The following is a 72,089-nucleotide window of genomic DNA, read 5'->3' as shown; positions in this document are numbered from 1 at the left end:
TACTTATATTGGAGAAAAAAGTGTATGTAAATAGTTGGAGATAGGATTTGATTAGAGCGCACAATTGCGTTGTAGTAACCACCCTTCCTAGCTCAGCGTAACTGTTATACCGCAACGAGAAATAGTGGAATAAAAATATTTGTAAAACAACTCAATCCAATAATTTGAGAATTCATCACGTGAATTTTATTCGTAGAGTAAAATGAAAAAGAGTGGAAGTCAATGTGAAAACTACTTGCGTGCCTGGCTGGCTAGCCCACCGGAACGTTTATTGCGAAAACACTGCTATGAAACCTAACCTTAATTTTGCTTGAAACATATTTTCTACGTAGACATGACTGAAGTTTTTGATGGTGCATGGCCAACAGTGGAATTTTCTTGAGCGTCATTGAAGTATATCACTTAGTAGAATAGCAAATTTTGTATGTCCCTGCCGAGGACGTCAACATTGTTTCTGCGCGAGGGTCTGTCCGTTCACCTGCTCGTAGAGCATTTCGAGAATGAACGATTTGAAATTTTGTACACAACCTCATCGCAGCCTGTTATGTGACAAGTGAGAGGCGTACTCCTGCCTTGTTTATACATAAACATAAATAAATAAAAATGTATTTATCGGTCGAGCGTTCATCAAAGTACAAACTCTGCTTTTCATGAGAACTCCTGTCAAAGTGTACAAAATGCATTATACATAGATCACACAATAATAAAATACGGGTAACATTTATCAATTAAATATGCCTGTAACACTTTTCAAGAGTCCGAGATAGAGCCGGGGTCGGTTACACATGGTTTATTAAAACAATTCTTGCGTTATCTTGTAAACTACAACACCTGTCTTGTTGGTATTTGTTCGTAAAAAATTAATACAATCGTTTTTAACGATACATTCTTATCCAGACTAGTCCGAAGCAAAAATAATTCTATAACTATTATTTTGAACTGTAGCATGAATTTAGTAAAGATATTTGATACTTCGCTTAAACCGGAAGTATATTACAAGAGCATGAGTTAGATGCTTTTTAACGTCAGTATTGTCTTAAGGTATATAAATATTTTCTAAATTAGAGCAACGAAGCAAAATTAATTATAGCATCAGGAATACTTTAGATCTGAATTAAATTTTAATTGTCTTAAAAATACAATTTTTGATCGTCGTAAGCTTCTCCGACTTGATGTACACGTTTTTCTTGAACTGGGCAACAGGGAAAACTAAACTTTGTTTCACTCTCCGATTTCATGGACGTAAAACACCTTTATTGGCAGGAATGTGGTATGAACGTGGCAGAATTAACTTACGCTCATACCACATTCCTGCAAACTTTTCCACTTCCAGTGCCGGTTATCAGAATACTAATTGTTCAGTCGCCTTTTCGAATCCATTAACTCGTCAGCACTATAAAATACTAAAAAACGTTTCAAACTAGCTTTTAACGTCTTTGGCTGCCTGTGACTGTAGGTTTTTGTAAATCCCACCATCCTGCGTCCGTCAGTTCAGTAAATATCTCTGCATATTGTTTCATTGTCTCATATTGTCTCGACCAGGTGTCATGGTACATTTTATACATGCAAAATAAATTTTGCTCTAAAATTTTGTGGCTCGGAAGAGTAAAAAAGTTACATTTTTAAAGTTTCCTTGCAAGATTCTCTGAACTTCAAAGATTGCTAGGTTTTTGTATTTTGAACGCTCTGTGGAACTGGATATACACTAACCATAGGTGAGTTGGGTGTAGATCAAGACATAATAAGCTGTCATTAGAACCTGAGTTGGGCAGTATTTGGCTAAGGACTTCGAAACATAAATGTCTGAGGACAGTTTACAGCAAACATGATCTATTCCAAGTAATTCCCTTATATCCACAAATATTTCAAGGAACTTTAAACAGTCGACTTCATCCAGCAGAGAACCATTCAACAAGATGGCTGGTCCTTAGTTTGGATCTCCCGACCGCAATGCGGAAGTCAGGACATATTTATTCCTCAACAAGTTTTTTATGTAAGTTACTTAATAAATCAGTTGATAGTTCGTAATTGTTAAGTCACATAGGTTTGCATGTACCACATCATATATTTAGAGAATTTAATTTATTTGCTTTACCTAGATGTAGAACAGTTTCTCATTATAACTTTCCTTTGTACAAGACTCTACGGTTTCTTAATTTAAACCAATCAAACATAGATATTTTTAATGATAATTTGAAATATATTTTAAAGATATGCAACACCTTTTATTTTGATTTAATTTATTGTTCATTGCAGGTACAATGAAGCAAGTTGTTATTTTTTTAAAATTGTATAGAGTTCATTTATTTATGTTGTGTAAAGAAATTTAAATATTAATTTGTGTAACTGCCACCAGTTTAGTTTGCTATGTAAAGTTCATATTAAGAGTACGTTAATTTTAGTTAGGATGGCTGTTTTGGGAATAATTGAAGGTTTTGTACTTTGTTTGTGCTATATCATGTCCTGTAGCTGTCATTTAAAATTGAAAAATAAATACATTTCTCAAGGGACAAACAGGAGTCTGTGGTTAGTTTGATTAATGTAAAATTATATTTATACTCAGTTCACGACTCATGGTGCCTATAAGAATGAATTTTGTTTAAAGAACTGGAAATCATAAAAACCTCGCTAATTTTTCATCTAATCGACTGCACAATGGAAAGATCGAAATAAAATAGCAATTTTTCGTTCGTTTTAAAATTGTGCAGTGCGTCATTCGGCTAATAATCTTCGAAGTTTGAATCAAGCTGCTTTCAGTTACGATGTTTCAAAGGCAAAAGTAAAAGAATCAGTTTGTTCACATTGTAAGACATTGAATTACGACAATAAAACCGCTGGAGTTTGTTGGCCAGTATGGGTTGCTATTATAAATAAATGCTATTGTTTTCACCACTAGATCCATTGCACCTATTGGTTTCATGAATAGGGACGGATTCCATATATATCCCTAAAATATTAAAAATTAAGCTTCCAAATAACAATTTTGGGCCTCGCAAAGTACACGTAATTTTTGACAATTTGCAAATGTAGTTTTAATATAAAAATTCATTTAATGGGAAATTCAACACAAGATCTGCGTTGTAATGATTTTTATTTGATTGGAAAAGTCCATTATAGAACAATTACAGACTTGAGTCAACAGAATCCGTTGATTACATTGTCCATAACTGAACGGAATCTCATAGCACCTGATAACAACGCAAATCACTCAAATGCAAAACTCTTCTGGACAAAAATTTAAGACGTTTGGAACCACCAACAATAATTGAAGAAGTTGCCATTATTATAGTCCATAATGTTGTTTTAAATAGCCGGAATGAAAAAACTACAATATCCCATCATATTTTGGTAAAGAAAAGATGATAAATCCATTTACAGATAATTGGAAATTTAGTTTAGCACAACAATAATCTATTTACAGTCCAATAGCTTTTGGCAGAACGGCATATGTCAGGTCAGCTAGTTTTTTAATCTAAATTATTTAAAATGTTTCTTTTTAAGGGATCAAACGATTGGTTGTATTTCGTCTTTTATTTGTGTAAACATCGGAAACAAAACCCGTTGCAATTCTGTTATTTCACAGGTATGCACCAATAAACACTTCACCAATATTCAATGTTATTTAAGTTTTTTTTTCACTCGTTCTTATAGCGCTTGTGATGTTTAAATTTAACTACTTTTGTGTAGGTAAAAATGTTTTAAAGGACGAACTGCACAATAGCTAATGTTACAACTCATTTTGTAACAGTTTATTATTTGTCATTCGTGGATCAACGTCTGTTCACAATTCAAAGCAAGGTGGTCAATAAATAGACAGGATTGTAACTACATAATTTAATTAACTTTTTCCCAATCGCATAGTCAATGAATCCTTTATTGTGTCCTTACGTAAAATTTTATAAATTTAAAAACATAAAAAGGTCATCGAGTCTGCACGTCACGCAGCGCTGTTTGCTGTTCAACCCTCAAACATTAAAAAATCCTATGTAAAGGTAAGAATGTCAAGGTAAAGGATGTCTTATTTTACGTGGCAAAGTTAGGGTTAAGATACCCTCTCTTGCAGTTAACCTGGGGATCACCGGCTTAAAGGTGACTTCCGAACCACCACCAATGGCAGACTGCTTGCAAGATCACTCAGCAGTCATCCATCCTAGCAGCAGCCTCACTCGACGTTGCATGACAACGTTGGTTGTTTTAGCTGTACCCAATACACTGTGAAGAAGGTAAAATTGTGAATGGTAAATTTTTCGTTAACCCCGTGAATCAATAAGAAAGTTTAATATCTTATATGTAAAATGTCTAATAAATAATTTCTTATACTGTACGAACACGAGTATTTGTAAAATTTGTCGGTGCATTTAAACAGAATTTTGATTAATAACAACTATTACCTAGATGTGAAATGGTCATTTCAGTTCTTTTTCAAAGATTTATAGGAGAAAGAAATCACAAGAACGCAAGGTTGTATGTGTAAGAAGAAATTATTTGGGAGTTTAGAAATGTCATTCGAGGAATGTCTTGCTCATCCAATTCGTTGTATTTGGAGTTTCATTCCATATTTCGTAAAAAAAATTTGAGATGTTTTACGAGTTTATTTTTTTAATTTAAGGCGTTGAAAGATTATAACCCTATTTCCAGTGAATACTTAGAAAAAAATCTTCAATATTAATTTGGAAAGTGACATGATTCTGAAATTTGATTAATGTAACAACTTATATTATTTATTAGAATAGTTTCGGTCTCTTAGTGGGAATTTTCGGTAACGAACTTAGAATTAGGTTAGAGCTAATAAAACTATCTCCAATATTTGTACGTATATCAATAGACTTGGACTGGACATATGCATGAATTATTTGAAGTGATTTACAAAATAATTTTTGTTTAATTTGTAACAATTATATTTTTTTGAAATGAAATAAAATATAAACCATTAGTTGTACATAATTTTTACTTCATTTCACCCGCGGAATAATATCCTAAAGTTTGTGTAGAGAATTTTGTCAAAGTCTTTATTCCTATTTTACCAGGATATTCATGTTTTTATTAGTTACCAATTTGTATATTCATAAATAAGTTCAATGAACCCAACCTACAGATGGTTTAAGGCTGTCTCAGTCTTACGGCCCCGATTCCGATGTTTTTGCCCAGAACTTTAGCAACAATAGTTATACCTGAAATTCTTTCTCATTGGCCATTTAAACCTTATTATTTTACACATACCACCCATAAAAGAGAACTTGAGAGACAGAATAAGTAAGACAAAAAGATTCAAATTTAATTAACAGATCATTGATTGTTTTTACACTAAAAATTTGGAATCTTATCCAACTGAGCAAATGGTAGTATTCTCATGCAGGCTGGTGTGTGTGTGTGTTGTTCTCACACAATTTGATAGCAACTGATGTCTGCTGGTAAAGTCAGGTTGGTTGACTAATATCATCGCCTAATTGCGCACGAGAATTTGATTGAGATCCGATCATCAATTAGCAAACAGAATAAGATCTATACAATCTAAACAATAATTTAGTTGTTATTGTAAGACAAGTTTTATAACTCACATTTAATTTGTTCGTAATTGTATAAAGAGCGTCTCGCTTAGCTTAAGATACTATTCCTATCTTGTTTAATTTACCATGTTTATAGGACATGGTCGTAGTCAATAATACAGTTATGACTTTACAATATTGTAGGTCTAAATGGATACATAAACAGTTACCTGCAAATGTGTCAATTATAATACAATACAAAAAACACGGTTTATAAGTCCAAACAAGCTGCTAATCAGCATTCAGGTGAGAACGACTAATTACAGCTTCCAAATAATATCTCGAATATATAACAAAAGAATGAAGAATTAAGTTGTAAGAGAATGTAAACATTTACGTCTAAATCCCTACAATTAATTCTGCAAACGAGAGGTAATAAAAATGTGTTCCATTTTACTTCTTTGTTTGTATTTATATAATAGTTTCTACAATATATATTAAAAGTAATATATTATATTTTTATACAATCATGTTTTAACTAATACTAGATTGTTTTACAATTCATATTTAAGTATCAATAATTATTCAGTTTAAAAGAAACGTACAACAACAAGCGCGCATCCTACTGGATTCAGTGGGAACTAACTTAACCTTGAATCTGGTAAAAGAGTTGAACTAGCATTAGAGTCCATATCCGATATGATAAATAGAACAGAATTTTAAAAATGAAAATAATGTATGAAACAATATTTTCTATTATTTAGATAAATAAACGGGATAATTATTATGATAAACGAAACAAGGGTCAATAATTTATTATATTAGTAATCTAGCATGTATGTTTTATTCATTTGTACTGCTGTATATAAGCTACTAATTAAATATATTATTATATTCTACAAGCATAGTCCAAATATGTTATATTACTTACAATAGTAAAATTAACAATTCTCATTATTTTACTTATTTCTCAACACGAATATCTAATTTATACTGAAGTACTTAAAAACAGCTTAATCAACCAACAATTCGTTAATAGAGCATGTCTACGAATATAATTTAATTTTATTCTAACTTAAGACATCATATTGCCTAAACGATCAAGTTTGTAAGAATAATTCACTATATTTTAAATTACCACATTGAAATAATGGAACAAAATTAGTTGCAATTCGTACACGCAAAAATGAAAGAAATTGTATTCCCGAACGGTAATGTTCAGTTAATTTAATTTTAAATGAAAAATCCCACCCTAATATCCCTGTCTTGTTCAATGTAGATCTGTCCTCTGAGATAAATTACTCATCCATAGTCCGGTAACCCTGTACCGTCAATTCCAAAGTTGTGTACATTTTGCTAACATACCTATTCCTACCACTCACCTAGCCATCAGTACCCGACCCAGTGCTGACAACCGTAGTTGTGTGTATATTTACATGGTAACTCACTGTTTCTACTACCACTCACCTTAGCTATCAGTACCCGGCCCAGTGCTGACAACCGTAGTTGTGTGTATATATTTACATAGTAACTCACTGTTTCTACCACTCACCTAGCTATCAGTACCCGGCCCAGTGCTGACAACCGTAGTTGTGTGTATATATTTACATGGTAACTCACTGTTTCTACCACTCACCTAGCTATCAGTACCCGGCCCAGTGCTGACAACCGCATTTGTGTGTATATTTACATGGGTAAACTCACTGTTTCTACCACTCACCTAGCTATCAGTACCCGGCCCAGTGCTGACAACCCGTAGTTGTGTGTATATATTTACATGGTAACTCACTGTTTCTACCACTCACCTAGCTATCAGTAACCCGACCCAGTGCTGACAACCGTAGTTGTGTGTATATTTACATGGTAACTCACTGTTTCTACCACTAACCTAGCTATCAGTACCCGACCCAGTGCTGACAACCGTAGTTGTGTATATATTTACATGGTAACTCACTGTTTCTACCACTAACCTAGCTATCAGTACCCGACCCAGTGCTGACAACCGTAGTTGTGTGTATATATTTACATGGTAACTCACTGTTTCTACCACTAACCTAGCTATCAGTACCCGACCCAGTGCTGACAACCGTAGTTGTGTATATATTTACATGGTAAACTCACTGTTTCTACCACTAACCTAGCTATCAGTACCCGACCCAGTGCTGACAACCGTAGTTGTGTGTATATATTTACATGGTAACTTCACTGTTTCTACCACTAACCTAGCTATCAGTACCCGACCCAGTGCTGACAACCGTAGTTGTGTATATATTTACATGGTAACTCACTGTTTCTACCACTAACCTAGCTATCAGTACCCGACCCAGTGCTGACAACCGTAGTTGTGTGTATATATTTACATGGTAACTCACTGTTTCTACCACTAACCTAGCTATCAGTACCCGACCCAGTGCTGACAACCGTAGTTGTGTATATATTTACATGGTAAACTCACTGTTTCTACCACTAACCTAGCTATCAGTACCCGGCCCAGTGCTGACAACCGCATTTGTGTGTATATTTACATGGTAACTCACTGTTTCTACCACTCACCTAGCTATCAGTACCCGACCCAGTGCTGACAACCGTAGTTGTGTGTATATTTACATGGTAACTCACTGTTTCTACCACTAACCTAGCTATCAGTACCCGACCCAGTGCTGACAAACCGTAGTTGTGTGTATATTTACATGGTAACTCACTGTTTCTACCACTAACCTAGCTATCAGTACCCGACCCAGTGCTGACAACCGTTAGTTGTGTGTATATTTACATGGTAACTCACTGTTTCTACCACTAACCTAGCCATCAGTACCCGACCCAGTGCTGACAACCGTAGTTGTGTGTATATTTTACATGGTAACTCACTGTTTCTACCACTCACCTAGCTATCAGTACCCGACCCAGTGCTGACAACCGTATAAGTGTGTATATATTTACATGGTAACTCACTCAAATATATATTTATTCTCAATTTGTCACTTTTATTGACACAAAGTATGTCCAACATGCTCAAGCTTACAGGCAAGAAAAAACGAGAGTTGCTTCTAAGACACGTATACCATTGTTTAGCTCTTGAAGTGTTCACTATTCACACAAAACTGCAGTACGTAAAACTCATATTATGACTCTCGTTTTTTTAAATATACACACAGAATATTATGATAACAAAATAAATAATAATAAAATATGATAATAATAAACAATAATAAAAAAAATAAATACTGTACAAAGTACAAAAAATTAACCTTGTTTATAGGACCTGAGTCACAGTCGATAATACAGTTATGCTTTTACATTATTGTTAGGCTAGATAGGTAAACATAATTTACCTACAAATTTGAATATCGGAAATAAAGTACATTAGTTCAAAGCAAGCTGCCAATCAGCATTCAGGTAAGAATGACTAATTACAACTCCCAAATAATATATTAAGTATTGCATTTGTTTACTCGTTCTCAACGTACAGAATGTATGGAACATATTATTATTTATAATATACCACATTTTCAAACTGCAAACGAGAGTTAATGAAAATGTGGTCCAATGTATTGCTTTGTTTGTAGTTGTATTGTAGTTTACACATTATATATTTATAGGTCTCAACATATTTATATAATAATGTTTTAAACTATACAAGATATTATTAATATGTAAATTAATAACCAATAATTACTCAGCTTAAAAGAAAAACAACAATAAGCGCGCACCCTACTGGACTCAGTTGGAACTAACTCGGCCACGAACCTGGTGGAGAAGAACTAAACTAGCATTGCAGTCAATATCCAAAATGTGACAGGAATTTTTTACATGAAAATTTGTTATTACATTATTTTTTTCCAATTATTTAAATACATAAAAAAATTAATTATCAGGATGAACTAAAAACAAGGTTTTATTAATTCTATTATATTAGTAATCTAGCATTTATACTTTATTAATGTATACTGTTGCATTTTGGCCATTAATAAGATACATATATTATTACTAGCTGACCCGGTGAACTTCGTTTCACTTACCTCTTGGCCATGTCGCTACCTTTGTTAACATATTTACATATGTACTTTATCAATTTGACAGAGTTACAAAATTCCACATTGATGTGAGTTTCAAAATTTTTGGACAATATTGGCGAGTACGGCACAATCCAACGATTATCTACATCAAAATTTTGTCCTTTTATCTTCAAAATTACAGATCGCCCACCGTCCTCAACTGATTGCCGACGATACAACGGGTAACCATCATTTCCCGAGATGGTTTCAGCAATCAATGCTCTAGGGTATCGCTTTAGAACACTTGCCGTCGACCATACAGGGGGAGTTTTTGTTGAAAACTCCGCAAGGTCCATGTATCATATGTTTACTTTACTACTGCATGCAATTTTGGGTCAAGTGTTTCATCGGGATTCTCGGCTGAAATTATGGAATCAATATCTTCTGGCCTTAATTTAATCAACTAACCAAACTAATATGTGCGCATGTGGCAGACCACGCTTTTGCCACTCAACAGAGTACATCCAACAACGTACTTGGTCATACACACGATGCTTTATAATGAAATTCATTACAGATTTTAATTTTTGCTTAAACACTCTGGCAGTGATGCCATGCCTATCAATTGTTGTTTGGCCGTGTAGCAATTCTTTCTTAATTTCCATCCATTGTGGGTTACAGGTGAATGTATAATAGGTCTGGACGGCCATATTTTTCTAACATACGACATCGCATCTTGCGCGTATTCGTGCATGTGGCGCGGGCTTCCAATGTAAGTGGCCGGCATAATTGTAATTTTTCCCACATTTTCTGCATTTGCAACGGCATTAATAGCATCAAGAATCTGTATGAATAAAAATTCATAGAGCTGGACTTTTTTGTTGGTTTCAGCACCTGGAATCAGAAATGATAAACAATGACATTTTTGCATACATTAAATATAACACATTTATTGTCAAATTATCATCATTATCATATCGGGACAAAAGGCAATCAATACAGGTAATCAATTTAAAAGCTTTCTGTAGTTTTTTTGCGGTGCGTAAACATATAATGATATACTTTACCATGTGTAACAAAAAATCTTCGACATAAAATATTGGGTGCTGTCAGGCCCAAACACGACAATACTTTATTTGCCATCAATAAACACATATATTCTATCATGATCAATGTCTAATTGTAAATTTCCGCATTAATTAGTAGTGTAGGATTCGAAGTTTGACATCGCACACGATGTAGCACACTCAGACATGTCATCCCTATATTTCATCCACAAATATTCCGGATTCGAAGGGAAACATGTGGATATTATAATCGCAAACAATGTTTGAATTTGATGTGGTGAAGATATATGGAGTCCTTGAGCGTATTATCCCAATGTAAATCATCCTCGAGTAACTGTAATAGTTGACACGCCTCACGGTAAGTAGCACACAGATGTCATCAACCGTTCTCAATTGTTGAAACGATGTCGGACCACGAACATTCACCAATAACAATCTAAGATAATAACATTCAGCGTTATTTGGATGTACTGTATTTGTCGGCACTATAATCGACTTCTGGATCGTAGGAGAATGCTGCTCGTTCCAGGTTTCACAGGAGCATTGCGTTTGCGGAATCGGTCAATTTCCTTTTCCCGGGCTCGCTGCTGTTGTGATCGATGTGCCCGAACTCGTTGCATTCTTTGTCTATCCACTTCATTCTGATTTACTGTAGAACGCAAATGTGCCATACCAATACGACTGTTATCATTATCAGTCTCTTGCTGGTCATCAGTGCGATTAGCACGTGAGGTAGCTCGCCGCACATTCGATCTACTTCGACGACCTATACTATGTTAGGTCGTTTTCTTCTCGGCATTGTAAGCAGTATCTGATATTAATGTTTTATTGCACTAATAATGTTAACCTATAATGGCGACAGCTGTTTTACCCAAAATTGCATGCAGTAGTAAGTAAACATATGATACTGAGACACTTCGTCATTTGTATTTGTTACAGCTGTTAAACTAATTATCGATACATAAACATCAATCAAACGTTTGACAGGTAAGAACAGTTTGTATGGGAAAATCAAATTGTCGTTTTTAGTATTTTCCTTGCAATTTTGTTATATTTTCTCATCGTTTAAAACCTTCCCTGGACTTCCACGAACATTTCAAGACCAAAAATTAGCCAAATCGGTTTCAGCCGTTCTCGAGTTTTAGCGAGGACTAACGAACGGAAATTCATTTTTATTTATATAGATATTGTACAAGTATAGCACAAATCATATATACTTACAGTAGTAGAATTATGAATTCACATTATATTACTTATTTCTCAATACGAACATCTAACTTATATTAAAGTATTAAAAACAACTGTTTTTTTAGGTAAGCCTTATCTAACCAACAATTCATTAATAGAGGATTTGTACAAATATAATTGTACTAATACTTAAAACATACATTTGCCTAAACGATAAAGTTTATTAGAATTAAATTTTCAATTACCACACTTGAAACAATGAAACGAAATTAATTTGCTCTTCTTACACGCAAAACATGAAAAAATAGCATCTCCGTACGGTATTTATCTCTGTCTCTTGCTTAATATTCATCGTCTCGTTATGGCACAAGGTAGACAAACGAAATGATATGTTTCTAAGACATAGAGACAGAGCATAGTCAACAGTGGACTCATTGATTGCACATCTGTTTAGAACACCATAAACTATATTACTATTTTATTAATGGTTATTACTAAAATGTTTTAATGACGTAACTTGCTGTGTTCCAGTTTATTTCGGACGTAGTAGCAGGTAAGATATCACGGGCGCTGATAGGCTAGCAGTGATCGTGAATATTCCTTAACTTGCTGTGTTCCAGTTTATTCGGACGTAGTAACAGGTAAGATATCACGGGAGCTGATAGGCTAGCAGTGATCGTGAATATTCCTTAACTTGCTGTGTTCCAGTTTATTCGGACGTAGTAACAGGTAAGATATCACGGGAGCTGATAGGCTAGCAGTGATCGTGAATATTCCTTAACTTGCTGTGTTCCAGTTTATTCGGACGTAGTAACAGGGTAAGATATCACGGGAGCTGATAGGCTAGCAGTGATCGTGAATATTCCTTAACTTGCTGTGTTCCAGTTTATTCGGACGTAGTAACAGGTAAGATATCACGGGAGCTGATAGGCTAGCAGTGATCGTGAAATATTCCTTAACTTGCTGTGTTCCAGTTTATTCGGACGTAGTAACAGGTAAGATATCACAGGAGCTGATATGCTAGCAGTGATCGTGTAATATTACTTAACTTGCTGTGTTCCAGTTTATTCGGACGTAGTAGCAGGTAAGATATCACATGAGCTGATAGGCTAGCAGTGATCGTGAATATTACTTAACTTGCTGTGTTCCAGTTTATTCGGACGTAGTAGCAGGTAAGATATCACATGAGCTGATAGGCTAGCAGTGATCGTGAATATTACTTAACTTGCTGTGTTCCAGTTTATTCGGACGTAGTAGCAGGTAAGATATCACAGGAGCTGATATGCTAGCAGTGATCGTGAATATTCCTTAACTTGCTGTGTTCCAGTTTATTCGGGTATTCGTAGTAGCAGGTAAGATATCACAGGACCTGATATGCTAGCAGTGATCGTGAATATTACTTAACTTGCTGTGTTCCAGTTTATTCGGACGTAGTAGCAGGTAAGATATCACAGGACCTGATATGCTAGCAGTGATCGTGAATATTACTTAATTTGCTGTGTTCCAGTTTATTCGGACGTAGTAGCAGGTAAGATATCACAGGAGCTGATATGCTAGCAGTGATCGTGAATATTCCTTAACTTGCTGTGTTCCAGTTTATTCGGACGTAGTAACAGGTAAGATATCACGGGAGCTGATAGGCTTAGCAGTGATCGTGATTATTCCTTAACTTGCTGTGTTCCAGTTTATTCGGACGTAGTAAACAGGTAAGATATCACGGGAAGCTGATAGGCTAGCAGTGATCGTGAATATTCCTTAACTTGCTGTGTTCCAGTTTATTCGGACGTAGTAGCAGGTAAGGATATCGCGGGCGCTGATAGGCTAGCAGTGTGATCGTGAATATTCCTTAACTTGCTGTGTTCCAGTTTATTCGGACGTAGTAGCAGATAAAGATAAACACGGGAGGTGATAGGCTAGCAGCCTCCCCCTCTGAAAAAACCGGTAATAACTAGTTTAGCTCCTGATCACCAGGTTTAAGGCTGAGTTAGTTCGTATTAAATCCGCTAGGTTGGGCATATGTTGTTGCCTCTTTCTGTGACATTATTACTATACTGGTACAAAATAAAATTTAAACACTTTTTTGAAATTTAATAAACATGTAATTATATTTAAAATGTAGTCCTTATAAGAATATGTTCAATATTAGAGTAAAAATTGAAGTACAACAGGATAAATTTAACTTTATTTTCTATACATTCCCAACTAATTTAAATGTTATAAAATAAGTGTAAGGTACCTGATCATGAGTAATTGATTTACGTTTTTAAAATGATTTATTAAGCCATTGTTTGGAAGCTGAATTCAGTCGTTCTTACTTGAATGTTGAATTGCAGCTTATTAATATAAAGAGTAAATTAATTAAATGGTACAATTGGCATAAATGTGTGACATTGACGTATTTTTTGTAAGTTTTTATTTATGGATAAAATAAAATATTTTAAATAACAATTATCTAAACATACATTTATAACAAAAATGGGGGGGGGGGGTGGGGGGGGGGGGGGGTGGGGGGGGGGGGGGGTGGGGGGGGGGGGGGGTGGGGGGGGGGGGGGGTGGGGGGGGGGGGGGGTGGGGGGAAACCAGTACGATGTCTACCAGATCGACAGAACTATTGTAGAACAGTTGCCTCCACCACCACCACCCCCTCAGGAGGTTATTCTCCCTGCTCCTATTGTAAACGAGATTGACTTGGTGCAAGTGGACAACCGTTTGCTCCGCCATCAGCCCCCTCCACCACCACCACCACCCCCTGTTTTACTGCCTCCTCCTCTTCATAACAATTACGATATATACAACTACGAGCATACTATACTCCAGGAACTCCCACCTCCACCTCCTCCTCCTCAGCAAGTCCACCTCCCTGCACCCATCATTCAAAACTTTGAAATACACCAGGCTGACCACCAATTCATCACCCACCAGCCTCCACCTCCTCCTCCTCCCCCATCAGTCATTCTTCCTCCTCCTCTTCACAATAATTATGATATATTCAACTATGATCATACTATACTCCAGGAACTCCCACCTCCACCTCCTCCTCCTCAGCCAGTCCACCTCCCTGCACCCATCATTCAAAACTTTTGAAATACATCAGGCTGACCACCAATTCATCACCCACCAGCCACCACCTCCTCCTCCTCCCCCATCAGTCATTCTTCCTCCTCCTCTTCACAATAATTACGATATATTCAACTATGAGCATACACTACTTCAGGAACTCCCACCGCCACCTCCTCCTCCTCAGCAAGTCCACCTTCCGGCTCCTATTTTCCAAAACTTTGATATTGTCCAAGAGAACCACCAGCTGTTCCAACATCAACCTCCACCTCCACCACCACCTCCATCTGTTTTGCTACCTCCTCCCATCCACAACAACTATGACGTCTATAATGTTGAACACGCCATCCTGAGAGAGCTCCTTCCTCCTCCTCCCCCTCCACAAGAGATTCTACTGCCTGCCCCGATTATCAAAGAGGTTGATATCATACATCCTAATTTTGGATTCCCTTATGGAAAATACCTATGATTTTGTAGAACCCCTACAAAAGTTTAGAAGCTGGTTGAACTTATTTTTCTATGTTCACAATTTTGTAAGATATTAATAAATTAATTGATTTGAAATATTGGTTTTATTGTTAATAATATATTCTGTTATGTTCTATCCTAAAACTCTTTTGGTATTTGTTCTCCCAGCAAGTGATCTAATCAAATGGATCTGAATTGCTAGATGCAATTTGAATTCAAACCATGGAATTATATAAACATCAGGGACATCAACAAAAACTAAGAATTCCCTTCCTCTATAATCCTTATGATCCATACTGTAAGGTTTTGTAGTTTGGTTTAGTTTAAGATTAAGGTTGTGACATATTTTGAGCAAGGGTTGCTGTGAGAGGATTTAATAATAGGTTAGATTGGCAGTACAAATACCCTCAAATGAACCAACACATTTATTTGTGACAACATTTCATTAAATTGATTAAAAATTTTAATTAACAATTGATTGCGTCAATCGACATATTAAGCACAAACCTTAATACCTTAATACTTTGAAAACATGTTTGATATTAAATTATTCATTACAATTTATTTTAAATTTAATTCATTATAAACATTTACTAGTAATTTTGTAGTGTTGCAATAATAATGAGTTCATGGACTAACATGAGAAACTTTCTTTAAAATCTCTAAACATTAACATGAATTTACACTTTCGAAATTGTGAACATTTAAATAGATATGGAATTGAAAATGATTACTGAACCCTAAAATATACTAAGTTCTTAAAATTACTTACATTTTATTTCACATCACACTTATTACGCCTAGAGATATTTTTCCGCACACGAACACAAACACTCCCGAACTTCACTTTTCGAATTCCCGGCCTCGACTTTTCTCTCTCCTCCTTGTTCTTCAGTTTTGATGTTCTTCTCCCGCCAGCTCATTGACCACGCCTCTGCCAAATCTCTCCATCATAATTGGTGAGTACCAATTTTTCATATCAGCATGGCTGCCCCTTACATCGTCGCACGGTTTTTACAAATAAGCATTTCCGCTGCATAAGCAAGCATTTCCTGTTTGTTCACCATCGGTGTCTGGGCGGATGTGCGTATCCACTTACATCCGGAGGATGTTTGTCTCGAATTGTAATACAAGACTTCCTTTCCAGCAACTATCTGTACATTGATTCTATGAATTTTATTTTACTAATAATTACGTATGTCTTACAATACTTTTACCTTTTTTGTGTGAAGACAAAGTTTATAACAAACACTATTAACAGTTTTCAAATTCTTAGCAAAATTTTGTTTGAAAATTCACCAATCTTTTTGAAACAAGCACCAGCAACTCTATTCAAATGCGTGAATGTGTGTAAATGGTATACACCAGTTCTTTAATTAGTCAAACTTGGACAATTCAGTTTGAACTTTCCATCAAGTCCCTTGACATTGGTATAAAATAATAATAAAGTCTGCTTTATTGAAAATCTTGAGATTAGAATTATCCCTTCAGCTTAGAGTTATCCAAGTTCCATTATTTGTAAGATGTGCTTAACCGTCATAGGATGGACAAGTGTAAGTTGTATAAGTGAACAAATTTTTGAATCAAGTCAAGAAGGCAACGAATGAAGGTGAAGGGCATGAATCTGACTAATCAATGCGAAACCAATAATGTCTGTACAAACAAAGGTGAAATTTGACACGACATAAACAATTATTATACGTAGCGCTAACAACACAGTTCAAAAGATTCACACACACAACTTGTCGAGTCATAACAGCAATTTCAGTACGCACATAGGTGGAAATTGGCATGGTTTTAACGATCACAGAGTAATAAAGATGCACCTTAAGATTCACACACACAACTTGTCGAGTCATAACAGCAATTTCAGTACGCACATAGGTGGAAATTGGCATGGTTTTAACGATCACAGAGTAATAAAGATGCACCTTAACAAGGGATGGCCAATCACTTCAACTCATTACATACATGGCCGTTAACAGAAACTATCATGATTTCAGTAATAATGGAAAATTGACACGGTAAAAATGGAAGTTTATCGGCTCCAGCTCAAAACCAAATTCAGATCTAGTAAAATTCCAGGACTTGCAAACATAGCTTTTGTAGTTCTAACAGAAAACCCAATCTGCCCAATCCAAACAATGTATCGACACATTAAGTAAACCCAAAGAGTTTAACATAAAACTAAATTCTGGCTAATACTGACTGGTTAAAAATTGGAGCTGTAGTGCATTGATGAATATTTAGACACAGTGTAAATATTGAATGGCCAACAATTTGCAGACAGTTTGCACCATTGGTATCCAACAATAACATACAACAAACTCTAGACTCCTCAACTCAGGAGTCTAGAGTAGTATTAAACTGGTACAAATAAATTTACTTTAGGAAAGCCGAGCTGACAGCTTTATCTTCAACGCTTTCATGTTAGTAGTATTCCAATTGTTATTTTTGAGAGTTTGTTGGCTCAATATTGTGCCACAGTGATAAGCCTAATCAAAGACTTAAATGTTTGTCTGATCGGAGAGCTTACCTGAAGATGCTCACTTTGACGTATCAGTTCCCACATGTAATTTAAAAGTATTTTTCAAAAATGTTTGGAAAGTCACACTGTCATTTAAATGACATCTCAATATCCGACCTTTGTAATCAGTTAGTGAAATTTTCTAAATGTCGTGAAAAGGGATATTATATTTAGGATAGTTTCCCAGACAGATAGCCTATTCAAGGTATGAAATTCGCATCAAATTTACAACTAAGGTTAAGTTGAAAGCACTTCTCATCTACAAGAACTGCAATATTAAAATTCATATTACTCAGCATTTGGCCTATTTTAAGTCATGCCAGGTTGATTGGGGAATAAAATACAATCAAAACTCTTAAATGAAGAAACATGTCTTAAAATGATTAATATTAAATATTACTAAATTAGTAATACTACGGGAATTTTATTAAATAATAACTTTTTATGTATTATATTTAACTGTAAAACCCGTACAAAATCTATGTTCACTAGAGTGAAAATGATACTGACCAAATTATAGAAACCAATAATAATAAAATTGTATAGATATTTATTACTTCAATATTTAGAAGTCAGTGATCATTGTAATATATGAAATTTAAAAATATATGTATAAAATCAACAGAAAATATAAAACTTTTGTATGTTAAAGAATTTAGTGCCCCATATTATTTTGTAATAGAAAAAAAAACTTTTAATAATTAGCAAACTACTTTTTAAAAATATAATATATTTACAGCCAGTTATAAGAAGTAGTCACTTCTGTTGGTCACTCCTGTGATGACTGCCTTTCCGTTTTTTACTTTCATCTACAGAAGGAGTTATGTAAAAACCAATGACTTTTAAGAACTTATTCAGATTTAATTTATATGATAAAATCTTACCTTTACCTCTTAATAGTTTAATTTTCGTACCTAAAAATTATGTTGTTTTGCTGATTATTTTCTAGTTTCTTATGGATACAGGTCTCTGGAGTTTAGATATATACTTTTTTATGAGAAAAGTTAGTTTCAGAGTCTTTATAAAATTTTTATTTTTTATATATTGTCCACTAAGTAATTTTCACTTTCCGTATCCGTGTCATCATGACGTAAACGAAGAAAATCCTCTATTTGTGACTAGTCCCATGGTACAACAAGGACGACAAATAAAACCATAAAATACTCCAGGATGAGTAATATGGTGTAGCTGTCTCCACTGTGCGACTATAGCGAAACAAGGTGCAACCCCTCATGACAGAGGACCTAGGAAGTGCTGACATCTAGTAGAAACTGCCAGAACTACTTTTGCGGCACCCAGTTCCAGTTGTTATAGAAATGCTTATTGTGCAATATTACGGCAGACAACAGAATAAAAAAGAAACAATATAACAATGTTTGGTATTACGTTAGAAACACATTTTTACACAATCGCTATGAGCGTAACATTATGTCAAAAACCGTATTACGTAGAAGAACTAAAAGTTTCTCTCTAAACAATTAAACATGATTTTACACTCAGTAACATCAGGGCCTAGTATCACTAGGGCCTGCAGTAACACGTGTTTTAACTGCCCCATGAACATCTAAAAGTGTGTCATACCACAGCAGTATTATAAAACAACCAAACAGTACAATAAATTAATATTCCTTAAAAATACGACTTTAGGAGCAGAGGTTAGGTTAGATGCTTCTTCCATCCAATGAGCCTCGGGTTGTTTCAATGAGGCACTGGAGTATTTTGAATAGACGTTTAATGTAAAAACGTACAACTGGTAATAAGAGTGAAAATAGTGTATCTCGATTAATTATTTATTATTCTTGGTTAATTTAACGAGCTATTTAATGATTAAAATTTGAACAAATGGAGTTATGTATTTACGTAATAATGTAATGTAAACATGTTAAATTCTTTTGAGGTTAGGTAGCAAAGTGTACTTAGTTCTCAATATATTGGTTTCCATTTCATTTAATTATTTTATATCCGAACTCATCTGCAGTAACAACATGTAACACTATTATCATTTTGGTATTTAAATTATGACAAAAAGAACTACTGTGCGTTATTTTACTCTTGTAATTTTTTTAAGAAGTGTCTTGTATTATGTAAATAGCATTTCATAGGAAAAACATACACAATTTAGCTTATTGCCAAATAATTAGCATTTTTAATTCCTTCTGTTTAAATAAATGTGTGTTTTTATCCATTGATATTTAGTTATTTTAATTTTACTTAAAATCAAATTAATTCTTAAACTGGTAGGAAGCTGGTTTCATTGTTAAAATAGACCTAAAAGTACTTATTACAAGTAATATTTTAAGTTGTTAGTAATAGTAATGACTAGTTATAATTAAATGTTTGCAAGAAGAGCCTACAAGTGCAGTAACAAGAATAAGAAATTAGAGAGGAAATGCATGTTTAAATCAGTGATAACATTTTACAGCTATCATGAAATCTAACATTGCAGTGCCCTCCCTATCTCAAAAGAGACTTGAGATACTTGTTTCCAATACCTACTGTGTGGTAGCCTACTGATTTAAAATTCATCAAAACATTGATTCTAAAAAAATATTAATTATTGTGTTGACTTTGATTTCCTTCTAGTTGTTTCTGACTGTTATTTAATTACTCTCCATACAATTTGAAAGTGATAAAAAATTTATCACTGAACGATGGCAAATGTCCGGAAAAATTCTGTTTCGTTCCATTGTCAAAAACAAACTTCAAACAAAGAATTGGTGACGTTTCTACGTCCTTATTGCTTTTACTTTTTGTACTATTAAGTTCCTAAAATAAAATTTTATTAGCTGCATCATATAGCCTACCTCTTTGTTCATGTCAATTAATTGTGTACAACTTGAACATTTCCAAGAGATTTCATTTCCAGCATGTTTTACATCATGTGAATTATTAAGACATTTCAAGTGATACCATCAATAACAATTTCCACAGCAATGCCAAGCTCTGGATCTTACACTTGCCGGGCATAACATCACAGTTATATTTTTCTATTTTAAACCTTAGGGATTAATTTTTCATCAGTACTACACCATTTTAGAATAATAAGAAAGATTCGGTTTTTAGGTACTTTGAGTGTTTTGATAGTTTAGATATGAGGCTGTAAAAATTACATAGAGTAACAAATGTTTCACCAGTCTAACATATTTACACTTTCAATACAAAGTGTAAAATTAATGCAAACCTTTGTAATATCTGTCAAATGTAGAAAACTTATTTTTTAAAGTAAACCCTTTGCGCTTGAAAGGCCAGCAGCACTGGCCACACCAAGGTTGCAGACAGCTTGTGTTAGTTTTGCTGTAGTTTTTCCTTGCAACTTTCATTGTCAGCTCAGCGGCCATATTTGTTGTTTGCATAGTAATTTAAAATGTTTAAAAAAGAAATGGAAAATAATTAAAAATTTATTTTTAATGAGTCTTTCTAATACAACGATAAATATACGTTTAGGAAACTTTTATACGTACAGTATATTGTTAACAAAGATATGTAAATAAAATGTTATAAAGCAGGCTTTTACAGTTATGTTATACTCAGACATGAACTGTAAAAACTGTAACTGTAAAACCTTTTTCTCAGTCTACATTTTTTACAGAATAAAACTTTTAAAAATACATACCTATGTGTAGTCAAGAATAGTTAGCACACGTCTTCTAGTAAAATGTTCTAGGTTTCTATCACTTCAGTGTATAGGCCAACTAAGCATCATTCATCTTATTTACACAGTCAATGTTTTGAGAAGAATTATAGGCTAATTTGAAATATACTGCTTTACTTAAAATTTCTTTTTTTTAAATAAAGCTGCTCAATAGGTTTCAGCACTCACCACTCGTTATAAAACAAAGAGAATATTAGAAAGTAAACACTATGTTTAGTGGCCAGTGGTACTGACCTTACGAGCTATGGACGTATTATATCTTGGCCAGTACAGCTGGACATACGAGCTGAGATAACATTAAGCGTGCTTGCGACAAAATTGCGGCGGCCATTAGAGCTGGCCATAAGAGCTCCAAGGACAAATTATAAATACTGCCTTCAAGTGTATAGGGTTAGAAGTTGATTAGGAAATAAATAAAACAGTATACCTTAAAATAATTTTTATTGATCATAAAAATAAGTAAAACTTACACGTCATAAAATAGTTTAGGTACATTCTCGTTTAGTAATATTGCAAAGACACAGAAAGTACAAGGCACAACAGCTAAAGGTATCACAGAAATACATAAGCAAACTAACACATCGTATTAATCATCCCAATAAATAATGCAACATAAATTAAATAGCAATTAATAATTAGTTGAAAATTTAAATGTCAATAATTAAATAACCGCACACCTTTGGGTGTTAAATAAAAAACCTAATATAATTTTTAACAGCATCTTACAGTGTTCTATTAGCTTGAGATTAACAAAATAGAATAACTGTATTCTTATTTTTTCTACATTATTACAACAAATACAATTTTGATCAATTTAAAAATTACAAATAACACAATTAATTGTAATAGAAAATTTTCTTATCGAATACTTTAACATTATCAAACAAAACCATAACATCTAATTTGCTATATTAACAGAAAATTAATTAACACATTACATTTTGTTATTACTGTAAATTTACACAGAAATTGTTAAAATAGATGTAAATATTATACTCACTAATTAATTTGTATACCCATTTCATTGAACAATAAATAACAATCAGTGTTAAAAGCTAAGATGAATAATATTAAATACATGAGAAGCACAATAATCTCATAATAATTGTTATCTCTTTATATTTCTATTTTAAAAATATATTATGACAATAGTATCTAAGTACGACTTTAACATTTCAGTATAGGAATTCTATTCGGAGGCAATCTACAATTTTTATTAATATTAAAACCACAACTGCATTTAATATCAACAATAAAAAATAGTAAGTTGTCAAATTCGTCTCTAAAATGTCTCAAGAGGCGTATACATTCAAAAGATATTACAACACTAGAGTCGAATTATCCAAGACTGGAATGCACCCAAAAAGACGTTCTTTTAAAATTACCTAATACTGTAGAATGAAATCAACAAAACACAAATACTGTAAAAATACTGGCCTTACTAACTTATTTTCCCATGATTAGCAGTTACATGACGAGTGCGAATAACGCAATATAAATTAGTCATTATATGTTGCATTACATACACTTAAAAAATTATAGTAATTTTATATTATTATAACCTTAAAAAGTCCAAGTCAACCCTCTGAGCTCCAGGGAAGGGTACAAATTTACTATACAGTATTTATCAGTTAAAGTCCAGAGGGCCATAATAAAACAATCTCACAAATTAAAGATAAAAAATAACCAGAAACAACGCAAACGTTAGTGGAGCATTATTATGCTCAAGAAGCTTACACTAAACACAATTGTAATTGGAAAATCTCAACTGTACAATTGGTTTATCCATTTCAAAGTTGGTGATTGTTGACAAATTTGACCATGGATGACCATCAACTTCTCAGACTGATAAAATTTTTTTATGTATGAATGTACTTGGCAATTGACAAAAAATTACAAAAGTAAGTTATTGGTAAAAAAAAGTAAAAGTAAAGAATGTCTTATTTTACCAGGCGAAGTTAGGGCTAAGAAGCCCTCTCTAACACTTATTGGTGATAGCTTCTTGGAGGTTGCTTCAGTGAATTTTTTGTTTCTGGACTGAGGATGAGAAAGTCACTAAAAAATTCTTACTCCGATTCTGAATTAATGGCAAAAGTAAATTGAATGAGAAACATGAATCAGGTTGCTATGGTTATGGTTCTGAAATCAAAGACAATGTGGCTAATAAAAGATCCAATCTTTTATTTGCTCTATAAAAACGTTTATTTAATTTATTTTGAAACTGATGGACAAGAAATTCCAAGAATTTATCAATTTTGAGGTGATTCCTTGACGTGATGGAGTATAGTGAAACTGATGGTGAAAGAGTTCTAAGTTACTTCTAAGAATAAATCAGCTTGGATCTTATATTCTAAGCCTCACCCAAGAGGTAAAATAGGATTAAGAAATTACAAGGTAGGAGTAGTGCAGACCATGCGTTACATAAGGCTCTGCTAAGGATCGAAACTATGGGTTCTATTTAATTGACAAATCAGTGGTATATGTTCGTATCATTGTCTGTAAAGCTGCCTTATCTTTACTACCAAAAAGTAATAAAAGTTATCTGTAATCATGCCAGAACTGCTGTCTCCCCCTCCCCCACAACTGTCTGTAGGTAACAGATGGATCCTTGACATTACATCATGAAGGACATCCACTAAAGGGACATGTACTATGATCAAACTTAATTTTGCCTTTATTTCTATGTACCCTTGTTGAACGTAATCTTGCCTATATAGAAATGTACCCTTGTCAAACGTAATCTTGCCTATATAGAAATGTACCCTTGTCGAACGTAATCTTGCCTATATAGAAATGTATTCTTGTCGAACATAATCTTGCCTATATAGAAATGTATTCTTGTCAAACGTAATCTCGCCCAAATAGAAATTAAGTTTCATCAAAACTCCACTTAGCTTAATTCTTGATGTATTCCCTTGAGTGATAGAGATCACTAATGCTAGGCGAAATTAGGAGGGTTTTGAAAATGTTTCTAGAAAGATGTTTTCACTTATGACTAGTTTATACCTCCCAAATTGTGAACCTACCAGAGTACAACAAACACCGATGTGTCACTTAAATCTGGGCAACCCTATGGATGTACAGGAACGGCACATCACTAACCGCAAATGTTGAGATATTGTGGTAAAAGGGTAGATCTATGCAACTGTTGGAGTTGGTGGGGCTAACTATGTCTTAAGGGCTGTAAATAAGGGTGTACCACGCCCTGCCTGCTTTGACTGGAGAGGTTGTTACAGAGCTGGCTTCCCTTTCTTCCAACCAAGGAAACATGAAATTAATGCCAAAAATCCTTCCTCATGGATCTCGACAGAAGGCAGCCCCTACCCCTAACTTTACTCATAAAAAATATCCTATCACTCCAGAAGTAGCGCAAAGGTCCTTTTAGGATAAAGTGCAATTTCTCAACTTCTTGTCCTGAGAGAACCAAAAGAGGGTATTTTTCAGGTGGTTTGGAAAAATAAATTAGTGCAAGGATTTTAAAACTCTGGTTTTTATAAGCAACCACTTGTATACTTGAAATAAACAATTAATTTACAATTACAAACAGTCCTCATCCAATTCAGAAAATTAACATTTTTTTCCCAACATTATGTAACAACAAAAACATGTTTAACTGTAACAAATTACTCGTAATAGAAACACTAAGTTAAAATTAATAATTGAAAAATATACTACTTAATCTTATTATAGTAATCTAATACTATAGTAAGATTACTATAGTACTATAGTAATCGTGTTATATGATAATATTTAACATATAAAAACTACCGACGTTACCCATATACTATATCTTTTCCCAACTTTTGTGACTTGAGTTGTGTTTATTTTCAGTTACATGTTCCAATTCTCACTTTACACAAATCCAAATTACTTGCTTTCTTTTTCTGGACGTTATTTTTTTTCCTGTGTTGTGAAATATATTTAAACATGTAATTCAAGTGCAACTTTGTCTTTGAAACAAACATTTGTCCGAAAGAGTATTTCAGCCGTTAAGGGGAAAAAATTAAATTGTTCTCCATGCTATTTAGATGAGAGGTGTACATTTTGGATGGTTTAAATTCAAGAGTTAGAGATTTCCCATTTTCATATACACTGAATCGATTGGGTGGTTTCTCCATCTTTGGTAGCCTATTGCTTGATCAGACACTTGTGACTATACTATATATATACTAATATAAACTTGTAATGAATTTTTATTTTTTTAAACTAAAACAATCCTCATCGTTACGACAATTTCAAGTCTCAACATTTCTATTCAAAATTAAAATACATTTCATATGGGTAAAAATATTAAACGTATACAACAGATGATCTTTGCTATAGCTTACAAAATAATTAATTTTAAGGTTAAAATTACTTATCATAATAAACAAATAAAAAATTATATAGCGATAGTCTAAAGGCCGCTTGGTGAAACGTGAAAAAATAAATTACTAATGTGTATGTTATCTTTCACACCAATAAAATATTTAAAAAAAAAAAAACTATTTACAATAAATGGTTAACAACACAAAGCAGCACCATGTTAAAATATTATTTTGTACAATGTTATGGCAAAACTAAATATCTATAGAGAAAGAGTAACATATACAACAAATCTAACGTATTTTAGACATTTCTGTTAATAACAAGTTGAATTATAACCCTGGTTATACAATACAATTCAAAACTACTGCTTCAAAGGCACATTTTTCCAAACAATCTGTAAATTTCTTAGAATGTTCAAAACAATATGATAGCAATATTGATATGAAGGCATTATATCAATTTTATTCTAATTTTACTGCAATTATCTATAACAAAGAAATATTTCCAATAAATTATTTATAAAAAGGAACATTGCACTTCTTTATAAAATATATTCGTTGTTGAATGACATTTTGATTGTAAGTTATTAATTCTCAGTGAAAATTTAAAGAAAAAATTAATAAAAAAAACAGGATTTTTCCAGACATTTTCCATTGTTTATTGATACAAAACCTTAATAACACTAACATGTTTATATCACTGAACGATGGCAAATGTCTGGAAAAATCCTGTTTCCTTCACGATCCTTCCATTGTCAAAAACAAACTTCAAACAAAAAAAAGAATTTGTATCATAATTAGCTGCAAAGTGATTAAAAAGCTACAAAGCAGTGTGAAATCAAAGTGGAAAACTATAGTTTTAACAAATTGGTGAAAACACAAAGAGAAAACAAAGCTATCTACATATAATGTACAAAATGGCACAACTGTACAAATCTCTATTACGATGGCAACATTTGTAAAATGCTAGCTTTATGAACGGTGGTGTGACGATGACGAATTCATTTTCAATGACAAAAACGCCGATGATGCGCGGGTTTTGAACCCAAAATGAAAAGAAAATACTGAAGGCAGGATATCACAGTGTAGTCGATGTGTGTTAGCCCTTGATAGGCTGAGGTCGCGCGATTGCGTAGCTCGACGGCAGCATGTACACAATCCCGTTGTTGTTGTCTTTGCGGAATCCTGCAAGCTGCGTGTCCGGACTAACCTCCACGCGCAAACTGCGACTCTTGTGTCCCAGCATGCACTGGAACTGGCTGGCCACCTTCACCGTTAGTTCGGCCTTGCGCAAACTGCCAACATCCAGTACAACGTCAAACAACAGGTGTTAGGAATGATGGTAATTACAACTCCCAGGTGTTAGGACTGATGGTAATTATCAACTCCCAGGTGTTAGGACTGATGGTAATTATCAACTCCCAGATGTTAGTAGGACTGTCGGTAATTATCAACTCCCAGGTGTTAGGAATGATGGTAATTATCAACTCCCAGGTGTTAGGACTAATGGTAATTATCAACTCCCAAGTGTTAGGACTGATGGTAATTATCAACTCCCAGGTGTTAGGACTGGTGGTAATTATCAACTCTCAGGTGTTAGGACTGATGGTAATTATCAACTCCCAAGTGTTAGGACTGATGGTGATTACAACTCCTCTGACAAATTTAAACACATACAATCAGTGGTCATATATTGTTAAATAGTTATACACTCCAGTAATTGCAATAAAAGTAGGTTAAAACAATAGAAAACTCAAAACTGCTTTTACAGTAACATCACCAAGATGGGTGCTATTCAGAAATCGCTCTGGGTGCTAATTACTTTTTTGTTTTTTCCCAAAGACAAAAAACGTCAGCCTTACATTAAATTTCATAAATAAAAAAACTCGCATCTTAATCTAAAAATATGTTGCCGTTATTTGTCCAATAAATGCATATCATCTTCAAAGTTTTAAAATTGTTTTACAAACAAAGTGGTAATACAGACAATAATGTTATCTAACAAAGTATTAGAGGTTTTTCTATAGGAAATGTTAGATTTCCAAAGGTTAATAACTTAACTTTACAGTTACATTACAGTTTCACTGCAAGAGACAATGGAAAGAAGAAGAATACAGTGGATGGGGCATGTGAAGAGGATGGGAGATAATAGAATGCCTAGAATAGCACTGGAGAAGGAGGAAAGAGGAAGAAGACAGAGAGGAAGATGGGAGGACCAAGTGTGGAAAGACATAGAGAGAAGGTGACTACAGAAAATACAGGTGGAGGAAGAGGAGACCTGGAATGACAGACAAAAGTGGAGGAGGCTGTGTACGACGACCCGTGATAACGGAAACATCGGATGATGATGATGATGATGATGAATAACTTAACTTATCTTGGACCTACGTATTTTGACCAAATACCTCGTCAAGGAAATTCAAACATTTGAAGAAATTTTTGTATTGCTACCATTACAGATACCATCTTTATTGTATTTACCATCTTTATTGTAGATACCATCTTGTATAGTATTCTGAGCTAGACTCAATAATGTGTTAATTTGTATAATTATTGGACGTTTCACTCGTGATTTGGTCAGTCAATTTCTAAGTCTTTAATTTGTTTAATGTTTATAGTTTTTTGATGAAATAAATAATAATCAACATTATTATTATTATTCATATGTAAAAGGCATACACCTATACATTATATCTATACAATCAGATGTATACATAAGTAATTTGGAGACCATCCAGTAGACCTTTAATTTTCCAGGCCGCTGTGGCCTAAACTAAGGTCTGAATCGCCATAACAATTGAATATTATGTGAAAAATTAAAGCCACATTCAAACTCACTCCTGATATATTTTGTGAATTAAACAACACTGATTGCACTGGTATTGTTGCAGCATCAGTTAAAAATGTTCTTAACAATTGACGAGTCTGACATCTGTGAAATACGTTCACTGATTTAGTTTTAACAGTAAGAAATGTTTTGGCAACAGTAATTCATTAGCAGGTAAGTGAAATGTTTGGACACGATAAGTGACAGCAACATGCGTACTTATAATAAAACCTTTTAAAGAACGTAAGGTAAAAGGTTCATAATAAATCACGATCAGGCCAACCATCCAAATATTTGATTATTCCATTGAAAAAAATTCACAAAGACCCAACTCATAGTTCATAGTCTCAACTCAAAATATGACAATAAATTTGCACAAAATTGTCTCTGAAAATTTGCAATTTCACAAGTTGTGATCACATTGGATACCCAGACTATGTGCTGGGCAACATAAAATGAAAAGAATGGCTTGTGTATTGACTTTTCAGACCAATATCATTAGGAAGATGATAATTTTAAAAAATCATGTCCTGGGACAAAAAAACATGATTTTTTTTAAGAAGAGGCCAGTTAAAATAAAGGCTAAGCAGCTAACTTTACGCAATATTGCAGCAACCATATTTTGGGATAGATTTGGAATCTTGTTTATGCAGCAAATGATGAGAAGCCAAACTCCATTCTGCCATTCAAACCCAAAATCTGATAATATTGACTTTCCACCATACAGTTCAGATTTTGCTCCAAGTGCTTTACGACAGACGATGAGTTGGAGAAGCGGTTGGAAATATTACAGGCTGCAGACCTCTATCAATTGACACTGAAAAGCTTGTAGAACATTAAAACTAATGGTCAAACAAAAAAGGAAACTAAGTAAAAATAGAAATGGAGACTGGGAGGAATTTAAATAATTAAAGTTTTTTCGAAATCTATGGCAGGATATTTATTGTCAGAAATCGGACCTTACTTTCTGGATAAGCCTCATGCTTAATAAGACTTTAAAATCGGTCTCAAGTAAGCACCACATCGTATCTGTGGAACTTTACAGTTCTTTTCAAAAGTCCTGAAAGTAACAAGTGTTTCAAGGAGCCTTTTCATAGAATCCAACACTTAAGGATGGATACACATTTTACATAAGACCTACAGTAAAATTATTAACCCTACACATATAAGTGATGAAATACTCACAAGAGGTATCTGGTACACAAGACTCCCACCAGTTCACCGACCCTCTCCTCCGAGGTCTTGAGGGTTACTACGAGGTCGTTGCCCTTATTAGAGTGGATGACAACCAGCTGGTCCCTGCCCGGACTGAGGCTCAGGCCTACCACCTGTGCAACAAAAAAATGCTACTACTTGGTCGTTCTTTGCACTTCCAAATTTACAAATAATATGGGATTTGTTGTAAATATACAGTAAACCTCAATGATCCACTGATGAAAGTGAGATGCTAAAACATGTGAATATGGGCAAAAGTAAATAGCCACATGCCAAAAAAATGTGATGGACAACACCAGTGTTGCCCTGAAAAAAGTCTACTTTGCATGGATTCATTCACACATAGCATACGGAATATGTATATACTGTGCAACATCCAAGCAAAATCTGGATAAAATATTGATAAAAAAAAGAATCATGCTAAACAAATAGATTAAACTTGGTGAAACACCTTTTTGGTGTATTTAAGACCCCTACCATTTGTGGTTCATATATAATAGAAGTAATAAAATTTGTAACAAAAAATACAATAAATCTCTAGAATCTACACATATTTACAAAACAAGTACACGTAACAAAATGACAACTGAACTGAATCTGAAATTATATGAAAGGAAAATACTATAATCAGCTACCTAAGGAAATAAAAAAATATAACTGACAGGAAGAGATTTGAAAATGCAGGAAAAGATTATCTTACCGATAAGGCATTAAGTTAGATAATTTTAAAGATGTGTATATTTTAAAGGTTGACTTTAATTTTTAAAACAGACTAGTGTGGTGATGACGCTATTCATATGCATGTTGTTACAATAACGATGTGTATTAATGGAATATAGATTATTCTCTCTTTCTCTAAAAACAGAGCTTGGTTTACTTTAGACATCACATTGGATTGGTTGCACGAAAAGAAGTGCCAAAATTAGACATTTTAACATGTAAAATAATAACACATGTAGCCCAACTATCCATGAAATGTAGAATTCAAATTTGTGCATGAACTTCTTTACACTTAGATAAGAATGAGTTTCAAGATGGTTTATGTCCATCTGTGGATTTGGCTGAGCATCATTGAAGTCTATCACTCAGTAGGGTTGCACAATTTGTTGCCAGCCAGAGGAATGTGAAATTTTCTTTTCAGTATGATTGTCTGTCTATATGTACGCAGCACATCTAGAGAGTGAAATGCTGTACACTTAAAACTTTTACACGCAACCGCAACGAATCCTGTTACATGACGTTTTAATGTGTCATTAAGTCCTTTCTGAGAAATAAACGATAGTTCTTTAACAATTGAACCCTCTACAGTACTCACGTCTTGTATGGGCATGCCACGCCGCATGGGTTTGAACTTGTGCACGTCCAGCTTGTAGATGGCAAGGTCTGTGACAACCAGCACACGCTCCGCCGGCTTGTTGAACCGGTTGGTCTTCACCACGTAGGATGAGAACAGCACCTAGAAAATTGCGTTATAATCAGCTTAGCTACGCAATTCACCCTTCGAATTTGATAAAGGAATAGTCTTTCGTGAGTATTCTATCTGTAACTGTACCATAAGTTGTTATTATTGTTGGATGTCCGCTTTGCCTGGCCAGGGGCATATATTTTCCATACCAAATCATCTAACATGATCTGAGCACAGGCAATTACCAATCGGGTAAATGCCTGTGACCAGAAGTGCGTGATTCTGTGACATCATTGGCAGCACCGTGCATGCACTTCTGGCGGGGGAAAAAACATCCATTTAGTACCTAAATTCAAGCTCAGATCACGTGAGCTGATGTAGAACAATGCATATACCTAACAATAATCAAAACTTATAGTATTGTGTTGTTTTCCCTGTAAAAAAATCATGCATCTTTATAATTAACAGTGCTGCAAACTTTTACAAATTAAAAGGAAATATAACTGAACAGCTGAAATAAGGAGTTCATTGTTGGGGTGGTGGTTCCAAAATCTCGTGACCTCCAAATTCTAATTTAGTAAATGAGAATAATTTTATTTAATAAAAGATGTGAACGATCATTATTCTTTATTAAAAAAGTAGCAGTTACCTGCGGCTTCACATCCTTTTTGTAAGCTTTACCTGTGTATGAGGATTTCTGGTTCAAGTGAATTATATTTTCATCGCCAATGTAGAGTTTGCTGCTACTGGCCGTCTTTTTAAACATTTTGTGCCAATCAAAAACTCTTCTGCGGCTTAAGGCATCATCCTCATAATCCTGTTTAATGAGTTCAAGGGTCTCGGACGCGGATTTCCTGAGGTAAAGCAAAACCTCACAGCGTAACATTGTACAACGGTCCGCTCCATGTTGGCGCAATGACACGATATAAAAATAAACATCCACCTTATCTCACGCATGCCTGCAGGTAACTGAATTAAAGTGCGCCTGAGTGGAGGGGGATCCCTATACTGAGGCCGACCACCGGTCACACCCCCCTCCACCACTCCATTGAGGATATGGCGAACCAGTCCTCAAAGTACAGATACAACTTTAGAATACTCCCCTGTTGCATAAGTTTTTTTATCATTAATCTCCTCCACATACTACGCTAAAAGTAAAATGGACTTTAGCATCCACGTGCACCAACCTGATCGAACCTGTCGGAGTTCTTGAGCTGTCGCATGCTGGCGTTGTAATGCTGGCAGTCCGGGTTCTCTGCGGCCAGACTCAGGTAGTTGCCCTGCCACTTGCGGTCCAGGCCAAAGTTGCTCCTACGTCCTTTCAACGCGGACGCTGCGTTTATCTGTACACAACAGGCAGTGTCAGTAGAACCGAGCACGAGTTTCTAAGTCTGTACGTTTACACAGGACAGTTCATTACATTTAACAGGTTCTTTCATTTCATAATATTTGTTTGCTCTAATGCAACTTTGGAGATAAAGATGAGATTTTTGCAACTTTATAGTCCATTAGGAAGTAGCCCGGAGAGATTTTCAAAATAAGAACAGGCCTATATGTAAAGCCGGGGTTCTTAGTATGTCCATGTAGCATTTTATTATGATCGGTTGTATACTTCATGTGTGAAAGCGTAATATTATTCACCTTTATATTTTTAATATTGGTTAGGATATAATACCATGTATTTGGTTACTCTAATTTATAGAATGACCAATGTCATGAATTAATTCAATCAATTTAAAAAGATGTTTTAAACATATTTTTTGTATTTTAAGTATTTTACAGTGACATTAATGTTTTAATCGTCCAAGATCAATCAATCAAACAGCTTAGAGCCCATTAATTACAACAATAAGTGAAATGATAATATTTGAACAAATTGATTCCACAAACACTGATCAATAAATTGATTACAATAGTTCTAATAGTTTAATTTACACTAATTTATTTAAATATCAGTAAATTTATATTTCCCATAAACAATTGATTTCGGTGGTCTTAGTTAGTAAAATGTAATCGTTAGAGTTGAAAAAATTAAAAACATACTGTTACAATCACTGACCACACGGTTGTTATCAAAGTTTGTTCGGAAACTCTAAATCTTTCAGCTGTTTGATTTGCAGTGATTGACCTCTGCTTTAGTAAAAAATAAATCTGTTTGCAACTAAAACTATCAGTTATTCAGAGAAGATAACCATTTGAGTGCCAAGCACTTTAGAGGAGGTGGCACTGTTAGTGCTAAGCATTCTTTTGGTGTTTGTGTATTGTTCAGCCAAATAATTCACAACTTACGAGGGGTATCCAAAAAGTAAGTTTCCATTAATTATGAAAAAGTTAAAAAGACTCAAAAAATAACTGAAACACATTTATTCAACTTTTTACATCATACCTTATTTTTCTACATAGTTACCATCCCTTTCTAAGCACTCTTGGTATCTAGGAAGTAGTTTTTTTATTCCAGCATCACAAAATTCACCCGCCAAATTTTTAAGCCAAGTATCCACCTCATTTTGAAGGTCATCGCTGTTGGCAAATCGCCGACCGCCAAGGTGTCTTTTCAGCTCCGGAAACAGATGAAAATCGCTAGGCGCAAGATCTGGTGAGTATGGAGGATGACCAAAAACATCCCACTTAAATTTCCACAAAAGTTCCATTGTTGCACGAGCAGCGTGTGGTCGGGCGTTATCTTGAATAAGCAGAACCGTGCGTGACAAAAGTCCGCGCCGTTTATTCTGTATTGCCCGCCGAAGTCTGGTGAGAACTTCACAATACCTTTCTGCATTTATGGTTTCGCCACGAGGAAGATAGTCAATCAATAACACTCCACGGCAGTCCCAAAAAACTGTAGCCATTACCTTTCCTGCCGACTCAAAAACTTTGGCTTTTTGAGGAGCTGCCTCTCCTTTTTTTTGTCACACCATACTCTGGCGTTTGGTCTCTGGAGTTGAGTGGTGAATCCATGTTTCATCACCAGTGACTATTCTACTGAAAAGGTTTTCATCTTCATCGTCAAACATCGCAAGAAAGACTGGGCAGCAGCCATTCGTTGTTGTTTATGGGCATTGCTCAATAAGCGAGGCACCCATCTTGCACACACTTTTGCAAGCTGAAGATCTTCTGTCATGATATTGTGCACAGATGACCGGCTAACTTCAACACTTGACGGCAGTTTATCCATAATTTCATCGAGAGTCACTCGCTTATCATTGTCAATAACTGCTCGTACAGCATTAATGATGTCAGGTTGCCGAGAATTGGCCGGTCGGCCACTACGCTCATCGTCATGAACATTTTCTCTTCCTTCCAAAAACATTGCATGCCAACGACGGACCATCTGAACGGACATAACATGTTCACCATACACTTGACACAACTGACGATGAATTTCAACGGCAGTTTCGTTTTTGGCGGTCAAGAAACGAATAATACTACGGACTTCGCAACTGGCGGCAGAACGCAGTGGAGTCTCCATGATGTTTGGGCAGCAACTGACTGAGAAGCATGACAATGGGCCAGTGACCGGCGCACCTGTTGCCAACCGAACCGCGCTACATATCCCCGCCCACAGCTGCACGGTGTGTTACGTACGCATCTTTTTACAGAACAGGGAAACTTACTTTTTGGATACCCCTCGTACAATATAAAGAAACATACTAAGATGATTATTCATCTTTTATGCAAGGGGGAAAGTAGTCTATACCTTGTAATATTTATTTGCATGATAAAACATGTTAAATAACTAAAAAAATGATACAAACAAAAATTAAATTTTTCAAACTTTTGAATACAAAATTTTAATTTTATGATATAAATTTATTTATGTGTACATTTTTACCATCCCTTATGTACATAGGAAAAACATACCAAATTAAAAAAGTATGTATCTTTATAACTGAGTTATGATTTTTTATATTTATTATTTGTGTTGTGTGTGTGTGTGTGTGTGTGTGTGTGTGTGTGTGTGTGTGTGTGTGGTGCGTGCGTGTGTGTGTGTGTGCGTGCGTGCGTGTGTGTGTGTGTGTGTGTGTGTACTATTGTGTTGTAGGAAAATAGGACATGATGTTTTTAGCTAGTTTAAACTGACACTATTCAAATGTTACATCATTGTAACTAAAACGAATAAAGATTTTTTGACTTTGACTTGGACTTTTTTAGTTGATAAAATCTGTTAAACTTTTCTAATTAAAAACCAGACAAATTAAAAAATGTACATGTTGATAAAGAAAAATTGTATTTCTTATCGTAATACATTTGTATGTAACTATTTTATTGTTCTCTATGTAAGTAGGACCAAGTATAACTTACCAAGTTTAAAAAACTAAGTATCTGTAATACTGATTATGACTTTTCTTATATATTAGTGCAAAATATCAAAATTTTGCACTTGCATAAAAGTTGTCTCTCATATTTGGTAAATAGCTTTTACTACTAGCTGTATCAAATCAAATTAAGATATATAATCTATGTTTATTTGATTTATTATGTATAAAATGAGCCTAGGTACAATACCATATGTCAACATTTAGTAACATAATATTAAATATTTGAAAACATAGCAATCAACTTGGCCATCCAGTATTGCTATGGAAATGATCTTGTAGTAAACCCATCAAAGACTAATCAGACTGTTTTTGGAAGAAGAGCACTAGAAGTCCCAGACATTCCTGATGTCAGTATTGAAGGGCAGCTGAAATGTCTTGGCGTAACAATAGATACCGACCTAAATTGGATCAAAAATGTAGAAACCCTTAGCAAAAAATTCAACACCAGGCACTTTGTCGTTAAACAAATTCTTTCTCTCAGTAGCCCAGAAACTGGAAAAATAACCTACTTTTCTCTGTTTGAATCCCACCTGCGTTATGGTCTAGCTGCTTGGGGCGGAACTACTGCTTCAAATCTTCAACGAATACTAATCATACAAAAGAAATGTATTTGGACACTGGCTGGTCTCCAACCTCTTGAAGGCTGTAGAGAGGCATTCAAGTCTCTGAAGATTCTGTCATTTCACTTTACATTCAAGAAGTAATAATGTATGCTGATGGGGAAAATCTTCCAAGAAACAATGCTGTACACCACTACAATACCACAAATGCTGAACTCTACAACCTTCCAGCACATCGTCTGAGGCTTTATGAGCGGAAACCTTCGTACATGGGTGTGAAGCTCTACAACCACCTACCACCTCACCTGTTGTCCAAAAGAAGAAAGGAATTGAAGACCGCTCTACACGAATGGCTTATAAAACGCCCATTCTACACGCTAGAAGAGTTTCTGCAAAAATCCTTCCCCTAATGGTAATGTATTTATGACACTATTTATAATCTTAAAAATTGTAAATAAAGATATTCTCATTCTCAAAACACAATCTAGTCTGTCTTCGGCACTTTCCAGAAATACTCGCGGGCTGATCTCGTTGGCTCTTGGCACTCAAAGGGTTAACGGTTACAACACTTTTAATAACTATTTTTACTAAACCTATGTTCAAACAGTACGTTTAAAGAAGTTGTATGCACAGACATACAGTGTGTCTTGAGTCTGACACACTGGACACTAATCTCACATTATGAATTTCAAACTTTACAAATAATAATAACGAAAATCGGCGGCAACTATTTTTAACACCACTGATACCAACCGCCAAACCAAATAAATACAATTTCACCTTTTACCGTACCAAGGACGTAGATGTAATTAAAGAAGCTGTTATTTGCAATTACTTGAAAAATAAACACTAATTACAGAATGAAAAATGAAAAACCTATTTTAAAACAACTCTTTATACTCTTCTAAAATTAACCAACATAGTGTAATAGGTGGTAGCATGAATACGCATGAATACCTGCATGCGGAACATCGGCCACTCAGCTCTCGGCCTCACACTCAGCACCATGGCAGCTCTCCACCTGTCGTAAATGGCTCTCAGTTTCCCCACGTGACGTCTCATGGCCAAGGGTGGCGGTGGCCACCTAAGTGACTTGCCATAGTCTCTCATATTCTTGGCGTTCCTGCCACAGCCATAAATTTTTCAAAATATTTTGCAGTGCCTTTGGTAGCAATCTTTTGTTATGTGTCTAGAAAACAATTCTGACTGATTAAAAGCATAAATAAAGACCTATCTTCGATAAAAAGATTTTAAACCAAAACTACCAATAATACATATCCATCTGTAAAAGTGAATCAAGCTTTATCATGATTGGCTGAAGCTTGACCAACCAATGACTAATGAAAACAAAACAGTAATTAATATAGCTTTTCTTTATCACAGGCTGCCAGCTTTTCAACAATTTGCTGCTATCTTTTTGTTGAAGTTATTTTCTGTCTTGAATATTTCTTAAGTTTCTTTTATTATACCTAAGTACTTTTGTATTGCTAAATTGAATTGGATGTTAAGTTTTGAAACAAATCTCCTGAGTAACACACAGTTTAAACCATTCAACTAATATATGGCTTTGTAGGACATTAAACATACTATCAAATATTAGTATGCGATCAATATTTCCTAACCACAAAATCTTCGTATTGCATCAGTCATACAGCTAGCTAATGTTGAGCTGAATGTGTTTATCTAATCTGACAACTTCAGGAAGAATGTGCCATGAATAGTTTATTAGTTGTCCTTTCATTTAAATTTTCATGCCTTGTGTAATTATAATTAGACGAGAAAAAGATTTATTGTTTGTTTTAATCATAAAATACACATATCAGAAACTATAACCCAACATCAATCACATGAAGAAGAGAGTGAATTAAGTAGGGACAATAATTTCTATCCATTATTTGGTTTAATCCTTCTATAAGGATTAAATGAGTATGACTACAGTACTCTCGTGCTGGCATCTCTTTAATGTTGTTTCTTGCCAATAAGGTAGCTATCAGAGACATTGGTATCATATACTTCCTAAAGTTTGGTCACTGAAAATTATTCATTGCTGAAAAACCACAACAATGAACTTGAAAACAAAACCCACATATTCTCAACATATCTTTAAGTCCAGTAAATCAATATGCTGCAAGACACTTAACAAGCTGTGGAAGACTACAAGTGAAGTACCTGAAGATGCGGTCGAGCTGCGAGATGTAGGAACGCATCTTGTACTTGCGGTAGTATTTGAGGATGGTGAGGCCGGCCTTGAGTTTCCGATAGCGACGACGGCACAGCGCCCCTCGCCACTGTTTCTGCAGCAGGACCACAATGTTGGGGATGATGTCATCCCTCATCTAGGGACAAAACAACAGGATCACTGCAGAATTCTGCAACAAGTTCTTAAATATCAAGGTCCAACATTTTCAACCTTCCAAATCCTCACTTCTTTTGCTCTTTACTATCAAGACGCGCTTACATTTTCAATTACACTCTTTCATGGTTTTATTGAAATCAGAATTTTGGTATCTGCATTGGCTAGGGAAAATAATTTGAACTTGTTGAGAGGAAAACCTATTTGATAATTTAGATCTTAACCTGAGTGAATTTAATCTTTAACTATTTTTCTCCTTATTTCTTAAAAAACAGGATCAGGTTTATATTTAAGAAACCCATTTTGACATGTTTTATTCCAGAGAAGACATCAAATACAATAAAGTGTGGAACTTTGAAGATTTCTGATAAAATCTAAACCCAGGTCTGCTTTTCTTAACTGCTTTAATTATAGAGCAAAAAAATGAAGGAATGGACAGAGAAAAATGCAATAGGATTAAGAAAAGTAGTTATTCCTTTTGCACTTATACTGAGGGGATAAGTAAGCAACATATTCAACTCCATACAGCCTCTGTAGGTGTAGGGGTCATCTTGTTTCATTTACTAAAATCTGAATGTTTACTACATCAGAGACAACTAGTTGGTGATTTCCTAAACACATACAGTCCAGATATGAAATTCAAAGTTACCATTAACTCCATACCCAGAGAACGAGTAAATGTGTGCCAAACTGGAAGTACCGTTGGGACCTCTAGAGGAACTTCCTATATTTTCTTTGCAACAGTTGTCACGACCGAGTGGAACCTGTTACGTTATTGTTGTTGCGGTTCCAAAACCGTTCCAGTTCCGAAGAGTTGCAAAGAGCCACCTTTAGAGACGAGCAGACTGTACACAGTCATTTTGCAGCATGATCAAAATGTTACGGCTTTATCTCTTCTTGCATTGTACCCTAAGAAAAGCCAATGTGCACATAAAGAATCGACTACGTGAAAATATATACCTTTTCCAACTTAAACAGAGTGGTGGGAGAGCGAATGAAGATCTTAGTGTGTCCGTACTTGACGTCGCCAGAAAACCCCTTCTCCTGTATCAGGACTGCTGTACCATCACGGTCCGACCCACTCTTGAAGTTGGGCCAAGTGAATTCAGAAATCATCTTGTACCTGGGAGCAATACATGAGGTCAGTACGTTTTATTTCTGAATACATTAATCTATAGCTGTTTATAGAACAAGGTAAGATTACACCTCACTAAGTGTTGCGTAATGGGCTTTACTGAGGTTCTATGCAGCTCATTGCATTATTAACAGATTGAACGTCAAATTAAATTACATTTTCAAATTTTGGTAATGGAACTTTACACTCTTGAAGCCAATTCCTAAACTTTGTATCTGCTCTTTTCAAAATGTCTCATCCAACACAGTCAATATCTTAGATTAAGACGATTCTACGTTTATCACTAGGATTTTTAAACCAAAAAAGTGAATGCAAGAACAAGATTAACAAGCAAAGCTCTTTGGTTCCAAAGAGTGAGACTAATGGATTTTTCAACATGAAATGAATAACAGCTAAAAGTTTAATTTGTATGCTGAGGAACAATTTAAAAAAGTCACACACACACTGTAAATTAATTGAAAAGCTAATCTACAGCATTTGTTTGTTTCCTGATTATCATTCTTGCTTTAGAAACAAAGGAAGACTGTCCTGTTGTAGACAACCTAAAAGAACAGGAATCTATGTTTTGTTTAGAGATAGTATGGTTTGAAAAAGACAAAAACAAAGTTCGGTTAGAGACTTCAGTGTGTGAGGTTAGATCAAAACATTCTAAGAGTACTCTTTTAAAACAAAGAGCACATAAAAACCGTCAACAACCAGGCAAATACAAAATCCATAACATATTTCATATATAGAGTATATTTTGTGACATTGCACCAAACTACAAATATTCTAAACTTGCTTATTACGCTCTTGTCTACTAATAGAAAATCTTGAGTCAAAAATTAATGTTGGATATTTTTAACCCTTTTGATACCCCCCATTTTGACTGCCACAAAAAAATAACACAGCTGACAATCAATTTCTTTCTTAAGGAAAATTCTTCTATTGATTAGACAAACAAATAGGTAATATGTTGTTGCTTATAAAATGTAAATTAGCTCTTGGCTCCTAAGCTATGACTTACGGCATTAACATTAAAGTTTTAATTAATCACTTATTAGCTGATAAGAGTTTTGAATACAGAAACCAAAATGAAGTCTCAGAGCATATAGAAAGTTGAGGTGTTAAGAGACTCCTCACCTCAAGATGAGAGGTTTAACCAAACTAGTTGAGGATACTTACCTCTTGAGGAATCTGTCGTATCGTTGTCTGTAAGCGAAGCCGGCTCTTCGTACTCTCACGTTCTCCAGCAGTCCGAGGTACCGCACCTGTTGACGTCAACACACCACAAATTCACTCACTGACAGATCTAAAAAAAAATCTTATACATAAATTAGAAAACCACCAACTGAAGAAACCAATAAAAAAATTTAACCCTCATTTCAATCATACTAATTTTTGGTAGTTGGTACTGAAAATCTCAGCTCCTACGATTGTCTACAAAAAATCCAGCATTAATTGGCACAGTTGAGTTTAACACACTGACTGCGGCATAAACCTTACACCGCAGAATCAGATAAATGACACTAAAGATCACAGTATAGAGCCCGAGTGAAGGTGTTGAGTTACTAACTATATATTACCAACTTCATTTATTGATAGATTTTCATGCTTTTGTTGGTGTATATAAATAGAACATAACTTGTTTTCTGCTTCATTCTAAAATAACCACATTTCTATTAATTTTTTTCGTACAGACAGTAAAGGGAAATTACTTACATGGATTTTGAAACATGCTCTGTCTTTTGATACCGACTACTATGGTCATTCAAAGACAAGCATTGTGTAATAAAAACCTTGTGAACGAGCATGAACTGGTGTTTTTCACGAATTCTTTAACTGATCTTTTCACCAATACATTCAACTCAACTCATTTATTGTCAAAAAACATAAAATGCATGCACAATCGTCAAAATACATGTATATACGATGCAGTATATAAAAATAATCAATACAGAATTACCCATGAAACCTAAAATAAGTTAAACTAATAACGGAGGTCTACATTTCTTCTAGGTATTCTTGAACACTGTAGTATTCTTTTAAAATAAGGAACTTTTTAAGTTTATTCAGGAATTCCCAGTCATCAACAACACTTTTCAAGTAAAGAGGGAAAGAGTTAAAAAGACGAATTCAGGCATAAAAGCACTGGTTTTCAAATAATTTTGTTTTGTGGCGAGGTAAGATAAGGTAATTTCTAATCCTTAAATGATAATTATGATTGACATTGTTGGTGACAGTGAAATTTTGTGGATACTTTTTGTAAAAAGAAAGGCATTGAAAAATGTAAATAGACGGGAAAGTTAGAATATTGTTTTGGCAGGATTGCACACGACTTAATTTGAAAATGATACTTATTGCTCTTTTTTCCTGGCGGAAGATGTATTGAGTTTTTGTACTCTCATTTCCCCATATAGGCAATCCATAGTTAAGAAAAGGATAAAAACATCCATAATAGGTGAGTACGAGAAGTTTCTCACTAGCAATACAAGACAGTCTGTACATTAAAAACAAGTAGCTGCTTAATTTTTTGAAACTTTGTCAATATGATCAAAAAAGTTTAATTTAGAATCAAGTATAATTCCCAGATGATTCACGTTTCGGGAAGGAAAGATTTCAGAATCACCTATAACAATACTTAAACTTATAAGACTTTCTTAACTCAAAGTCAAGAAGATTTGTTTTAGTACTATTTACAAAACAAAGAATTCTCACTTAGCCACTGCAACAAAGAGCTACCTTGGATAAAAGTCTGGACCTCGAGCTGGGCTCGATTACTATTAGAGATGACGAGGGAAGTATCATCCGCAAACAAAAATAAGTTAGAGCCATTGACACTTTGATGAATGTCATTAATAAATAGCAAAAACAACATAGGCCCAAGATCAGAACCTTGCGGGACTCCAGTTTGAACTTTCCGTTCTTCCGATAGTTGTTTTCTCAAACAACCCATAGCGTCAACAAAGCGCATTTCAACAACCTGTTTACGGTTTAAAAAATAGGATGAGATCCAATCATGTGCCTTCCCTCTGAAACCCAATTCATCACACTATTGGAATAAAAACCTGTTGATACTTTTGGAACAGTTATAATGGGATTGGAGTGATTACGAAAAATCTTGACTTCTGCTATTCACAATAAAGTGAACATAAAACAGTACTCTTGAGTTGAGTGGGATTTGACGAAGTGAGAGAACGAAATAATAATGGCACAATGCACAAAGCAACCACACCGAGCAGATAGTCGTGGCAGGTTCTGTAACTTTTCAAATTAGTACGTTCTGTCATCATTCATTCAAAGGCCTACTGAGGTGCGTTTTACTGTATACCACCTTGAAAGAAGTTAAGGTTAAGGCTAGAGCATCGAGGAACACCTCGTGTAAACTTAACCCACTATAGCCTCTGAGATTTAGGAAATCCCACAACTCCGACAATTGTATTCAGATATGAAGTAGATTGTTTTTCCTACGCCAATACGTAGGCACACTCATAAGGTTCCCAAATGTAAGTGACAATATTAGTTTTTACTGAAATCAGTTTCAGTTCTAGAGGGTATGAGCCTTCACTAGAGAATACACAGACATATTGAGCTGCTATTACCACATTCTGATAAATATTCGGTCTGATAGAAGATGTTGTGGTGGTAGTGTGGATCTGCTAGACATATATCTCTTACTCAGGAAATATGCCTCTTACCTGATGAATGACTCTCTCCTCGTTCATGGTCTGTGGAGACTTGTCCTCGTTGGGTTTAATGCACCTCACATAGAACGGTTCCTTGCTGGCCAGAGTCTTCACCAGGGCGATCATCGAGTTCTTAAACAGTGTTCCAGCCGTTTGGGGCCTCTTCGTTGTCTGCAACAGATGGAATTCTGTCTACTTCAACTGTTTAATCTACATTAGAATCACTATATAATAATCAACTCTTTGGTTTCACAGTTTCAGGTATTTTCCACTTGATAACAACAGAGATATGATTGTCTCAGCAGGTCATAGCAAATATCATGAAAATCCAATGCACTGTATTCTCATTTCATTTAACTGTACAATGGCACAGGTTTCTTATTACTTGATGTAAATTAAAAATTACAGTATCAGTAAACAACATTTTCCTTTTGAATAAGCAAAGGATTTTTGTTTAATTTTAACCCATTGCGGATTGTATTGATTTGGCGCACAGGCACGAATTAATTATGGTCCGCGGCCGCACGAACAGCAATGGTGCGCCACATTGTATCGCTCGCTATTGTATACTAGAAAATTCAGCTGTGAAGGTATTCATTCAGATGGAACATGGGCCTGCTGGGGTATCTGTGATGTAGGAACGATAACATGCGAGCAAGGTTCCGTGGTGGTGGCAGGGATGATGTCTGAATCATAGTCTAAATAAAGCGGCTCGGGCGAAGCGATTACAATATCCGGGTCATTGCCTAGATTAAACCCGCCAACATGTACGTCTGTGTCGTTCAGTTCTGTGTCACTAACCTCAAAACTATACTAACTAAAAAGCAGAGAGTAAACTCATATGATTTTTCAACTTTGACATACAACTACGGTCTGTAGGATATTTATAAAACTATGAAAACTCTAAATGTAGACCGTCGTTAAACACTCTTAGTTGACAAGTGAAGACGATCGCCCAATCTATCAGACATTAATAGAACTATTTGGAGGGAAACTTAAAAGCAGATCGCTTTTGCGACCTGAGCTCGTCATCGTGCTGTGCCGTTAGGCCCGGCCGCTACGTGACAAGCCCAGCTCGTCAGTGATCCGCAATGGGTTAACAGTTTGATTTTTGAAACTATGGTGTATAATGAAACCACATTATATGAAACTGAACAAAACAGCAAAAATAAAATTTACATAAAACTGAAACATAACAACAAACCTAAATTTTGAATCTAAATTTTCAGTTAAAAAGATTTCATTGCTTTGGCAAAAGGTTAAATAAAACTATGATTTGCCACCAATCAGTACTTTACCTCGATTTTTTAGTAATATATACATCTATCTTGGTGAATATTGTTGGTTCAACATAATAACTGTTTCTTGTGCACTTAGGCAGCTAAATGTATTTCAGCTGTTATGCTATGGATAGTGGAATTGTGGTGTTTGACTTAATTACTAGGCTGAGAAGAGCGTTTCTGTCGGAAATATGGTAGCTGTTGGATCTGCATTTCCCTGGCATACAAAAAGAGTCTGTTATTTCTCATCCATGTGAGCATTGATTAGAACAAGGACGTAACAGGAGAAGACTGTAGTCACTTGTGGACTTTTCAATGCCAAAGGGGCTCAGAAACAACACTCTGAATAATGCATTTTCATTCCCTTATCCTGACAAGAAAGTCACAAACAAGTATCCCGTTTCCTTGCGCTAAGACCGACGAGGTGCTGCATACCTTGGTGATGTCCATGGCTCCCTCAGGCCACATCCCCTTGATGACAGGGTTGGTGGAGTTGTACAAAAGTCGCTTGAAGTCCTGGAAGAGAGTGTCCCGGTTCTTGTCCAGGAAACCGTTGATGTTGTAGATCACGTCTCCGGCATAGTGCCTGAACACCGGAGAAAGACATCACAAAACTCTTCCAATTACACAAAATGTGAACAAGAATCAAGCGAAAGAGGCATAAAATTCAGTAAACCAAATCTACTAATTATTTCTTACCTTTTGTGTCATAAAAAAAATAACAAATATGTTGACAACAAATATTAGTTTGTTTTTTTTTTATTTATTTTTCAAGTACTGTATTACATTAACTACCGAGATCATTCTTTGATCAAACATAATTACCAACTTCGAACTGAAGGTTGGTAGCTACTTGATAAACAGACAAGAAAATTTGAATTGAATTTGAACTTAGAATTATAAACGTAAAACAGAATGGGAAATGTTAAAGTTCCTATGGAATAGAAAAATGTAATTTATAAATGAATTGTAGTTAATAATGTTTAAAATACTGAAAAATGACTGTTGCTGAAAAAGTACACATTTTATATGAGAATAAAATCAAAAACTTTGTTTTGATGTGAATCTTTACCTGTCGGTTCTTCAGGACCACTTTCATTTGTCAATCAAAAACAACTCAAAGACGGAATTGTATTATTTCAAATTCCACTTCAAACAAATACATACAATATTAATAGACAACTAATTCAATTTGTTATATTTGTTCTGTTTCAATTTTTTTACCAAAATTTTAACAAATAATAATATTGACATAAATTATTGTGTGTCTTTCAAAATTTTCCACATCAAATGTACAAGTTACAATATAAAAACATCGAATGTATACTGTTACAATAATTTCTTGTACCAAACTCCTCACCTTATTCGGAACTGAGTCTTGTGTTGCAGCATCTTATCCATCGGCTTCGTCTGTCGACTCGAGTAGTGTTGGTGTGTCACTAGTTTCTTGTCCAGTGCCTCCAACAGCAGCTGAACATACACGATCATCAGTAGTGCCAATTTCACACAACTGAAATAACCACAACTTTTCTATTTCATATGAGACAATTTTTACTCTGTATTACAATGACAACTTTCCTATATTGACAAATGAGAGCTATTTAACCATCTCTAACTCTAGGTATTTTATATTGTAGCTATTACGAAAGAACACTGAATTGGAATGTTCCTTACTGCATGGTCTCTAAATAAATTCAAGGAGCCGCCACTAATCAATAAGCCAGTAATACCATTTAAAGGACACATTGTTAAATCAAGTGGAGCCAACACAATTTTTGGGTTTAATTCTTGATCAACACTTAACTTGGGATTTGCATGTTGATCAAGATGTTAAAAAAATTACCTCCGGTTTATTTGTAATTTACAAAATGTCAAAAATTTGCTCAACTGATACTTTAAGACTATTTATTTTGCTTATGTAGACTCTGCAATTGCGTTTGGCTTATGCATGTATGGAGCTACATCAAAATTCAATTGAGATAGGATACTAATACTACATAAAAAGGTGTATTCATATTATTTTGGACCTTGATTGGAATGATACAGTCAATAATACATTTTCTGGTTTGGGTATCATGACAGTTTATAGTCATTACATGTACCAAGCTATTCTCTACACTAATTAATTAATGAAAGCTAACAAACTACCTTTATTAGGAATAAAGGTATTTCAATTCAACTCAAAAACTTTAAGACAGTGGTATGAACCAAGAGACAGTTAGTTACCTCGTCAGTGACTTTGCCTACGTTAAGACAAGCCTCGTCCAGTGTGGCAATCACGCCCTTGTGTGGCGCCTCCACCAGCTCACAGATGATCTGGTTGTTGAAGTATTCGATGTTCTGCCACTCGATTCCCTCTCGCTGATATTCCTCTTGTTCTTGCTTCAGCACAAGCTCTGCAACACATAACTAGTTTACAGCAATTTTCGAGAGGGCAATCCTGTTTTAAGTTTTAACACTCAAAACCTAAACAACCTTATTGTTTATAGGAAGGATTAAGAAAAAGTTTATCAATTTCTGAAACCTTTAACTACCAGCCAATATCACTACTTCAACATTTTCCAAAATAACTATTTAAAAAGTGTATTTTTGTAGACCAGCTTTCCAGGAAACTCTGTTTGGGAACCTATCTTCTGTGTAGACTCAATCTAGAAGTAACAAGAACTGTCTACTTTGCTTTAAAGAGTCTCGCATAAGATATGGCATAGCATCTTGGGTTGGAACAACTTCTGCAAATTTAGAAAGAGTCTTCATACAACAAAAGCATGCTATTAGATGTCTTGCGAGTCTTGGATTCAGAGAAAGCTGCCGAACAACATTTGCCAAGTTAAAATTCTAACGGTGGTGGCACTGTTAGACTTTTACTAGAAGTTATCCTGCACACAGTCTCTACTCGTCTACAACCAAGACATCAAAATATACACCACCATAACATGAGACATGCCTCCAACCTCATCACTTAAGTCTGTTCAGCAAAAAACCAATATATGCTGGAGCGAAGTGGTTCAACCTACTGCCAGAAGAACTGAAGAACACATCTGCACAACAACTAAAGAAGCGACTGACTGACTGGCTAAAAAAGAGACCCCTTTACTCAATGGATGAATAAATGAAAAAAGACAATATTTTTAATAATACCCATTATTGTAACCACATGACACATTACTAATCTCCAAGATTATGTAAATAAAGAACTTATCTATTGTTTATTGCCTGCTATTTCACTTAGACAAAACAATTAACTCACAGGTCAGCGGCAAATTTCCTTAAAGGCAGATCACCAACCATAACTTGAATGATACTCAAACAAATATATAATAATTAGCTTTTACATAGACTTCCGCCAGAGTCTATTATTTATTACAAAACATATGGCTATTGCAACTCTATGAATTCTAGGAAATACATATGAGGAAAGCTACATTAGCACATATCTAATTGTTTAATTCAAAGAATATTTGGGACATGAAACAGCATTATAGGTAGAAGACAAAATTCAAACCCATCGACACCAAAAAGGTGTACTTCAAGTATCAATGGTAGGACACATCTTGTTTCTTCTACTTAAAAAAAAATAATTGGCTAGTCTTATCTAGAGCTTGCTACAATGTTAATGTAGCAAAGCTCTACATTAATACAATGTAATACAACCCAACATAACTTAACACCAAATACATCAAATAGGCAATTTTATCTTAAGGAGGATGACCACAATTCTGTTAATTGCGATACTCTACATATCAAAAGTACAAGGGTTTAGCCACTACTGTGCTAGAAATGAATCAAATTTATATTTTTACTCGTAAATTGGTTTTATAGTATTGAAATATTGGGAAATACATTTAAAAAGAACATAAATAAAATGTTATTAATAACAAAAAAAAAAAAAAAAAAAGCAGTTACATCTCTAGTGTTGGTTATAAAGATTCATGTAAACAAAAAGTTCAAGAACTTTTGGATTTTTATTTTTGATTTTTATGATTTGAAGTTTATTTTTTTTCAGTTTTGTTGGTATTTTTTTTTAGTTAGTTTTTTCACTTGTTTAAGGGGGGGGGGTCGTGTATAAACTGTTGCTTATGGCTACGTCCAAACATCTTAACATATCAAAATATCCACCTATATAACATGAAGGATGCAATTGAAGGGTCGCGGGCAAGAACAATCAGAGTCAACTGAACCTAGTTTGCCAGAAAACAGTTTTTAAAAGTTTAAAAACGTCGCCTACCTACTATTTAAAAGGTCTAAAGCTAAAAATAACTATCCAAACATGTTACAAATAGTATTTAGTTTATTATTCCAAACATAGTAAACATTTTTAAGTCCCGACAATAAAAGGTTTGTTTTAAATATTATAAAAAAAAAGATTCATGACCTTGAATTGGTTTTCCCCCCGTCACTGGGCCCTCATCAATGAGTGGTCGTCTGCAAACTCGCCGTCCGAGGCTTCCTCTAAACATTCACTGTTCAGGTACTAACGCATCAGAAAAAGCTTTTGACTCCTGGCGTGTCAAAAACTGTTTTTAAGTGTAAAAGGTCTTTCACTTTTTGCCGCTTTAATAGGCCACTGGTCCGTTTATTGTACTGTTTACTAAGCACTTTTGGAGAGTTGTTTTTGTTAGGATTTCTTGAATTTTGCTTTTTTTTCACTGGAGGAACTAAGACAGCCATTTTAAATAACTACCAAAGTAGTTAGACTTTGTGCAGCATGAATCTTGGTTCATTTTTGTCAATCTTGAGTACTCTTATAGGGTCTCGTTGGGATGGGGACATTTTTTTACGTACATTGTCAGAAAAGTACTTTCTTCGTCCAGGTTTTTGAAAATTAACCTCAGTTGCCACTGTTTATTACTGTGAAAGGTGAAGGTTTCACCCTCGAATTTCTGTAGCACATCCCTCCAGTCATCTGGTGTCTCTGTGTAGGATTTTGAGTTTACAACGCTCATGTCTTTGTCTCCCTCCATATACGAATGACCTCTTATGGGGAACACAACTTTCACACTATCGAAACGGTCCTTGTCCACAACTGTGTGATGTAAAAAGCGTATGAGACGGTATAATTCTTGTTCTGTCCTGCACACGAGTCGCAAAACAGAAACAAAGATGTCGCACATTCAAGCTTAGTACATTGTCAAAAAAAATGTTCAAGCATTGAACACAAACATCATTCTGCTCCCTTCTTGGCGACGGTTTTCGTGTCGTATGTGTAAAACAACGATGTAGAGTCACTTAACACGTGACAATTGAATGATATAAAATTGAAGCTGGCGTCGATAAATATACGTCAGATGTTGTAATGTGTGGTGTAGGCAAATTTTTTTGAAAGTCCCCCCCCGCCCCCCCCCATCGTAACAGCCTCAAATTCTTCTTTTCTTCTTGCTTCCTTCCTGCACTTAGTTTTTAAATTGAATAAAAATTTTGTGCCTTTAGCCAGGTGAATTTCTTTTTCTTTTTGTTTCTTTGTTAGATCTTGTGATAAATGTATCTTTAGTTTTTTGTCATCCGCTCCATTGATTTTTTTCTTCTAAAACAGAAATTTCTGCTTTAAGTACATCACAGGTACTGCACGTATCTTTCCTTGGGTACCCGAATGAAATATTGAATTTACTATCAAAAATGTCTCAAAATGTAGTGAACCCAACAGTATTATCTTTATTTGTTTCATTGTACATTCTATGCAATTTAGACTTATTGAGCCTCTTCAGGTAAGTATAATTTTGATGTGTCCCTTCAAAGAGTAATGTGATTTTTTCTACCCTTTAGGGATTGAAATGAAACTTATTACTTTTGCTTTTGTTTCTTCGACAGAGCATTAGATCTGTTTTGCATGTTTAACCTCGCCATCTGGCTTGACCTCTCCAAAACTAGTAAGGTGTTTTCTTTATGGTTTGAACGCGATTGTTTCCCAATGCCATGTAATGACATGAATGCTTTGTAACAAACTGTAACGTCCTGTAAAATTAAATCATCTACATATGCACGAACACGGTAACAATAAGAAGAAAGATTGAAATTAGCCTCTTCTTGGGAATTTCCGGTTGCGGCGCTGCTTAACAGGTACAACAGATATAAGACCAACCAAGTACTGATTTTGTGCGTTGTAATCACCTAGTCCGTTAAAGTTATTGATGATACTTTTGTCGGTTTTCCCGGTGAAACAACGTGAAAACACTTGTAACGAGAACATTGACAATCATCATATACCAACCTCATGAGTAGTTGCACGAAGTTTTTTTTCATCACGTCGCTCATCTTCCCCGTTTCCTTCCTTTTCTTTGCATTTTTGTAAACCAACATGAGTCCCTTGATTGTTTTCTTCCCCCTCACTTCCACTTATATCACTCAACATAGCGTTTACTAACAGTAAAATAATCTAACAATCTTGAAAACTTGTCCGCACAACATTCAACACATCCACTAAAGTAGGGTTATGTTTTTTGGAAACAAAACAACAAAGCACCTGACTGAAATCTGCGTTGAAGTTGAGGTGGTGAGGGGAGCGACATTGACTCTGATTGTTATTGTGCGCCGCCCGCATGGACTATGATGTTTCTTGCCCGTTAGCTTATATCCAGTTCCCTTTGAAAAACGTAGTGGACTCTACTTGTTGTCTTGCACGTTTTGTAATAGCATTAAGAAAATCTACTTCTATTAAGCTATCGAATGGCACTGAAAACTCGATTTCGTTGAAAAAATTGACTCTGATTGTTCTTGCTCGCGACCCTTCAATTTGTAATAACAAATTTACAATATTGTAATTATTAAAATATTGTAAACAAAAAGCTGACATTCCAAACAATATTCATTAGCAACATTATCTCTTGGACCAAAAAATTTATTTTTATGGAATGCAATGCCAAATAGTCTAAGATCACTGTCATTTGGTATATTCAAATGAAAATTGGTCTTTTCTTCTTGGAACAACCATTTTTACAAAGTGAATGAATGTTTTTGGGATTACTGATGAATTAAACAATTACTTTTAGTCTAAGGAAATTATTTTATCAGTGTTATAAAGGGGTTTTCAATTGATTTGTTTTCATTATGTTTTTATTTACTTAATATATTGCTTCTTTTTAGAAGTTTGGACTAACTAGAGGATTGCATTGCTCTAACACTGATTGTACAATAATGTGTTTTCACACAATGGTATGATAAACTGCCATATAATCTTTACCAGTAAATAAAAGAGCATCATTGAGTAAAAACTTGTTTGGAAAACGCGCGTAGTCTAACTGAACAATATGCATAGTACTGCGTAGTTTTTGTTCTCTTGGACTAAAAATATCACTGAAAATAATTTCCCCAATGTCATAAATTTGTTTATTTTCACACATATTCTTTTCTTGATAAAAGTACAATTTTTGAATTTCGTATTGTAAGAATGAAAACTGTTCAGTATTGTCCTTCTCCCTGCTCTAACTTTTTTAGGGCCAGTGAGAAAGTAACGGTCATAATTTGATAAATCAAATTTCATAAGGAATGATAAACATTTGTGCAAAGTAAACTGAAATACAGGGGTTTGGATTAGTGAAATATCACATTACAAAAAATTTGGGTCCTTCACAGAGCTAGTAGTGAAAAATTCAAAAAAGCCCATGATGGAGTGGAATATGTATGATTTTTTCTAAATACTAGTAATTATAGCTGTGAATGTCCCTTCTTAAATAAAATGGAATATTGAACTACAGTAAAATGATCTTATTAAAAAAATATATAGAAAACAGTATAGTATAGTACTATAGTAAAATATCTTAATGTTTAGATAATTGAATGTTTTATCTGTATTAAGAACTGATTTTGTAGTTTATAGTATTTTTAAATCTATTGTCAAAGTACCAAAATTAAATTATATACAATTAACATGAAAAGGAAGTAAATACGAAACAAATAATATTGAATTATCTATCATTTACAATATCTGTATTTTTCAAAATTGTAATTACTAAGCAATGTCTGAAATGATTTATAATGGGCTTAATGAACGTTATTATGTGGCAAGATATGTCGAGAAAGATTTTTCCATATGAAGACTTAAAATTTTGCATGAAAACTCCGTTTCTACAAGAATGGATGTTCTATGATGTGTTATTTGGGTATCATATTATTTTTTTGTATGATTTGTCTGTTCGGTTCGTCTATCTGTCCACAGGAAATTTCAAAAATGGTACGAGCTATAGATTTGAACCTTTGCATGGAACCTTAGCGAAGCCTTATAAGTACATTTTACTTACATATTAACCATGGCGACCTGCTCAATGTTTATACAAACATAAGGCTTCTTGGGATCTGGTTTCTTAAGCTATTTTTAACATAATTGAATACAGAGCCCACACATTGAATATACGCAGTCCGAATATAGGTCGGGCTAGCACGTACGTCCATTGTTGTACGGAGCCCGCCCTATACTCGGGCTCCGGTATTTAATTCAATACGATGAGGTAATTCGGTAAAAAATCGGGTTTAGTTGTTTCAGACCATTTCCTATGTTATATTGTTTATATTTATACGTCTTTGTATGGCCCATCAACAATTGTACAGAAGTATTTTTGAACTATTGCACAGCAGCTTAGTTACGTAACTGGCCGACAACGCAGTTGCACGAGCCTTGTTGTTGCCTGGAGTGTGTTTGTGAACAAAGTTCCACTATTATTGAATAAAGTGATGTGGTAAAAGTTGGTTTAGAGATGGATATCTAATAGTTATAATAGTAATACAAGTTTTTATTGTATATGTTTCCTAGTTCATTGTGTAAAATGAGTAACCATTTAGACAAAGAAACACTTATTTTCATGTTCAATGGAAATAATTTGCATTGTATAATTTTAGTTTACATACACTAACATGAATTCTTTCTGTCTTTTATGTTAATTTTATATCAAAAACACATTTATAGAACATTAGGTGATTGAAAAATAAAATGTTTATACAATGTTACAATTTTTCTAAATTTATTTTTTTTCCATAATTTGTTTACTGCATAATTTTTTTCAGATAATTGTTTTTCTAATCAGGCATATTTTCTAAAAGTGCATGTCCTCCTCTTTAATTGTATATATAATACGTTCAAACAATGTCTTTAAAATTTCCAAAATGTATAAAAATCACAACAAAACGGCCAGTATAATGAGTAAATCTATTGTTATAGACCTAGGATTCAATGTGTTAACACGCAATCAGTTCACCGTGATATGGTGGGAAATTGAGTTTGCAGTCACAGGTGAGGAAACAAGAGTAGTGCCCCGATTATATACAAAAGTCTATCAGAGCACTAGGCTATTATAGCCCGAACCAGGCAGCATGAAGCCTGCACAGGAGAGGTGATCTGCAACACGGACCCTCACCTCCCATGAAAAATAGCCTCTCTCTCTCTTGGGTCAACAGAACATGGACTGGTCCACAGACCAAGCGTCACTGAACAATACAATGCACTGTACTTGAAGACTAATAACGAAAACACTATAATTTTATTAAAATATCATAAGAATATTAATTTTAGTAAATAAATAAGCATGTTTAGCATAGAAATGTTTAACAGTTTTCTTTACAAATTTACTACAAAAGCTTAGTCCAAATTTCAATTCTCGTTAGTTAATATATATACCTGACCATACTGCCTTTCAAAGAAATAATTATGAAATAATCACTGGGGCCACCTACTTCCTGAAAGTTTTGTGAATTTGGCCCTCAAACGGAAACGTTTGGAGTCTCCTAGCCTAAATTAACAACCTTCATCTATTTTTCATTAGAAGAGAGTATTTTAAATTGTTGCTACCATGCAAAATCTCATGTAATGAAGTAACAAAAAAAGGTTGTCTTTAACATTGAAAAATGAGAATAATGATGTATGCTCTACGAAAAAAGTGAAGAAGAAGTTGTAGTGCAAATGTCTAACAAAATTGTAAAATAAACAATAGTGAGAAAATGAGTGAACCTACCAATGAACAACTGTTGAAGTTTCTCGTTACAGTAATTGATGCAGAACTGCTCAAAGCTGTTGGCATCGAACACCTCGAACCCGTAGATGTCTAGGACTCCGATGACAGTGCCACGATGTCTAGCTCCAGCTATGTCGATGGCGGAGTTTATCTTGCCCACAATCCATGTGAACAGTCGGTCGTAAACAGCCTGTATACAGAAATTTCCTACTTGAGAATGAACTCATTGAATTGTAAAACTTACACCTTTGCAGTTTTTTTTACTTCTGATTTAATGTTTTCATAATTTAAATTTGCATATACAATAATTTGATTTTAAAGTAAATTGGTCTAAAGCATACTATGTTAACAAATCTCTAAAACAATAACAATATTTATTGCTATTTTACAGGAAAGCATTGATATAAAGAGACAGAGTTAAAAATATAACTTTTATGTTTTTCTATCTACCACAATTACTCTTGTAATGCTGATCACATCTTTCAGAAAAAGGGCATAGACATTCTATAAGTAAATGATGATTAATTCAATTTCATTGTTGAGGACAAGCTTACACAATTGGGAATAGCTCCAATGCTAATTTTAATTAATTTTAATTTCCACACACACATAGTCACGTCTTATGGTTGCATGGATTTTCTACAAAACAAATTTAACAAACAAAAGTTATTGAGTGCTCTTAGAGATAAGATTATTGAACTTGATGATCAAACCCGTTTTCCACAAAACTACCCAGGACATCCAATAGATGCATGAAATGTAATAAAACATTTAATGAACACTTTGTGATACAAATGTTATTTTAGGAAAGTTAAAATGTAGGTTTGGATGCTGGGGGATGACTCTGACCATATATAATTTCCATTACATTTGGCATGGACATAGTATGGATACGGGGGGAATTTTAAGCAGTCAACTTGCTTATTTCATAATAAATCAAAGTTTAGGAAGTTATTGAGTCTCTATGATACCAAGCAGGTGATTACTGTGCCAGGGGCTTAAAGCAGCCAAGTAGTCCAAAGTGTCTTTCACTCAGAACCTCTAGAAACCAGAAAATCTGAGAGGACTAGAGCCCATTAAACTACATAAGCCAGTTTACAGTGAAGCAGAAGCTCCATACGCCATGAGCTTTCACAGTTGAAAGATCCCAAAGATCAAAAGTTCCTGTAGATCACAAACTTCAATATCGGAATTACGGCTGGTTGGACCAGAAAAACCACACACTGAGAGCTCCCACGGAAACAGACAGAGAACTACATAAGGCCGAGGGTACCCAGATGACAGAAAATCTTATGGTCTATTAGCTTCTGAGCTTCTGAAGAGTGCGAGTCCTCCAGAGTTCAGAAACTTCCATGGTAGACAGGAAACAGACAAAGAACTACAAAAAGGCTGAGGATACCCAGCGGAAAAAAAATCTTGTGGTCTAAAAGCTTCTGAAGAGTGGAGTCCTCCAGAATTCAGAAACTTCCATGGGTAAATATTCTTTATAGGCCATGGTTTCCACAGACCTAAAATTTTAGAGGAGTTGGGATCTTTCAATAGCTGAAAGGTCAATAGCCCTTTTTTTGCTGGAAGATCATATATGTCGGGAGCTTTTTATCAATCAGAAATTCCCAGAAACTTGGAGCTCCTAGAGGTCAAGAGCTCTCAAAATCCCAGGAACTTCGACATGCTAGAAACTCCCAATAGGTTAGAAGCTAGAAGGTAGAGCTATGAAATATATGGCACTTCCAATTGTACAGAGAGTTCACAATATTGAATTAAAACTGGAGTTTACGTTTGAGCCAATCACTCACCTTTGCAAGCGCATCTCGCCCATACTCCGCTTCGGTCAGAGTATGTGTCTTCTGCATGACTTCTCCCCTTGCAGCTATCACTCGCTCAGTCAACGCTCGTTGTAACTCCGAGTCCTCTACAAACAGCAACTTCGATGCTCGTCTTAACGCTTCCTTGTTTTTGATACTAACTTGGTCTTCACTTGTGGCAAATGTCACATTACCCTGAGGAATTTCAAAATCATTATGGGAAATAAAATATAAATTTTTTTCATATGACAGCTTGGAAATTATACCCTCTTTTCTTCTAGTTTATAGAAGACTAAAACAACAATTTTCTTACTCATTATATATTTTTTGTGCACTTCTGACACTTAAAAGCCCTTCTTTGTTTGAAGTTTATTTTTGACAATGGAAGGATTGTGAAGGAAACAGAATTTTCCGGACATTTGCCATCGTTCAGTGAAACAAAAATTCAGTAACACTACATTTTGAGATCTGCAATCTGATCTGATGCATGCGTACTACGATGATACGGACCACAGTCGTAGGTGGTTGGTTGACGAATGCAGACATATTGTGACCTATATTCTGTGGTTCACTTTTAATAATTAATGTTGTGCTTATTTTTTATTAAGTGCATGTTTTAGAGTTAGTGAAGTTGAAACACAACATGGTGGTTGTGATTCCTGACTTAGGCATGTCACAACACTCTGGTATGATTTGTTTATTTTAACCTAATTTGTAATTATATGTTAGGTTAGTTATTTACCTGAAGAAGAGATCAAATTTCAGATTTTGAAACATAGTGTTTTTTTTTTTTCAATGAACGTTGGCAAATGTCCAGAAAAATCCTGTTTCCTTCACTTAAAAACCAACATTTTTTTTTAATAATGCAGTAATAATGTAAAAATAAACTGTTCAATATATTGATTCACTGCCTACACACCAAAATACAAAGATATTAAATAACCCATAGTAGGCCTACTTATCATCAAGTGAGTAAACGAGTAAACTCAAAACATTCACCATCTTCTAACCATCGTACTTAAGAGAATTTTCGTATTGTGATTATGAGAGTTGCATTATTGAAAACATTATTTGTTTTTAAAAATACAAGTTTTATACAGTTAGTTTTGAAAATATTTTATATGTAAATAATAATTAAGATAGGTTTCACCACACTGCATAATGTTAAGTGTCATCGATATAAGGTAAGTGGTAGAGAGGACTTTATAGTCCTAACTTTGCCTCCAATAAGGACATTTTTAATCTCATTTCATTTTCACAGCCCAAAGACTCATGAGTTAATTATAATATTTAAGCTAATACTATAGTTCGCTTGGTTTATTTTACTAAGTATTTTATAAACTTTAAAAGATGAGGAGACAATGTATACGTTTAGCAGACGTTTAGCATTTCTCTATGTATCATTGATGTTGCAGGAAATGAGGAAATGCGAGTAACATATTTTGTCACAATCACTGATGCTATGAGGAAATGCAAGTAACATATTTTGTCACAATCACTGATGCTATCATTTGAATTGTTTTGTGAGTCATTGTTATGATTGAGTAATTTTATTACACTAATGGAATGAAACTACTTTAATATCAAAATCTCCCAGTAACACACAATTTTGTGATGATAATGAAACTTAAATCAGTTTAACGTTATATAAATAGTACTATAAAAGTTTATACCTTTGACCAACTCCCAGATATTTTAAAGTGTTCACTATTATTAATTTTCATTTTGATTTCTCTATGTATTTGACATGTTCTTATACAAACAGATAAATTTGGATTTTTCAACTACTTTGACTTGTGCTATTAAATCTGTTGTGATGGAAAGGCAAGTCAACGGTTGACCCTTTCCACGTGTATTACGCTAATTCCTGCGCATTAAAGATGACTACAACATAATGATGACGAATCTCACTATTTGAATTTTTTTGTCTCCGATCACACACAGTAGTTCATAAAACTGGTGATAAAATGCATTGGGAACTGAAAGTCAGACAACACATGCGCTCTATTTGTAATTCTCGGCCATCTGTTATTAATACAAAACTGGTTGTCATAGCAACGGAAAACCATTTTTCCACTGTACGCTGGTGCGTTTCACGGCTTTTCCCGTGTACAGAGGATGACAGTGTACTTCTAGAGATCTGCACACAAGCTCTGTTCCTACGCTCAATTGCATGCTATATGTTACATCTGAACATTGTTTACAGTGACTGTAGGACGACTAGTTTTGTTTTTGTTTATTATGATTATTGTTTCTGTCTTAAGTCAGTTGGAAAATTTAATGTTTTGTTTCCTTTAAATTAATTAGTTTTCATTTTCGTACTCAATACAGTAACTTCAAGAATCATAATTCATATAGAACTTTAAGTTAATTAAAATTGGTTTTTTTTTATTAAAAAAGAAGCTTTTTACACGCTAGAGGAAAAAATTGAAAAACGATTTAAGGATTAAAAGCAAAAACTATACATCATTAAGTAGTCAAAGTTTATGCATGTGTGAAGTTATATTTGTTATAATATGCAGAATTTTTGAATTAAAATCCCAAAATATAAATATATGTTTTTATTGAAGACTCTTAGAGTAAATTGGAAAAAACTTGAATTGAAATGCTATAAATTTGTACTAAAAACATATAAATACTACTAAATATAAATAATACAATACTTTTCCAAATTATTTATTTTTTTGGACAAGGCCTTTCGAAACCAAAGGTTTCATCATCAGGCGACTCCACAAAATAATTTGGAAAAGTATTGTATTATTTACATTTAGTAGTGTTTATAATATAAACATATTATGTTTTTAGTACAAATTTATAGCATTTCAATGCAACCACTGCAAATCAGACAAATTAGATGTACCAGTATATACAAAACCATCTCTAGAGTTGACTCTAGACCAAGTCAGAGCAGCTATGTCTATTTGATCTGTGTAAAATCACAACAACAAAAATAAATACAATTTTTCTAATGATTTAGAGTTATTTAACTCATTTTGAGTTTTTAATTTCAGCCCTCTGTTACAATAACCAGTACTTGACTTCAGGCTGAACACACTGCAACATCATTCCAGTACCTCTCTCTGAAAAAGTTTAGTACTTTTGGTTTGCCCAAGAAACTTTCACCTGCATCTCAGAAATGCATAAAATCTCTATTTTAAGACTACATTTTTTAAATTTTCATTGACCGCTTTTTTCTAGGAAGTATCCCATTACAGTTCTGCCAATTCTACTTCCAGGAATAAAACATTGAGTATAAATATCACTTTGACACATTTAGACACACTTAGTACACCTGTCCTAATTTGCTTTGTCAGCGTGAACTAAAAAATAGAGTTCTACAATAGCAAAAATGCAATGTAGAACAATAAACTCAATAAAAATTTGTACTTGTCTGTTTTTATAATTTGTATTCGTTTATAAAAAAATCTATAAACGTAACCGAGTAAAACGAATGTTAACATTAAAGCCATCACTTCGACACAACTAATTGTGACATATGACGGATTGTCAAGCAAATTAATTGTTCAACAAATTTGACGATTACTTTTTCTTAGTCAAAAGTAAACTCACCAAGTGCAACACGGCGGCGACCACCTGCCAGAGCGTGCCGACCTCTGCAGATGAGAAGCCCAGAGTGTTACAGGCGGCGAGGGTGGCTCGGTGGTTGGTGCGGTCCATCTCTGTCACAGCCCCGCCCCCACCACAGTAGTGATAGTCCGCCGGAGAACCCGACAGATCCAAGCCTTTCATGTCAGGACCCTTACAACTGCCCAGCACCTGTACATATTGACAGAAAAGCACTGTAAACTGGAGAACTTAATTATATTTTAAAGAAAGAATCTGTATCTTCATTGAGGAGGGCCCAAGAGTCCAATCGTATCCTTGATAAATTAAACACGAGAATCATTAAGTAATTTGAAATACTGATGTTCAAATGCAGCTTAGACAAATTTTTATTTATATAGACTCAACAACACCTTCGAAATCCACAAAGACAAAGAAATTAGTACAATTGCTTACTTTGTTGCTACTTTTATTATAGCTTTACTGAATATCTTCTTATTAGTAAATTGCGATAATACACTTAAAAAAATAGTTTATTGAGATTTGTTGTTTAGCTTATTAGACTTTTAAGGGTTTTAATTTTACAACAAACTGAATTAGTACTCATAATATATGAAATATAAGTAATATTATATAGCAAAACTTAGGTCTAATAATGTAAATAAAAAAAAGGGAATATACACAAAGACAAAAAATGAATAAGAATTAACTGTCTTGCACGATATTATCACCTAGATTTCATACTTATATCCTTGATTTAAAAAACATCAAAGAGCAGCCTCTCCTCTATCAGTGCTTTTGAACTACAGATACTCAAGAAGCCATTAAAAGGGAGAAGATTGCCGAAAATTAAAAACAAAATTAAAAAGATTCTGGTAGTATTAGAATTCTTCTCAATAGAGGAATTACTTTGAGTAGTAGGGTTGTGTAAGAATGTTATTGTAATGCTCTGACTTTTGTTACAACTATAACATTATTCAATGTACAATGTTACAATGTCTACTATCTATTTTGGCTAATGGCTCAAATTATGAAATCATACAGCTAAATGTAATTGGATTCTACGACTTCAAAACAAAGTGCAGCGTGTCATTTCCTGCACAAGAAGATCAGAGCATTGCAGTCCATTTCCGCAAGACCCAAAATATATTTTATATCCATCAACTAACTTTAAAAAAAAGTGCATCTGTGAGTACAAAAATGTGGTGCTTGGAACACAGATGTCTCATTCTGCAGGAATGATAAATAGACGAACAGTTTTCCAAACTTGGCATTAAACATCTTCAATGTACCATTGCCATATTTTACTCTGAAGAAAGTTAAATCTGTTGTCAAAAGACTTTGTTTGTTCCTCGTAGAACACTTGGAAGCTGATATAGGAATTCTCAGCTACAGTCCATTACTATATTAGTGTATTTATTACAAGCTAGCTTAGCTTACAAATAGGCTAGGTATTGGAATTAAATACGGACACCATCAAACTAGTCACCATTACTCGCAAATAACAAGGCAAAAAGATGGTACAACATATAAAAGTAGAGTTCTTGTTTTTATATAGAACCATTCTCAAAACGAGTTTACCCTGAAATTTTCTTCCGATAATCTAATGGGAAGACTCACCTGGTAGAAACTGTGGAAGTTGCGTTCTCCAGACTGCTGGAGGATGACCCTGGACTTCTCCAGTAGATAGTTGACAATGTGGCCTCCGATCGGATCACCTTTGAAGTCGAAGTTAATGTCCATGTACTTGCCAAACCGTGAAGAGTTGTCATTCCGATTGGTCTTTGCATTTCCGAATGACTCCAAAATGGCATTGGACTGAATCAGCACATTTTTCACCCTGATGACATTACATTATTACTAGTTAGGAATAATTTTATTAGTGGCACAAGTTCAACTCAAAACTAATCGTTTAACTGACCTTTGTAATTATAAATAAAACAAAATAATATATAAATGATCTGTACGTACATGTGTAGTATGTATTAGTTATTTTGTACCTATGTTGGATGAAATAAAATCCCATTAGCAGAAATGTATCAATCAATACTAATTGATTCATAAGAAGTTAGAAAATTTTTCAACATGAATTATGAATCAGGCTTTAAAAAATTAATTTCTTACATTTACTGCCTAAATAATGGAGATTTTACTCAGTTGATGGGCTCAGGGATCTGTCTAGGAACCTTTCCTATTTTTAATTGCAATAAATGATTTCCCAAGTAGTATACTACGTAAATCAGTATTATATTTACAATTCATACTTAATTTTATTTCTATCATAATTATAACAGAAGAAAAAATATGTCCTAGGTTTATTACCTGCGAGACTTACAAAACAAATAACAGCACGTTTTGCATGAAAAACAGATTATTCAACAAATTGTTACAATTAGCTTATAATAAATTCAAAAATTGGTTGAAAGAGCAAGTTTTCTACAAGATTGAAGACTATCTAAGGAAGTAACCCTTAAGAGAGAGAGAGAGGGGGGGAGGAGTAGAAGTTCAGAGAAAGAGAAAATTTTTAAGTCCAACTTCACCTCTAAAAATAGACTTTTTCATTTCATTTCATTTATATAACTACTGAACACGGTAAATTAAAAACAATAAATTAATTTTGAATTGAAGGCTGAATTCAGAGCAGACACATAAATGTATAAATTTGTACATATTCCATGTGATATCTATTGGCTATTCATTGTTTTTAATGTCAATACTTTGCACATACATATGATTAATATGTTTTTAACTCTTGTCTATCAATAATTTATTTGATAACTAGCGGGCCCGGCGCACTTTGCTGCGCATTTCAATAATTTTTTGCAAAAGTTGCCCGCGGCTTCGCACGCAATTTCCCGTTGAAAACAGTACACTATATTCACTTATTCTTTTTCTATCACATTCTAAACATTGCTGAGATAATTGATAGTCGTTCCATCGTGAGCCTCTTGGGCGTATTATGAAGGTATGTATCATATTCCTGCCTCTATCTAGCTGTTACCCACGGCTTCGCACGCAAATCTTAAGAACCGAAGTCCTTATATTACTTAGTAAATTTTTTTTTTTACTATAATAAATTTTAGATTAAATTAGTTATATCTCCGATGCCACGATTGAGCTTGCTTTGTTGTCTCGATCGAGAGAATATGTACACACGGAGTTTTGAGAACCATACTTCTGTCAAAAAAAACAACTAAGGTTGATTTTATAACATTCTTTATATTTGTAGCCAACGTAAGATAGTAATTATGATATCTGCATTACTCTTCTGATCAAGCATGAGCATGGTTTATATTAAATAAATATTGCAGTTAAAGGTGAATTTTTACGTCAAATTTGAATTGTATTATCTGGATAGTAAAGTCTATGTTTAACAGTGATTGCAAAAACAGTTTAAACAAAATTTGTCGTTTCTCTTAAGCTTACTCTATGCTTTAAAACTATAAGTGTAATATATGTTTACAAAGAACAGCTGATTAAAAATTTGAAAAGACGTTAACATATGTTTGCTGCAATGCATTTCTTATGGGTATTTCTGTAACCAGTGGGGCGGAATCCTGAATCGGGAAAGGGATGGGCATAGCTTATAAACCTTCTCCGTGGAAAAATACATATACGTACAAATTTTCATCATGATCGGTCCAATAGTTCACGATTCCATAAAGGACAAACATACAAACATTCATTTTTATATATATAGATGTACGAGTCTTTTTTATCAGTTATGAAGTTATGTTTTTTGCTGTAATTAATGTTATGACAATGATTCTTATTATTATAATTATAAACTATATTATTATTGTTTAATATTTATTTTAATTTTGTTTATGTAAATGTTGTTAACTCGCTATCACAAATATTATAACATTTGTTAGTATTTATACATTATTTATAATATTATTCTATATTTATTTTAATACTTATCTAAACATAGAAATAAATAAATAAAAAAAAAAAAAAAAAAAAAAAAAAAAAAAAAAAAAAAAAAAAAACATGGTGAAATGTTAACACATTGGAGTCTGGCTTGCTATTTGCTGTTTTTATAGCCTGGTCTGCATAAATTCATTGGTTTTCAGATTTTTTTTTTTAGAAAACTGTTAAATATTATGTATATGATATTATATTTTATTGAAAGTTCTATCTTTCCTCTTTAAATTTATATGCAAAACTGTATTCCTATAAAATGTAATTAATTTTTTTTTTTTAACTTCAAAAGTTATCTTTTTTGAAGAAAAATAAAAACTCCCGCATGTCTTGTGTTTCTTGAAAACTAACTTTTGAATAAATAAAACAAGTAATTTCAATTTTTTTTAAAGGCATTTACTATATACATATTTACAAATAATTTTAATTGCCAAAAAAATTTCAAATGCTAAAAAAATTATTGTTGTCGTAGACAGACAGACGACGCACCAGGCCACGTCATTGGATAAACAAAAGCCTCAAGCGGGTATGACGTAGTAGCGCCTAGCGGAATTTTTCTGAACTAACCATTAACGCTGGCTTTCTAATGCAGCAGACGGCACTCGAATATCACTCGAGCAACTCCGTATATCAATCGGCAAAGCTGTGCTCGAGTCACGCTCGAGCGCCGGCCAGGGGTTTAAACAATGGCGCTCGAGTCTGGCTCGAGCGTAGACTCGAATGTGTTAAAATTGTTTTATATTAGTAGCCTACTGATGAAATCTATTGCACCACTGTATGTTTAATGATCCATAAAATCTTGAATCATTTAGTCATAATTTTTGTTCTATCTCTGAGGAAGCCATAGAAAAAAAAAACTATGGCTAGTTTAGCTAAATCAATCTGTATTCTTTCTGACAAACAAAACTTCTATTGGCATACAATCATAGTTTGAAATCAAAATGCACTTATCAAATTAAAACTAGGCCGCCTGAAATTAAGAATTACAGATACTGAAAAACAAACTAAGAAGAAAACAAGGAATCAAACAGAATAAAATTCAAATAAATCAATAAGTTACAGTACTTATTGTTTTAAGAAATCCATCTACGAGGGCTATTCAGAAAGTAGAGTATGTTTTGATATAAACAAAAAACAACGTACAAGAAAAAATTGTATTATATACATTTTTGAAAGTCGCAAAATACAATTTTTCAACATAATTACCATACAAATTTAGGCACTTTAGAGGTGAACTAGTTTTGACCAGCTTTATTAAATTCTGCCGCCTCAGACTTCCAACTATAAACAAAAAGAGTCAATCACACTCTTTTTGGTACCCATCTTGTACAAAATGTATGGTAAACTAACTTCTGCATAACAATTTCATGTAACAATCTTCTTGAAATTTGAGGAAAACTAAGTGAGAGTTCTGTTATTGTGAATCGGTGATCTTCTTTAATCTTTTCACCGACTTTACAGACAATTTAATTGGTCATTAACCTTGGCCGTCCACTTCGTTCGTCATCAAGCACATTAGTTCAGCCATTTTTGAACTTAATGCACCACAGACACACTCCACCTTCGGTAATCACATCATTTCCATAAACTTCACAGAGTTGGCGATAAATCTCAACTGGTTTATTGTGCTTAGCCAACAAAAACCATGTTACCCCGGCCGCACTTCACAATTCACGGGATTTTCAATTATGTCACACAATTTAAACTGCTATTTTAAAACAACAAGGAATGACAGTTACCTCCCACTAGCACGGCTGGATACCCATTGAACAAATAAATGCCCTGACATCAAAATGACCACGATAGTCCCGCACCTATCCGCTACAGAGCAAAGCGTAATCTACTTTCTGCATAGCCCTCGTAAATTGAACCGATAATAAAAAAAGATCCACCCCAGTTTCCAGATTGTCCACCATATTATTTCTGCTGTACAATACAATAGCCATTTATTATAGCCCACTGATCAGCCGGTGTCAATAGCTGGTTATCCCGAACAAACATATTGTGAGCTGTATTATTTTCCTCAGTTCATAATAATAATGTCAGGTTCATTACGTCCACGTTTTTAAAGACATAAGTATACATTAAGTGCTTGTCACAACGGCTTGACATGAATGTCTAATTTCACCTAGATTGCAGTTACGCGTAGATTAGTTATGCACCCAAGGAAGAGATCAGATTGCAAATCTCGTAATGTAGTGTTACTGATATTTTGTACCACTGAACCTGGCAAATCTGAAAATAATATTGTTGCTTGCACAAACGTTTTTATTTTCAGTTAAAAACTGTTTAAGTTGACACTGAAATTTGGTACACATATTTTCAGTATATTAAGTAGAAATTGTGCAAAGTAACAATATTATACCATTTATAAGATCAATATATGATTTATTATGGTGTCACTTTAAATTTTCAATATCAAAATTCATGGAGTTTGGAGGTGTTTTGTTAATATAATACATAAACAAAATATGTGCAATTGAATAATATCTCTACTTATACCTTCCATAATCCCTTTTTATGAGAAATAAAAATGTTTAGACTGGAAAGGGAAAAGGGTATGTGCCATATTTGGTACTATATATTCTATTATATGTGAGCGTAATGTATGAGGGGAAAGAAACTTGGCACAGCATTGACAGCTGTTATCAGTGGATGATAAGTACTGAAGTGATTGATAAGATTACTGTTAGTCAACCATTTGCTTCTCACAAGCTACAAGAATAATGTAAGAAAAGTTAAAAGTGTACATAGCTGATAAACTACAGCATGAGAAGTTTACATTCTTCATGTTTCACTTGTTTGACAAACATCAACGAATGAAGGAGCTCTAATCTGTATTCATATTTAACGTCACTATTTGTCTTCCCCATTACTTCTTGAGCATTACGTTATACCACAGAAAAAATATCAAGTCAACAATAAAATGTTAACTAAACAACCACAGATTCAAATTTTAACAAATCACAAGATTAAAAATAAGCAATAATGGATTAAAACTGTAACTTTTAAAAATAACTCATTTGTTTACGATATGGAAACAAAACATAAATTTATATTCATAACTGTATCTATAGATATGAATTTTCAATTCAAAACAATATTAAATTTGAATTTTTATAACAAATGATGAAACTTTTACTTTTCTACTATTCTATTCTTTTACAAAAAAAACAATGTTGAAATGTTATAATAGTATTTATGTAACTTCGCACTTAGCTGTAATCCTAATTTTGTTTATTTATTTGTTTGATGGAAACCCCTTTTTAGAAACAATTTTAAAACATGATTAATAACAACATTATAATTGGCTACAAATTTCAACCTGCTCCAAGAAAAAGATATTTAAAGTCAACCATGATAATAACAGATATATAACAATTGGAAATAACAGCAGTATATGGCTCACTAAGTCAAAAAAAGTAAAACAAAAAATATATGTATATGCTACAGTAGGGGAGCCCAAGGGGGGGGGTTTCGGGATTTACTCAAGCGCGACAGATTAGTATACAGGGGGATATCTTGTACCCGGTTAAGAACCTTTACCAACTATGAGTCCTATATATATGGCCCGCCCAGCAAGGATAAAGGATCAGATTAGTAAAAAAAAATTGATCATCTGAAATTTTCCGAGCGCGTCAGATTAAGGTAAGGTGAGTTAGTTACATGCTAAAACGTGTACATTCCACTAATCTGACAATTTGAGAGTGACGTAAAGAAGGGGAAGGGTTGCAAAGTTGTAAAAAAAAAGTCATCTTGAGATTCTCGAGCGTGGCTATTTTTTGTTTTCTTTTGAAGAGAATCATTTAAGGATTACGAAAAAAATATATAATCTGACGATTTTTACAAGCCGAAGTAATTAAAAAATGACCAATGAAGTTTAATACGTGCTGGTACATGATGCCTATACTCCCCTCTTCGCGTCTCTATTTCTCTCTCGCTCTTCCCCTCTATCTATTACTCTCATACACCGTTCCCACTCTGGTTTTGGTTGCCATGACAGCTGATCACACAGACTCGTTCCGTGGCGTGATATTGTTTACAATGTATTTCTAACGTTTTTTTTACTTATTTTTGTTAGTTTTAATATAAATTGTTTTCATTGTCAGATTAGGTTAAATCCCTCTAGATAATCGTCAGATTATGAGACAGTACGTCTAAGACATAAAGATAAACCATATATATCTTAATCTGACGAGCTTGAGTATTTCAAAAATGGCGATTTCTTTTGGCACATTCTATTAATGGTTCACGCGGTTTGCGACACCTTTAAATCGTCAGATTATTATAAAAGAGCTTCTTTACATTCACGCAACATCCCCTCAACAAAATCTGACACGCTCGATTAAATTTTTTTTTTTTAATTTTTAACCCTTATTTATAACCACCCCCCCCATCATGAAAACAATCAGATTAACATAACTGGGTACGTAAGTTTTTAAAAACACGCGAGGACATAGGTGATATTGATATCTGACGTGCTTGAGTATGTCCATGCAACATGTTTTTTTCACAATTTTTTAAAAATTTATAGCCGCTTCCCCCACCGATGAAAACGTTTATATTATATGAAATTTTTTTTGTAATCATCCTAAGCTTCGCAACCCAATAGGTCTCTATGACGCTCTAGTAAAATCCCAATTTAGCACCGTGGGCTCCCCTACTACTAGAAAAAATAAATATATAAAAACTATATATTATGAATAAAACAGGAAAATATACGTCAAGTTTAACTACATATGAAGGACAATACTAATAAAATATCAATCAGATAACATACAATAGAATATTGTTTGATGATTACTTCATTTCATAAATGTGGGGGGGGGGGGGGGTGGGGGGGGGGGGGGGTGGGGGGGGGGGGGGGTGGGGGGGGGGGGGGGTGGGGGGGGGGGGGGGTGGGGGGGGGGGGGGGTGGGCCTGCTCTTTGCTTTTTGTAACATCGGGTGTGCTTTTGTTTTCTTCAAAAAAATTTAAAGACATAGCTGGACAAATTAATGGCCTATTGTATGGCCGGAAGAATGTAATTAAAATAGACAAGGAGATTTTACAACTAAGAACAATGTAACCACAGAGATTACAAGGAGTGTCCACATGAGATTAGGGAAGTGTTTATGGCCAAACACTCGCTAATCCCTTTCAGAGATAAGGAGCACCTGTGCTATCAGAGGTCGACCAAAGGTTTTTCAACATGGCTTACCGTGCTAAGGCCCACTTGGTTTTGTTTTGTTTCCTTTTGCTGTCTGGAGTACGGAGATATTTCTGTTTTGTAAAACACTACATTCTTGAGGACTTGACACACAATCTGTGTTAATATTTTACTGATTCTTGCGTGTACAAGAGCATCGGTTGGTACAGATCAGTTCTACATTGGGTTTGTTTGAAATCTTTTAATGCTAGCTTATTTTATACTTAGAAGAAACGATGGATTGGTATGTTCTCAACACCACTTCTCTTCTGCATTCTTTTATCTGAACAATAGCACATAACCCAATCATGTTGTCACTAATTTACAATTTTCCATTGATTTTTCTTTTTTTTTTTTTAATGAATGTAAAATTCAAACTGAGAGGTATAAACATCTTTTTATGAATTCTAAAAACCAGGTTTTAAAACGTTTAGCTTTTTTTTGAATCATAGAATAATGTTTGTTGAAGATGGGCAAATTTTTATAAAACGATGGGCCTGCATTAAAAATACCATTAACACATAACAAATCGTAAAGAAAATTTGTGACCAACGGATTATTCGAAAAAAAAAAAAAAAAAAAAACTACAGGAGCAAATCCATTTCTATATCATTCAGCATTACATGTATACTCATCCTAACATACTTTATTACAAAAATCTTCCCTACGATGTCCAAAATGGAAATTAAAAAAACTTCTCCATTTAATGTATTGATGCCATATAGAGAAGAAACAAACCACTTGGTCAACATAGCTAGTCTTAAAACTACAAATAAGATTCTTTGACTCGTTCTATATGACACTTGTGTAGTGTTAAAATTTGTGTTAGTGTTATGTGAACAGTTTAAATCGGGTGGATTCCTATAAGATACCAATGGAAATTATACCTCTACCCCCGCTAGAGATGGCCTGTAAAAAAACCCTATGTACCTAAGCGAAATATAACTATTATTATGGGGCATCTTACAAAGTGTCCCAAACCCAAGCAATTTAAAATGCGCTTTTCCACAATTTTTTTGACAATCTTGGGTTTAATAACTGGAGCACTTTGCAGGTAGACACACTATATTTGAAAAGCCTAACCTACCTTTTGTACGCATTGTGATACTGGTCCCGGTCACGGGTAAAACTGTTGAGCGGATCGGTATGGGGTTGACAGACACGCACATAACTTCACCGATGTACGTGTATATGTGTCCTGAGTTGGAACCTGGTAAACCATTATGAGAATATAAATTAGAATAAACATTTATTAATTAGGCAAACTTATTAGTGTATTTATATTTGTTGTTCATGGGCCGGTTGATTTGAGAGAAAAAAACTAAATCATAAAGATCCGAATTAAAAGCTGGTACATAGGGACTGTAATCTAGCCACTCTGAATGGCACGATCAAGATATTGTGCGATTTTAAACTGATGACGTTTCAGCAAGATATTCTTATAATGACTACAGAATGTGTCTGCGTGCTGTTTCCAATCAATCGGACATGTTTAATTAAGCCTAATATAGCTGGATACCACTATCATCTCTTTGATCATCCATTCAAGCATGCCCCACATTTGCTAGCATTTTAAGCTTTCAATTGTTTATAATTTCTAATTACATTAAATAAAAACGTTGGTACAAAAACATTACTTGTTTAATTCACAAATTAAAGTTACTCCACAAAATTCTGAACACAACCTCTCAACTAGCACAGTTTTGTGAATCTCTCCTGAGAATGCATGTTAAAAACCGTTACAATGATGGACTTTACATAAAATACCATAAGTCTCCACAAAGTTACTGTAAATTTCTTCAGAACAGTGAAAATTGAACACAAGTTGACTGCCAGATAAGGCTGGCAGGCAGTGGTGGTCGCATGTCCTGGATTAATGTAACTTGTGATAAAACTGACACTTTACATGTTCATGCTTTTTATGAAATCAATCAATCCAACAAACTAACTTTATCACACGTTTTAGTAACTTTCTGAAAAATCCCATATGATTACCCTTCACAATATACTCTTTACTCACTTTTTATTCTGTGTATTTCTAGTTTCCAATCATGCTTTCCTATAAAAACTAATGTAAAAATATTATAAGTTAAATTGCAACTTTGTCTATTTGACCTCAAAAAAAACAATGGAGTTCATCATAAGTCTATGATGCAACCAAGTTTAAAGTCTCTAGCACCAGTTATCGCACAGACAGACAGACAGACTACAACATGATTTTCAGAAGGACCTGTTGGATCACTAATCATCTGACTAATCAAAACAAAAAGTTTTTTAATCTCCAAATTTATACAATTTTTTTACAGGGGTGATTCCCTAAAATGATAAGTTCCAATTAGAGTTCTTGAAGTAGTCTACTGAAAAACTTGGAAGCTTTTGTTAAATAATAACATAGAGACTTGAAATTAATCTTGTTCTTCAGACCTTAAAACTTCCTATTTTGGGAAAATAACCCTAAAAAATTGATTACAACATAATGCTTAGTTTTTATATTCATATTTCTAAAAAAACTTATTTTTCATTATTTTGTCACTAAACAAGTAATATTTTTGAAATTGTTATTGGCATTAATTTATTCTAAAAGTACACATTATTGTCAATAGGTCAAGAAAAGTTGAGGCATACAATGACAAGAAGAAATGCTTGACTTATGGTAAAATAATTAAACATTTATTTACATGAATGAGAGACAATTTGTTGGAAATCCAGAAAGTCACAGTGAAAGTTTTATATGAATGCTGTTATTTTTATTTTGATGCAGATATATTTCTCTATTATTTGATCCCATAGAGAAAAATAGCAAAATAAAATTAAATGCTTGTCCACCATAATATTCAAAGAGTTAATTTTCCATCGACAAGAATTATTCCTACATCAAAATCATCTATGGACTGGACTGCTTCAAACATGGTTATTAATGGTTGCACTTGATTTAAACAGTTTTTCACACTGGGCTTTCTGACCACACTACCCGGATGTTCTCTATCACCAACTTAGAGGAACTAAAACTACCTAAATTACCCTTAATTACCTCCACCTTAGTCGATGACCAGTACAACTGGATAGACAGCGTCAAAGTAAAATGAATTTTAGAATATTTACATTTTTACATGGCGCCAGGGCTTATGATAGTGCATCGAAGAACTCCCCGACTGAATAAAAGGGCC

The 72,089-nt window shown here is 34.2% G+C and overlaps 1 protein-coding gene across 1 annotated transcript; it reads right to left on the bottom strand.

The window, feature by feature from the left end:
• Window positions 1-21,864: 21,864 nt before the first annotated feature.
• On the bottom strand, window positions 21,865-61,664 carry LOC124365777 (unconventional myosin ID; the record flags this gene model as incomplete). The annotated part of the gene is made up of 16 exons (XM_046821788.1): window positions 21,865-27,042; window positions 29,760-29,902; window positions 31,105-31,245; window positions 32,382-32,537; window positions 37,031-37,196; window positions 38,243-38,409; window positions 39,387-39,549; window positions 40,726-40,811; window positions 43,239-43,397; window positions 44,942-45,092; window positions 45,867-45,976; window positions 46,733-46,902; window positions 54,442-54,631; window positions 56,238-56,441; window positions 59,817-60,023; window positions 61,431-61,664. Coding segments are annotated over 16 exons (2,643 nt in total), but the record flags the coding sequence as incomplete, so codon positions are not given.
• Between the last annotated feature and the right edge of the window lie 10,425 nt (window positions 61,665-72,089).

The sequence above is a fragment of the Homalodisca vitripennis genome, chromosome 7, assembly GCF_021130785.1.
Source record: "Homalodisca vitripennis isolate AUS2020 chromosome 7, UT_GWSS_2.1, whole genome shotgun sequence".
Classification (NCBI taxonomy): domain Eukaryota; kingdom Metazoa; phylum Arthropoda; class Insecta; order Hemiptera; family Cicadellidae; genus Homalodisca; species Homalodisca vitripennis.
This window is presented reverse-complemented; position numbering and strand designations above follow the sequence as displayed.